Genomic DNA, 72,089 nt, shown 5'->3' with positions numbered 1-72,089 from the left:
AGATGACATTAACTTTAATCTAGGTAAGTGAGTGTACAGTAATTTTATATATTACTATTATTAACATTAAGTTATTGTTTTAATTTTTAGGAGAAAAATATCTTTTCCAGGGATGGCTATGAGTAAGGTAAATTACACAAATTTTATCCACTCAGTCTATAAGAAGTTCCAGGGGACCATCTTGAGGGAATACGACGAAGCCTTTCGACTGAAGTCGCATGGTCAGAAACCAGTTAAGTTTGGGTCAAGGGACATAGATCTCAAGTTAAACGCCCAAGGCAGTGTAGCTATGGAAAGAGGGAGGGAGTCAGCAAAGCCAGGGGTAGGGAGGCCTAGTTTACAAAGACAGTAAAGACTCAAGTGTTGGACATTCAACAAACCTCAGTGTGCAGGGGCACAATGCAGGTTCAGGTATGCATGCACATTTTGAAAGGCACTCCGCAAAAGAGTGCGTAGGAGAAAATAGGAGACTGTCCGGCCGCCTCAAGCGGTGCAAGTGCGCCTAGCAAAGGCAACTAGCCCAATAAGGCTGGACAGGATGCAGGCGTGGCTGGACATGTATCCTAAGCGGTACGAAGCAGAGTTACTTTGTTCGGGATTTAGTGAAGGGTTTAAAATTCTTGTTAGGAGGTCAGTTCTTCAAATGATAGCGAGTAAAAACTTAACGTCCACCAATATGCAGCCAACAGTGGTTAGAGGTAAAAGTGCAAAGAGGCTAGGAAGGTCACTCTAGAACAGATGCAGTCATTGCCGGGGTTGCTGAACTTTGCTTGCTGGGTGATACCAATGGGCCGCATATTTTAAGAGGAGGCTGTAGAGAGCTACAACAGGATTCACTTTAGCAAGGTTGATCATAAATGATCTGTTGGTATGGGATCATTTCCTAAACGAGTTTAATGGGGTGCATTTATGGCCGCAACAGAGCAGCCTAACCGTGAGCTGCAGCTGTTCACAGAAGCAGCAGGGCAATAGTTTTTGGAGCATATATGCAGGGGGAATGGTGCGCACAATTGTGGCCAGACGAGTGCGTTGCTAGCGGTCTCATAAGAACCTAGCTGGGCTGGAATTGTTTCCAATAGTGGTGGCGTTAGAAATTTGGGGGGAAGAGGTTAAAGAACAGGCACATCAGGTTCTGGTGCGACAAATTGGGGGTGGTGCAAGCCATTAACAATCAGTCAGCATCATCCCCCCTGCCGCTCAGGTGGTTATTTGCAAGGTGCCTGCATCAGAACATTACATTCAGAGCAAAGCATGTCCAGGTCGAGCATAATACCATAGCTGATGCGCTCTCGCAGTGGGAGATCTTCAAGGAGGAAACGAGCAGGCTTACCATGCCTTTCCCATCTTTGGCAGATTGGCAAACCGGTCTAGGCAAGCTGGTGGCGAAGTCCTTGGCGCAAAAGACACGCAGAACCTGTAGTGCAGCTTGTAATAGATGGCAGCAGTTTATAGCCAGAAGATCATCAGGGGGTAAGGAAGCCCTACAGATATTATTGGCATTCCTGGGTGAGCTACACACAGCCAGGGATTCCATGGGCAGTGGTAGCAACATACTAGCCGGCCTTGTCTTTTTCTTAAGGCTAAGGGGAGAAGCAGATATAACCAAAGCATTCATAGTGTGTACAATAATGAAAGGCTGGGCCAGGGGGCACAAGCCATCGCCGCTTTAAATTTTAGCTGCAAAGTCTTGAAAAATTTTTAGCTGCAAAGACTTGAAAAAATCGGAGCATAATACATTTACCCCACAGTGTCAGCTGTTTTATATAACCTAGTGTAGCATCAATCAAATCAAATGTTTTATTTGTCCAGGCAAACACCATTGAGCAAGCTCATGTACTAATATACATTTACATACGAGAAGACAGATGCAATCGAGCAATAGATAGGATGGATAAATATACATTTGAGTTCAGGTAAAAGACAATTGGTAGCAAGCAGATTATAAAGCAGCTTTAGCAGTTTTGTTAAGTTTCATAGTTTAGTGTTTTTCTCTACTCCTATTCCCCATGCATCCTATTCCCCTTGCCAAACATGCAGATTCCTAAGATGGTCTTGAAGTTACCCGTCACATTAATTAAAATCCAACAAAACAAAGTTTGCAGATACATGGTTTCAGTGTTTTATGCTGGCAACACATGCCCGTTTTCAGCCCACACGCATTGCGATATGGGGCCAATTGCCAGATACTATTATTCTCATTCTTTTTGCTAGCGTTTGAAAGAAAAGCTGTGGTTGACGTTCACCAACAATGTGAATGATGAATCTTTGAGTCGTCCTGCAGACCACTGCTATTCAGTCTCCTGTGGCATTCAAACATTGTTTATTTTCCTCTATTTATATAAATCCAACCATATTACACAGAGCTGTACAGAGAATATATAATCATTTACATCAGTCCCCGCCCCACTTAAGCTTACAGTCTAAATTCCCTATAACACACCAGGATCCATTTTATCAGAAGCCAATTAACCTACCAGTATGGTTTTAGATTGTGGAAGGAAACCTGCGCCCCTGGAGGAAACACACACTCATGGGGAGAGCATACAAACTCCACACAGATAGGGCTCTAATCAGAATTGAACCCATGACCCCAATGCTGTCAGGCAGCAATGCAAGCCACTGTGAACACCGTACCTGTCCTGTTCTACTTGTGTGTCCCAAAAACACAGTACGCCATTACACGTCTACGTTATCCGTCGCTTAGGGTTGAAAAGTATATCCATTAGATCAGACAATGTTTTTTTACATCCCTTACTGATATTATATATTCATTTTGACTGATAGGTGTCGAGATGTCATATGAAATATCCACCATCCAGGACAAGGTACAATAAGCTGTGCATTATGCTAGGTCGCTATTGTTGGCCTACAGAGAGTCAGCTAACAGCTTAGCTTACCTTTTTACAAGTTGTATCAGCTTGTGTCGGCCTACTTCATGAACAGTCTGTTTCCCACCACAGGACCATCTATGGCTGCATGTTACTTAGCGGACACTAATGTTGCTATGCCAGATAAATTCATGGTGGTACATCTGGCCTCTACTATCATGCCACATTCAAGACAGTTAAATCTTTTGTCTTGACCAATCTCCCTCTGAACTGCATAACACAACCCAGTGCTGCCTGCATGTTTGCACATAGGATACTGTCACAGATCGAGCAGTTACATCAAAAAGGGAGGAGTAGCTAATAAGCTGACCATTCAGTATAGTTCGTGGCATTAAACCCATTTATATATCCTATCCAGTTTGGTGATTTCCCCCTCCTCTCTGGAGCCAGGACACAGATTTCATCATCGCTAACATGGTGGAGAACTCAATCCTTCCTGTCCTGTCCTCTTCAAAGTAGCTCCATTGAGGAGGACTGGACATCTTGTGATACCGAGCTATAAGCTGCAGAGGAGTTCCATGGAAAACTGTTGCATGTATAAATGTTTGTATACTCTACAATACACTGAATACACTCTATATTTTCGTGTTGAAACAGACTGATGACTGGCCTACAAATGACAAGCATATTGAGACTGCTCCAAACTATTATAAACTAGATATTGGCAGCGTGCACTGAGGAAATGGTTTCCCAGAAGCTCTTAAAAAGTGACAATGAACACAAAGTTACTGGCAGAGAAAGACTTGAAGTGTCATCTGACTGGACAACTGAAGTCTGTGACCACTATTCCACCAATACAATGTACAGTAAACAGATTTTACTTCACCTATTGTTGCAATGTATTTTGTGATTAGTATCATTTTTTTCATTATTTTAGTTATCACTTGGCCATCTGATTTGCCAACGCCATTGTATGCAAATATGAAGTTGGATAGACCCTGACAATCTTATTCTGATTTGCATTAGGGAACATGCACGCTGCTTCAATTTTGTTTCACCAATTTACTGTTATTATTTTCATCAAAATACATAAGTAAGGGACACTTATCAAAGTGGTACAAAGGATAAAGGTGACACTACCCACAGCAACCAATTATATTTTAAAATCTTCTTGAAGAGATCAGAAAGTGAAAGTGTCTGATTGGCTGCTTTGGGTTACTTGTTTTTAAAAACAACCTCAAGTGAGTTTAGGCAATGCAGTCTACAAAGGGGCTAATGATTTTTATGATACCTGGATTCAGCACCAGGTGGATGCATCCCTAGTAAATGTGGAATGAGCAGATATTCAGACATCTACAAATCTGTATCCTAAAGAAGCTAAGCTTATTGTACAAGACGCTACCTGGAAACCCAATATGTATTTGCTAGCCGACCACCCCAGACTAGTCTGTCCATGCAGAACTAGGCTTGGCTGCTATAAGGAGGCATGGATGTGAGGATTGAAATGGGAAAAGGGAGTTTGAGGAGCCCAGAGGGATCTCAGTGAGCTATTCAAGTTTTTGAAGGTTTTTGTTTTGTTTTTTAACTGGTTTTCATTGAAGCATTATGTTACAGCACAGTAAATGTAACCTTGACATACATACAAGGTCATTGATATGCAGAGATGAGTCATAGTTCTACATCATCATCATCAGTTATTTATATAGTGCTACTAATTCCGCAGCGCTGTACAGAGAACTCACTCACATCAGTCCTTGCCCCATAGGAGTTTACAATCTAAATTCCCTAATACACACACACAGACAGACAGAGAGAGATACTAGGGTCAATTTGATAGCAGCCAATTAACCTACTAGTATGTTTTTGGAGTGTGGGAGGAAACTGAAGCAACCGGAGGAAACCCATGCAAACACGGAGATAACATACAAACTCCACACAGTTAAGGCCATGGTCAGGAATCAAACTCATGACCCCAGTGTTCTGAGGCAGAAGTGCTAGCCAGTAAGCCACAGTGCTGCCATTTGTTGGGCTCTGTTCTTGGCCCTTTACTCTTTTCGCTCTATACTTCCTCCCTTGGAGCTCTCATCTCTTCGTTCGGTCTTCAGTATCACCTATATGCTGACGATATTCAACTCTACTTCTCTTCTCCTGATCTTTCCTCCTCCCTCCTCTCTCGTGTAACTGACTGCCTCTCAGCCATCTCCTCCTGGATGTCTTCACGCTTTCTTAAAATTAACATCTCCAAAACTGAACTCATTGTCTTTCCCCCACCCAGACGCCCTTCCCACCATGACCTCTCTATAACTGTTAACAACTCCACTATCTCCTCTGTCACCCAACTCCGCTGCCTAGGAGTCACTCTTGACTCCTCTCTCTCTTTTGCCCCCCACATTCAATCCCTTGCCCAAGCCTGTCGCTTCCAACTCCGTAACATTGCCCGCATCCGTCCTTTCCTCTCTCAAGATGCCACCAAAACTGTCATCCATGCTCTCATCATCTCCCGCCTCGACTACTGTAATCTCCTCCTTACTGGCCTCCCCTGCTCCCACCTCGCCCCCCTCCGCTCTATACTTAATGCAGCTGCGAGACTCATCTTCCTCACACGCCGCTCCTCCTCTGCCTCCCCTCTCTGTCTTGCCTTACACTGGCTCCCCTTCCCCTACAGAATCCTTTTCAAACTCCTCACCATCACCTACAAGGCTCTCTCCCAGTCTACTGCCCCTTATATCTCTAACCTCCTCTCCATCCACACTCCCGCCCACTCCCTGCGCTCAGGCAATGATCGCCGCCTCTCCTCCACTCTGATTACTTCTTCCCACTCTTGAATACAAGACTTCATCCGAGCTGCCCCCCTTCACTGGAACGACCTCCCTCGCTCCATCCGTCTATCACCCAATCTGTGCTCCTTCAAGCGGGCACTTAAAATTCACCTGTTCCTTAAGGCCTACCAACCATCCACCTAACCTCTCACCTTTTCTGTTTCTCACTGGCTCCTTTTTCTCTCCCCTTTGCTTCACTAGCTCCCTCTTGTGCCTGATTTTGTCTACCCTCCCTTAGGATGTAAGCTCGTATGAGCAGGGCCCCTCTCCCCTCCTGTCTCCATACCTGTTCTTCCGCTCCGTCTTTACAGTATTTGCCTGCCTGGAGTTTCTGAAGTTCTGGTACTTTGTGTTTACTGTTCTGTATTGTTTTACCCTGTATAGTCTACTGTTTGTACCATGTACGGCGCTGCGGATACCTTGTGGCGCCTAACAAATAAACGATAATAATAATAATAATAATGTTCATTTTACCAATGTTAGTAAAAGTACATATTTAAATTCACAAATAAATGACAACTGTTTGTACAGTTAATAGAGTTTAAACTTGCATTGGATCTACAAAGTTAGTCTCTCTTTGCCTAGCCCTACACTGGCTCTCTTTCCCCTACAGAATCCTCTTCAAACACCTTTACCTCACCTACAAGGCCCTCTCCCACTTCACCACGCCTTACATCACAAACCTCTTCTCCATGCACGCTCCCTCTCGTCCTCTGCGTTCGGCCAATGACCGTCACCTCTCTTGTGAACAGGGCCCTCTTCCCTCCTGTCTCACCACATTACTTCTGCCCCAGCTACACTGGTACTAGCTATGCTTGGGGCTTTTGAAGTCTTAGTAGTTCTTGTTCATTGTCCTATGCTGTTTAAAATTATAATGTCTAGTTAATGCTCTATGTTTGGGAAGTTTGAGTAACAGGAGAGAATAACTGGGATTCTGTGCTTATTAACCCGCTTAAATAGTGTTTTCCTTGTAAAAACATGGAGGAGTTTTTAAATTCATATTCCTCTAGAGGATTTAACTATTAGAAACAGATCATCAAGGTCTGCCAAGAAGGGGTAGGTTGCCATGCCATTTTGAAAACATGGGTTTTTGAGCGATGGCAGATATATAGATGTGTGGGCATTGAGACCTTGCTATGTCTAAGTATATGCCAAAGTTTGAGTACACCAGAGGGGGTTATCTCCTATCTATTGAGAGACGTCCTGATCATATGAGACTTTTGGTGTTTTATACCCGTTAGATTTGGGCTGTTGCAATTTAAGTAAGCTTATTCTGGGTCGTTGTCTAGAGTTTAAAAGACATAACCATTAGAATGTCAATTAGATGTAGAGCAGTCTTCATTGTGTGGCATGATGCAATGCAATATTTAAAGGTAATAAATAAAGCTGTACAGAGAATAAGTATTGGAATGGTTGACTTCTGGATGCATATGCATTTCTTGATCTTGGATTATGGGCTGACTGGGATTTAGAATATCTAGAGGCTTGCTTATAAATTAGATGATTTCTGTGTCTAATATTGATTGAGCTATGGATGAAACCACTAATATGATAGAGGTAATTCTCCTATTTGGGGTATTTCGCTCATACTGGCTTCTGTGCATTCCGTCACGGAACACTGTCAATATGATTCATGTGACACAACTGGGTGAGGACTCTAACTAGTTCCCACACACACACTATTTGGACAAAAGTATGCGGGCACTTGACCATTACGCCAACAGGGACTGTAAGGACATTATATTACACCACTCCATCTGACACTTGGCATTGGTCTTGGGTGATGTGAGGCTTGCATGCAGCTGCTCGGCCATGGAAACCCATTGTGTTAAGCTTACACTAATGCCAACGGAAGTTGGGAACTCTTTAGCTATGGAATCAGCAGAGCATTTGGGACTTTTACGCACCATGTTCCTTAGCAGTCATTGACCCCGCTCTGTGATTTTACGTGGTTTTCCGCTTCGTGGCTGAGTTGCTGTTGTTCCTTAACGCTTCCACTTTATAATAATATCACTTACAGTTGACTGTGAAATGTCCAGCAGGGATGAAATTTCACGAACCGTCTTATTGCAAAGCTGGTATCCTATCACAGTACCACGCTTGAAGTCACTGAGCTCTTCAGAGCGACCCATTTTGTATCACAAATGTTTGAAAATGGAGACTGCATGGCTAGGTGCTTGATTTTATATACCTCTGGCAATGGGTCTGATCGAAACACCTCAATTCAATAATTAACAGGTGTGGACAAATACTTTTGTCCATATAGTGTATGTATCTATCTATCTATATATATATATATATATATATATATATAATATATATATTACACACATTATATGTATTACAAGTAGCTAACATTTCTGAGGAGAAGCAGATATCGGAATCAAGTAAATGATTATAAGAAACAGTCATAAACATTTGTAAATCATAGATTTGAAAATGGCTCTCATCGCCTTTATGCAGCACGATAATATCATTTCAGCCATTCTGTGTACAGTAGGGCTCATATCCCCCCTCCACTTATATCTGCTCATTAAGTAGTTCAACAAATCTGAATCTTGACTATGACAAAATGCCATGAAATGTAGATAATTTGTCCTTTTAAAGACAAGCTAGTTTTTGGAAGTATGAAGGGGTGGGCAGATATCCTGCTATCTCCACACCTGTTGTGTTTTTGCTGACATATTTTGTATCATTGTCTGCATAGAAATATTTTAATGACAGCTGGAAAAAATGGTGTAGTTATTATGACAGCTGATCCACAGGTGAGTGCACAAGCTTGGAAAGTGGCATCAGCAGACAGGGCAGTACAGAGTCATTTGTAGGGAAGACTGGATTCTAAATTCTATGCATCTCAGACATTAATTCATAATACCAACCCTGATCAGTAGTACACTAAATAGTCTCTGTAACTTCGAAACAAGTAATTGCAGCAGCCCATGAGGTTGGACTGATAGTAAGTAAGTTGTGAGAAGGTGACTGGTAGAGTCTGGGAGGTATTTTTCTCCCAGGACATTTTGCTATGTGTTCTAGAAGGGTTTAGTTAGGTTAGAGGTCACTTGACGTCTGATCTCTGATATAAGTAGTGTGTGTCTCTAGAACTGTGGTATGACCTGTGTTACTGTTTGATTATGTATAGACCAGAAACATGGGGCTATATTTCCTAAACTGTGCGTTTGGAAAATTGGAGATGTTGCCTATACAAACCAATCAGATTCTAGTTACCATTTATTTAGTACATGCTACAAAATGACAGCTAGATTGGTTCTAGCTGCAACATCTCCACTTTTTCAATCCTGCAGTTTACTAAATATATCCCCCATGATATTTTTTGTTTTGATGCCAATAAAAGCCATACAGACTGGATGTAAACCCTTATGTGTGGGCTATTGACTGATGATGCCCCTGAACGCTATACTGAGCCAAACTGAAAAAGGAGCTAAACCCCAAAATTGGTAGAGAAAGGGTTTGCAAGAAAGGATCTGCACGTTATACAAATTTCAGCAACTGAAAAGTAGAGAAGATTTAAAAGTGGTGCAAAGTTTAACCACAATGAAAATGTGTTATATTTACCAATATCAAGTGGATACTTTGTCAAGCAAGAGACAGAAAAAGAAATAACTGTTTATGAGCTGTCAGTTACAGTTAAGGAAATTGCTGTTTTCCAAGGGAAGCAAACATTTTGTCTGTGGAAAAACAGAAAGAATCAATGTATCTGTGAACTGTTCAGTAGTTGGTTTTTCCCTCTTGAAATTGGTGAAAGTGAAAATCCAGAGAGGATTTCATGGACTGGTCTGTGTGAAAAACTGCATACTGATAACTGTAGTGTCACACTTGTCTAATCAAGTAAGCCGGTTCAGAAAGTGAAAGTCTGCACAGGATCTTGGGAACAGGTCGGTGTTAAGCCAGTACATGTTTTGGGTGAAGACGGCTACAGCCCTGCCTTACAAATCTGATCACAAATTAATGGTAATTTTTAGGAAGCCTTACGATTAATGGCAGAGAACATACAAAAGACTCAAACGCCAGGTCCCACCCCACGGAAGGTGGTGCAAAATGATCTGCAAAAGATGACAGCCATGGATGATATGGAAGCCTACTTGGCAGTATTCAGGAGGAGTGAGAGAAGTTGCCAGCGGACCAATGGGCAAAGGTGCTAGCAACCTGTTTTGAAAAGTGAACACAAAAAACTTACTTTGACCTGAATAAACTGGATGCATTAAATTACTCCAAGTTAAAGAAGGAGATACTGGCACAATTGGGAGTAAGCAGCGCTGCACAGGCCCCAAGAGTACACAACTGGACCTTTTTTTCTGATCAATCACAAATATACCAATTGATTCACCTGGAGAGGAAGTGGCAACAACCTGAGGCATCCTTACCTGTACATATTTTGGAGAAAGTGGTCATGGACAAGTATGTTTGCTCTCTACCACCTAGAATTCAATGCTGGGTAGGACAATTAGATTTGCAGGATGCAGAACAGCAAGTCAACTCAGTGAAAAGGTTTCAGTATACAAAGGTCTTACTAAGGTCACTTGAATGACTGAAATCTAAAAGCAAATCGCCCAGTAAGACTGTTCCGCATGTTTGGTGGGGAAATATCATCATCAGCTATTTATATAGCGCCACTAGTTCCACAGCGCTGTACAGACAACTCACATCAGTCCCTGCTCCTTTGGAGCTTGCAGTCTAAATTCCCTAACATACACCCCCCCCCCCCCCGACAATCCTCCGTTCGCCCCTGAGGAACATCCTAAAGTGTACCTCAGCAAGAAACTGACACCTGGCGAGAAAAACTACAGCATAGTTGAGCTGGGGTGCCTAGCTATTAAATGGGCAGTTAAGTCACTAAAATATTACATGATAGGACACCATTTTAGGCTAATGACAGATCACTCCCCTCTCACATGCTAAAGAAAGGAATGCCAGAGTCACAAGTTGGTTCCTCACATTACAAAATGTTACTTTTCTGTAAAACACAGAGAAGTAAAGCTGCAAAGTAATAATGACTCTCTATATAGGGTGTATTGCCTGACAGCTAAAAGTGTTCAACCCCACAGGTTTTAAAAGAGGGGGAGGCATGCGAGAAGGTGACTGGTAGAGTCTGCGAAGGGGGGGGGATTTTTCTCCCAGGTCAATGTCCTATGTGTTCTAGAAGGGGTTAATTAGGTTAGAGATCATCTGCAGCCTTATCTCTTATAAGGAGGGTGCATCTCTAGAACTGTGGTGGAGAGAATTGTGAAATGACCTGTGTTACTGCTTTATTGCACACAGAACCCAGGCATGGTCATTTTTGTTTTGATGCCAATAAAAGCCAGCCAACTGCAGCCCAAAAACATAAATGCAGCCCAAAAACAAACTGTATAAATTTTATTTATTGAGATCGTTTGTAAATCGTTCTATAAAATTAGAAGACATTATGGTTTTTTTATGGAGTTTAATGAGGGTTCAGCCCTGCCATAATCTGAAATGGAACTTTAGGACACTTTACAAACCTGTGCCATGCAGACAGCAAAGCAGCCAAACAGAGAAGGGTGAAGGCATAAGGCTTGAGAGCAAGAAACAGGTATGTTTGGGCAAAAACAAGTACCTGTAGCATGCACTCATTACAATTTAGCAGCAAGTACGGAGTCTGTACCTGCAAATATATAGGGCTAGAGACCAGTAGATGGCTTTGTGACAGATTTGTCCCATGACATATTGATTTGATTGATGTTTGTTGTAAAGGTAAAACATGCATAAGCTGCATTCAACACAGTATTCACAGATTCATATGACATTTAAAAATGTTGTATTTCATACGCACTATGCTTCAAATTGGAGTTTTTGCTGGGAGATGGATCAAGACATTTTCTTTGATGAATTATAATATTTATTTAAAGCCTGCTGCCCTTATTTTGGCATAAGGAAAGGTTGTGTTATAGCAGAAAAATAGCCATAATGATGCTGACAGTTTTAAGAAAAATCTATATTTAATTAAATAAAAAGTTTGTGCATAACTTTTGAAACATATGTCTATTCAAATGACTGTACAGCTAAATGATATGAAAAGCCCACCAGACATTAATGGAAACCTAAATAGGGAGGAAAGGACATCTATGGAAAGTGGTACTTGGGTAATGGTGCACAAAAATGTACTATAACCCATGAAAATAATTTGAGATGTTTTAATTTTGAAGCTTTACTAGAACAATGACATGATCTGGTTGCTGGGTTATGGCTTATGTCCAGTCAGAGCGGTGTCCACCGAATTGTGAATGCAGCTCAACCCGCACTGCAAATAGGGATCAGTGATCCCAAAAAAGAAATTGCCAACACAAGCTGGATGGAGCATGGATACAAAATAATAGGGCACACTGGGAATAATTTACACTTAGGAGCAAATCCAGCTAAAGAGAGCAAGTTATTACCTGGACCATTCATGCTGTGATGTAAAGGGTGCATGCAGAGAAAACACTGCTTGCTTTTGCATGTAGCACACAAATGCTGGTCAGGTGAGGGTAGGGATTGAGGTACTAGGAAGGAGAACGGCCTTCCCATTATGCTTTCCCTCTTTCTCCTGTTGACTTCTTGAGAGGATTGATAGGATAACTTCACAATAATCACGTCAATCACAGATCAATCACAACAAGCTCCGTCCTGTTATGAGTAGCACCCAGGGAAAGAAAGAGGGACGGTGGAAAAGTGCTACTGTCAGGATAGATAAAAGCCGGGACATATGGACCTGACTCAGCTGGAACATGCAGTAAAGATTTGTGTGTTTTCCCAGGCACACAGTGCCCAACATTTCAAAAAGCCTGTGCAATTAGCGTTCCCAGCGTCGGACTGGGCCGCCGGTGGACCGGGAAATCCACCGGTAGGCCCTGATGGCAGATAGCTCCGCCCTCCTCCGTGGTGGGGCGGGGCTAAAAAAAATGATTCTTGTGTCGGTGGGGGCCGGGAGCCAGGTGCCGCGCGGCGGGGTCAGCGTGGCAGTGGGTGGCTGGCCCCTCCTCAGGGACCAGTCACTTTCGCTAAACAGGAAACAGGAAGTAGCGTGCGTTCCACCGTGGAATGCACGTTACTTCCTGTTTTGCTTTTGATCGCACAGCAAGCATGTGAGATGCAGCAATAAGGTAAGTGTGAATGAAAGATGGCCCTGCTATTTGTGTGAGAGACAGGGGACGGGGGTGCCCTGCTATTTGTGTGAGAGACAGGGGAGGGGGGCCTGCTATTTGTGTGGGAGACAGGGGAGGGGGGCCTGCTATACTGTGTGAGAGACAGGGGAGGGGGGGCCTGCTATACTGTGTGAGAGACAGGGGAGGGGGGGCCTGCTATTTGTGTGAATGACAGGGGAGGGGGGCCCTGCTATACTGTGTGAGAGACAGGGGACGGGGGTGCCCTGCTATTTGTGTGAGAGACAGGGGAGGGGGGCCTGCTATACTGTGTGAGAGACAGGGGAGGGGGGCCCTGCTATACTGTGTGAGAGACAGGGGAGGGGGGCCTGCTATACTGTGTGAGAGACAGGGGAGGGGGGCCCTGCTATACTGTCTGAGAGACAGGGGACGGGGGTGCCCTGCTATTTGTGTGAGAGACAGGGGAGGGGGGGGCTGCTATACTGTGTGAGAGACAGGGGAGGGGGGGCCTGCTATTTGTGTGAGTGACAGGGGAGGGGGGCCCTGCTATACTGTGTGAATGAAATGGGAGGGGGGGGGGGCACAATATGGTGTGAATGAAAGGAGTGTGGGCTGCTATAATGAGGGAATGTTTTTTTTAATATAATGTGTGATATGAGGGAAAGGAGTGGGGTTGCCTTAATAGTACATGGGTAGGAGATAGGCTATTAATTTAATGGTGGAGTTTAGGTGGGGGCTAATTATTTAATGGGAGCTATTTTATTTGTGGGGTGATGGTGGGGCAATTTAATTTATTGGTGGGCTATTTAATTTAAGAGTGGGGCCTATTAAATTAAGATGGGGTGACAGACCTTTAATTTAATCCTGGGGTGGTTTAGGTGCTATTGATTGAATGTGGGGCTGAGTTTGAGGAGCACGAGGTCTATTTATTAAATGTGAATATGAATTATTTAATGGCAGTGCCTGTTGTGGGAAATAGGTATATGTATTATATGTAAATGATATTCATTTATTGCTGGGGCTGTTTGGAGGGAGGGAAATAGGTTTATTTATTAAGTGAGAATACTCTATCTTTAATGTTGGGGCTGGAGGAAGGCCTAAGTATTAATTGTGGGTGCTATAGATTTTACGCCGGGGCTGGTTGGAATTTTCTAAATGTACCCATTTTTTTTTTCAAAATAGGGCACCCAACATTCCGGGATCCAGACAAGTCGCAACTTAAGAAACCAGCAGCCACAGGTGGTGACAAGAACAGGTAGGACAGTCTGTCAAATGTTCTGATTCTAGTGGGACAATCCAGATTTTTGGTGACTGTTCTACCCAATCTAAGGGGGAGGTCAAGACTGTGTACTCTTTATATACACACTGCATTCTTTATATACTACACTATGATGCTAGCTGTCCTTCATGGGCTGACCACTCCCCCCTCTAGTGTCAGGCCACGCCTCTATGATGCTGGCCACACCCCCTCTGGTGGGCCCCTAGCTTTGCAGTCCCCCGGTGGGCCCTTCATGCCCCAGTCCGACACTGAGCGTTCCCATTACATTTTCCCCATCGCTGGGCTTATTCATAGTGATTCAGGGGTTTGTAGATCCATAGATGTCAATACTTGGAGAACAGGATGGAAAGGATTATTGGATCAGTCCAAAAGTGGCTTCCTCCACTGTAAATAGGCAACAGATACACTGCAATAAAACTATCTGTGCTGCTCTGATCAAAGAACTTTAAAATCAGCTTTAGGGGTCTATTTATGACCTCAGCTCGGTAACCCTCAATATACTGCAAATCACAGCGGTACATAAAGAAGCAGCACTGAGATTTACTGTGCCAGGGACACTCTGGGAGCTCCGCTGTTGAACCCCCTCCTTCACTAAGCATTTTCCTGCTTCACTGGAAGCATTAGGAGAAAGTGCTTTCCAGGTGAGGCATCTAGGGAAGCCGGAATGGCAACTGCTGGATCCCATTGACACTGACCAGTATGGCCATCCTTGGATGGCTTTGCTTTTCACAGCTTAATAAATGAACAAAGAGGTTTATGGCTACAGCAGTAAGCTCCAATAATTAGGTTAAAGCCAGAGAAATCTACAGTATGATTTCTCAGATGTTAGCTAACACCTTTTTGTCTCTTCACTGCTTCTTAAACAGACCTCTTAAATTGAGAAAATATGAGATTTCAATGCAACAAAAGAATAGACTATGGAAACAGACATACATCAAACAAAGTATCAGGCAAGGTAAACATTTCCTGAATTAGACTGGAAAATCACATGCGTGGGCTAGAGAGGTGTGTAATGCAGAGAGCTAATGGAAAGGCTGCATTAGATGGACTGAGATACAATGCCTTTGTCTCACAGTATTTCTGGATTCTTGCCCCAGAGAATAAATAGTCTTCTGCTGGGTAGTTTTCTTGCAGCTCTGCAGGAGCACATCACTATCACAGGATGCCCCCTTTGCCTGGGTTACTCCGGATACACAACACTCCTATAATCTGTTTCCTTTTCCTCTCCTAACTTCCTCTACAGTCCAGTCCAACACACACCGAATCAGTGCAAGTGGGAAGCAGCAGTCTAGTCATTAACACGTCCAAAACTTACACATTGTCACAAATACCCAAACTTATTTTTTCTTAAATGTTTTGAATTAGTGAACCAAATAAACAATATTTCCCTTTGTTTCTGAATTATTATTTTTTTTTAGAACTGTATTACAATTATCCTTTGATAATATATTGTATATTATTCATATATTGTCCAAAGGTGGGTGCTCTGGCACTGACTGGATGCAATGACTGTACTCCAGATAGAGTCCACATGTGTATGTGGGTAGGATCACAGGCATAGACATTGTGACTCTTAATCTCAGTGAGACACATTAAAGTGTGTACCTGTCACCTACACACAGATGAACCGATATTTAGTTTATTAATTGTCTGAAACTAGTGATATCATTGAGGTATGATGCAAAAAATGCTTTACAGTGATGTCACCAGTTCCTGGAGAACTAATAGGCTGCATTCTTACCTATATTCTACCACCACTCTACTGCAGTGTGTAGTTGTCTGGACAATGTAGCTGAGAGACACACAGGAGGACCGCGCACCACTGGACCAAGCCATATATTTACTTTAGGAAACCAGTACAACTTTGCAACCACTGTCCTGTTACACGGCCAGACTGGACCCTGAGGTTTCTATAGAGACAACATAAGGATGGCCATCATAGACCACCAGCACTGTAGCATACAGGGATGATGTAGGCAGACAACCAGTGCTATTTCAACATGTGACATAGTTATGGGTGACATAGTGATGGATAACATTGTCTGAGATGGCAGCTTAAGGGCTTGTACACACAGGCATTGAAAATTGGGCATTCAAAGAGTGCAACTGAAGTCTGCTAAATGGGCTTTAACGCTGATGGTCCAAAAAATTGTGTCAAATTCAATGTTGCCTGCAGCATTAACGGTTGGTGCAATATAATGGAGTTATATGAGAGCACTCATCAAATACATAGTACATTAGGCTGCAGGGAGGCTTTGAGAACACGACATGAGCATTCTGTTTAAAGTACAAAGCTTTTACTCCATCTTTAAAAAGTTGTTTCAGCGCCAATATTTACACGGCCTAAGAATGCAGAGTGTTTGCTATAAACGCTGCTTCCCATTCTGCTTCTGCTGACATCTTGGCAAGGTGCATTACAGAGAGGTTGAGTGGGAACAGGGGCAGAGACAAAGCAACTCATCATGTAGCATCATGCACAGATAGTACCAGCCCTGTAGGCATGCACACATTTGCCCATTTGGGCATTATAGCAATAGCATATTCAGGGACACTTGGTAGCTACATCTAAACGTTAGTCGTCATGCAATTTATTTATAAATAGAGGCACTAAAAGCAAAATGTCATCCCTTTATCAAATATTACAGCCTGACCTGTACATAAACAGTGAGAAGTGGTACTGTGTAGCAAGAAATGGAGAAGTGGTACTGTGTAGTCTGTCAATATTATAAAAAAAACAGGGATGTTGCCAGGCACAACTTCCAGATACAAACCCTTATTCCTGATAAATTGCAGGCTGAAGTAAATGCTGCTTTTTCTGACTGCTGAGTCCCTGAGAAACACAGGTTCCCAAACCTCAGGCATCCCTCCTTGTACTTAGCTTACCAAACCACCAGAATACTTGCAACATTGCTTTGTTAGAATCAAGCGCTTGGAGCCACATCACTAATATGAAACGCACACAGATCCTCCCCCTAAACCCAAATGACTCTGGCTTATGTCTCATAGATCTATATATAGCTTTATTTACATTACAGGATCAAAGAGAAAGCATCTTCTAAATGTGACTTTTCTTATATGTAAGCTGTGTAAACACACATAATTGTACTGTGGAGCTCTTTAAACTAGAATATGTGACTGGGAAGGCCAAGTTGAAAGAGACCATAAGTGGTTAGCTCAGGGGAGGGTTTGGCAGTGTTGGGCCTATGGTATAGCAGAATACCATCACATGCTTCCAGTTATAGGTTCCTCCAGTCCTGGTAAAAAAAAAAAATTAAATTCTGCCGTGTAATTGATGATATTGACTAGCGGCATCCACTCTACAGCCATACAGTTTCTATATAATACTCAGTGTCATCTGCCCTTACAAATGCTATAGTTTTCACTGATCCTATTTATTTAATACTTGCAAACAACCAGCAGTTTTTACTGACTCATTGCTGACATATATAAAATACTTATCATTACCGAAGGACAACTATTATGTGTTTTGTTTTTTTAATGAAAGTAAATTTATTGGTGGTTGACAACCATGGCCCTGTTGGGTGCACTAACTGAATCATACTCTCAGGGCTCTGCCCTTCATCTGTAAAAACAAATGTGGCCTAGGGGGGCTTCAAGCCAACCCTACTCCCTTGCCAGCCGTCCTCTGATTTGGCTGCAGTTTAATTCCATATAAAATCTGCTTTATTAACATTGAGTTAGTAACATAAATTAGCTGTGTTCACACAGAACACAAATCCTATATTAGGTTGAACAGATACACAGAATTCCCGTCTTCTATTGCTGTATGCGACCCATAAATGATTAAACCTGATTATACTGGACTGCGCAGTTTGTGGCCACCTTAAGTATAAATATCTGATCAGTTGCTGTGGGCTACAGGCAGCACATATGGGCTGCTTGCATCTTAAGACTTACACATTTATCCAAAGCAATCACACATCTCCAATGAGCAGCAACAGCTCCACCTACAGGTTGGAACTAGTATAATGTGGAATAGATGTTGTAAGATAAAACAAATACCTGCATATGCCATTATAGAATGATAAAATACATCACCATTCACCCAATTGTTTTTTTTGTTAATATTTTGTATATTCACCCACATTTTTTATGAAGTTTAATTTTTATAGGTGACTGAAGAGCAAATTCAAGGAACCAGGAAACAGCACGTCACTTGAGAAACAGTACTAAGATGTCTAATGGCCAATAAAAAAAAACCCTGAGTTTTTCCACAAGGTCACTTTAAATACCATATACTGCTGAATATAAACCATATATAGCCTTGGAGATGAAGAGGCTAACGTACACAGTAAGTGGCACAATTGTAGGCATCTGACAATACAATTCATTAGCTGCTGTGAAACACTCATTATGTCACTGAGTGATGTTTTCACACACAGTTGACATCTTCACGGGCTTCCATTATTGGATTATCTACTTAGATTGTAAGCTCTTTGAGGCAGAGACATTTTTCCTAATATATTGCTAAAGTATTTTAATCGCTGAACATTGTAACACCCAGTTTTATGGTTTCATACAGCATACATTGTGTATATCTTTATAAACAAACGTATACATATATATATAGACATACGCACTCTGATGATCCGCAGGCAGGAGCAGGCTGGGCTGGGGGGCCGGGAGGCATCTGCCCCCTGGGCCGATCCCATAGTGGGCTAACTTGGGCTTGGTCAATGGCCACCTGCATTTTTTTCCATTAATTTTCCTATTAGGCTGCTGAGTTGAGTCTTGCCCCCTGGACTATAATTTGCCAGCCCTCCCTTGTCCACAGGCACAGTATTGCTACAGCAATAGCCATACCCCCAAAAAAGCTGTGGGGCCGTCCTGATTTATAATTACAATGTCTCCTCAGGATTTATTTATTTACAAATAAAAAAAAACATGGATGAAGCTAAACCTAGCAGTAATTCAGAATATCCTTCAACACAATCATTTGGATACACATAACTAAATATACAGTATTATATATTTATTGTATATTTATATTATATATAAATATATGATACAAATATATGCACACATCTGTTATTTCATATACCACTAACTAGATGGTTGTCCTGCCAAGTCTACTGTATATTTTGTTACATTTTATATATCTATGACAACAGTATGTCCTTCTACAAAAGCAGTATTTGTTATGTACATATGCTATTTGGGTACATTGACACTGCTATCTGATCCAAGAAATATTGCTAGTGTTTTACATGTGTAACTGTGTTCTCTGTGGCATCTCATCATTCCTTACCGCTGTGATCAATACGTGCAATGCTCCAACCAACTTCTTATTTCTTCCTTTTTCATGTGTAATTTTATTGCAAATCAACTGTATGTACTTGTTCTAAGAAATAATTTATTTGTGCACAGTGCATTATTCTTTTTATCTTGATTAATGGTATAACATTAACCTCCCCTTAACGCTTAGTATGTGAACATGTATTTGTTTAATAATTTCAGTGTATTCATTCATCCTAGTCAGTGACTTGGGTTGTGAGATAAAGGATAACAGAAACATGGTAGCATTCATTGAGGGCATTTTCCAAGATTTTATGTATGTTTTCTTGTAAACCAATCGTTTCTAACATTCATAGTAGAACTCTCTTATTATTTGAAAAATATATATATTTTTTTATCACAAGCAGCTTAAAGTGTAATCATCACATGCACACAAATGATTCAGCCATTTTGTGGTCTGGAAATGCAGCCAATCAATTTCTAGGAACGAGTGTCATCACAGGCAGGATATTGGTTCAGCCAGCAACATGGATGCCTTCACTTACGATATATATATATATATATATATATATATATATATATATATTTCACTTTGTTAAACCGATGCTTAGAATGGCGCCATGTACAACAGGCAGATGTGGTCTTTCTCATGTATTTTTAGTGCAATATTGACAGAGATATTGGAGGGAATTTTCAACCCCATCTCTGTCAAGTTGCATTGTGCTTAATTCATCCTAGGAAAGAGTGCAGGATGTATGTATGGGGAAGAGGGAAGACAGACAGGACCTCCGTGACCTGACACAATGCCACACAGCAGCAGGGGTGCCTAGTAAATGCTCTGGGTCTCATATAGTGGATTAATCTCCCCACCACCATAAGTCACATATTTTGACAAAATAAAAATGTGTCTACAAATATTACTGCTGGACAATATTGTGGTATCCCAACCGCAGCCGGGACACCTCTGTGGTAAAGCAGCGTTAGAGAAGATTTCCAGGATTGACACAAGGAGAAGCCGTCAGTTATCTAATTGAACAAGATAGACAGTTTCATATTTTCAACACACAAAAGTAACAGGGCAGACTGGGAGGACCATAACCCACTGCCAGACATACATCTAGGTTACTAAACGTTGCACAGTATAACAGGAATGAGCCGACTATCCAAAGATAGCACAGGACTTGTCTATGAAAAGTAGCAAATATCTATATACCCCCCCCCAGGGGCAGACTCTGGCTGATTGCAGGTGACCAGATCCTGACATTATGCAGAAGTCAAAGGTGAAGAGGGTGGGAGCAAGTAAGAGGTAATTCAGAGCCCAGAAGGAGGTGCTGCAAGTTAGGATTATTCCTTAAGGTGTGTGTATAATTTAAGCATGTGCCAGTTTACCTCCTGAAAATTACAGGATAGGTATCGCAACCTATTAATAGACCGCTAAACCTAAAATACAAGTGGGCTTATATAAAAGAATTACCAATAATTTTCAATAAGCACCTAAAACATTGACATATATATTAAGAAATGTAAAAATTTTGAGATAAAGCTGTGGAAGAGAGAGATATTTTCCAACGCACAACAGACTTCCTGTCAGTAATCCATGGAAGGACACTGCAGTCAGCCTCCTCTCAACTTAAAATGACTGATAAACAGTGAACAAAAGCTTGAACTCCGCCGTCTAGCAAATCATCATCATCAACATTTATTTATATATCATGAAATGTGAAATATCTCATGTCCTGACAAGGTATGGCAACCCTTACATTTATATCTGTGAATGTTATATAGTAGCTTCTTAATATAAAGGCAACTTGTGTTTCAGACCTAGTGGTCCATTACAAAATCAGTTTGTTCTCTGGAATGTCCACTAATAAGATGGCTGCACACTAACAATGAATCTAATACTCAATACTAGTCAGCCTGCTTTGTTAACCAGAAAATGTAAATGTAAACTAAAGGATTTAATAGTACTAAGCCATTCTGCTCCTTAAAGTGGGAACTGGCTGAGTTGTGTGCGCTTAAGAGACATATATTGAATTATTTAAGCTTTAGTATAGCCAACTATAAAAAAGGTAAATTAAACAAATTTAGACTTTTGCATCAAGAAACTTGCCATTTGGCAAATTAATGCCCTTCATTTTGCTGTGCTCCAAAATCTGCTGCTTGAGACATCTACCCCAGGATTTCTCATTTTGACATCCATTTAAATATTGTTTCGCAACATTAAAAGGCAATGGAATCACGCAGACAGTTTACAATATATAACGCAATAGGCCATGAGTCTCAGCAGCAGCAGGTATAACTGGCCGGCTCATGTGATCTGCTTGCATCCTACCCTAGGATTCCCCTTTGGCGTGGTACACCCCTCTGCTGCCATGCCTTCTGTCCATTTACAATACATATTGTGATTTGGCTGGAGATTTCCATTGCCTTTAACTCACAGATATACAATTATTTTGCAGTGGAATACTTTTACAGAGACCTCTGAATTTCAATTTACTGTATGTAACACTCATCTACTACAGGTGTAATTTCTGCCGTTAATCCTGCATCCACATTACAGATAGAGTGCCTGATCGTATAATTTGTGCTCGATTCTACATGCGTTCCGAAACCTCTTCTACATCCTGATTAGGAGAAATGTCCCTAGAGATAGGCAGAGGAGAAGGTCGCATATCACTCATTTTCTTCCCCTTGAAGTAATAAACTTATGTCACATCATATCCCAATTCTACTGTCATCTGATTGGATTGTAAGCTCCTATAACCAAGATGTCTTATTTTCTCTTTTTTTTTTTGCATGTCCATGTGTTTGTATTTCTGTTTGGGATATAATTCGTGCACAGGGCTGTGAAATATGTTGGTGATTTATGAAGGAATGGTTCTAATAAAACTGCTGCTGTTGTCAAGCTCATTGTGAACTCTAAATCCACGAATACATTTACATATATCATTCATATTATGGTATTAAGACAGGATTATGTCCTCCTATATTCAGTGCAAATTGCATTATCTTAGACAGGGTCTTAGGCATGGAACTGCACCACGTAAAAACACACACACACACACACACACACACACACACACACTGAGAAGTGAAGTGAATAACATTGATTATCTCTTTATCCTTTACTAGTGCTGGGATATTTTAGGCAAGTGAACAGTCAGTTCTTGAAGTTGATGTGTTGGAAGCAGGAAAAATAGGCAAGCGTATGGATCTGAACGAGTTCGACAAATTGTGATGGCTAGATGACTGAACCAAAGCATCTCCAAAATGAAAGGTCTTGTGGGGTGAGGAGACGCAGTGGATAGTACCTACCAAAAGTGGTCCAAGGAAAGACAACCAGTGACAGGGGCATGGGAGCTCAAGGCTCATTGATACATGATGGGAGCGATAGATAGATAGACAGATAGATAGATAGATAGATAGATAGATAGATAGATAGACAGACAGATAGATAGATAGATAGATAGATAGATAGATAGATAGATTGACTGACTCCAGGCGAGGCGGCACTCAAGGATTTAAGACAAATTGTAGTTTGTATCAATATGGTGTATTTAATCCATTCCAAGGTTTCAGTATATAACTTCCCTTGGGACATTGTGTATATCTTTCTCTATCTATCTATATATATATATATATATCTATTTCCCCATATAATTTCAGAAGTGCTGCATATGCAAAAGATCAATGGTCTGAAAAGCATATAGGATGACTGTAAAACTAGCATATAATATAATTTAATTCTTCTGTGCTCAGAATGATGTGACACACACGGGGTTAATAGCAGCTTGGGCAGAGACCAGACACTGGGAGCAACTCAGTATGTGAGTAAGATGCAGAGGAGGTGTAGAGAGACCCAGGGAAGGGGGGTTCAATTCAGCCAATAACTACAAGGCTCTAATCACCTCTCCCACGTGTGTTTGACAGCCAAGAGATGCTGGTCAGCTATTGGCCCCCTATACAGCCTATTAGAGCCTGTTAAACTGCATCTTCAGCCTCTGATTTGCTGCGGATTTCCCTTTTGTTCTGCCTGACAGTGTATTGTTAACTGTTCTCTGTGGGGAGTGATCTGGGTTCATCCAAGAAATGCAGGCAGTCACATTTCTAATGGAATACAACCAGCTATGCGCTCAGGATTGAAAGCTCTTGTGACCAGGGATAGCTTCACCGGTTTTACCTGCATTTAAGCCAGCATGCATTTGTGGCATACAGGCAGTACCAACACATAGCATGGAGTTTACAATATATGACAATCAGCTATAAGATCATATATATTTTATTGGAAGATTACAGACTATCTTTTTTTACCCTGTGTACAGAGTCACCTACCACAGGATGACGTTTCTCAGAATCCGGTTATTTTTGTTTTACACCTTAAATATAGAAATGTGAAACACACTTTATGATGTGTCAATATTACAGCCGCTCTCTTATACTGCCCTCTGGTGCCACATCCACGGTGACAAGTCTGTAACAGATCAGTTACAAGGTGCAGCTAAAACTTGGGTCTTTCAACTTCCACTTCATGGCAAGAGCAGAACTGTCGTAACCAGGAATAAATCTGCTGCATTGCCCATAGACGTTGATGGTATATTCTCAAGCTTGCTGAACAGAAGAAAAAAAGATTTTCAATACTCCTCAAAATATTGTATCTTTTATCCTTGTTGATTGTAATTACTTCTTGTGACGAACTTTAATAAATAAAGTCTTCAATACTCCTCAAGTACAAAACAAAAGCATTTCCTATTTGTATGTATTTTAACGCCATCAGCAATGATAAGGCGGCGAGTGAGCGTGCCTATATAACATATATTCTCTCTCCAAAAAACAAAAAGTGAAAAAGTCTGTGTCATTTATAAAAGGCCAAACAGAGTCTCACAGCATTGTTTATAAACTTCCTAAAAAGCAATTCCAAGGCAGATTCGTTGCAGTCCATTTTGTTTTACCTTATTTAAAGTAATATTAAGGTATTTAGTTTTCTCAAAAAGTTTGATGGCATAAATTAGCATTTTCTCCCTGGACATGTTGAAAACTTTTTAGTTTACATACATTTTTAGGAATATGTTCCAAGGTGGAGCTTTCGAGGGGCTTCAAAGAGAGTTAGGGATATATTTACTAAACTACGGGTTTGAAAAAGTGGAGACGTTGCCTACAGCAACCAATCAGATTCTAGCTGTCATTTTGTGGAATGCACTAAATAAATGATAACTAGAATCTGATTGGTTGCTATAGGCAACATCTCCACTTTTGCAAACCCGCAATTTAGTGAATATATCCCTTAATGGTATTCTAGGAAGATGGTTCCTTCCAATGCACATTAAGGGCCTTAAATAGAATTAGGAGCAAATAGAAGGTGCAATTAAAAACAAAACAACTGACAGAACAAAAAAAAAAATAGAATCCAAAACTGGAGTCAAAGACTAACATCTTTTTCTTACACTTTCAATGTGTTAACAAGAAGCATATAAAAATACATGTACAAATACCCTTAATTGCACTGCAAACAGTAATTAGTCTTTGAATAGAATTTCCTGATAGGCAGGTGCATTTAACCATATCACACAAGTCATACACTGCTCATATAGGGATTCAAGATTAAAGTTACCACAGATGATGATGATTATTATTTATTAATAAAGCACCAACATTTTATGCAGCCCTGTAAAATGTATACGGGTACACAGACATTACATACTGGTACAAATTGAGGACTGCATTAATGAGAGCTTACAATCTAGAACAGGGAGAGGTAACAAGTGGTTCATGAGACGATCTGTCAATCTACAATATGAAAGGTGGGAAAGTGGGCAGGGTCCGGGGAGGTCTGGTAAATTTTAGCCCGGGGAGCAAGACTCAAGTCAGCAGCATATTTTAATGAAAAAAAAAAATGCAGCTGGCCCAGTGACCCAGCCCAAGGTAGCATACTATTGGACTTGCCTGGGGGGCAGATACCACCCTGCCCAGCCTGCACCTAGCAGGGTCATTTATTGCTGAGAAGAGAAACTTATAGTAATATGCAGTATTCCAGTCAAGACTTAGTTACGCTATTAACCTACAGAAATTGGTAGTGATTTACGGTTTCCATGGATATAGCTGGTAACCATAGAAACACTATATCACTCTTCAATTGGTCCCAAATTTGGTAATGGAAAGTAGACATATTTTGGTGGGTGTTTTTGTTTCAGCTCAGTACAGTGCATTACTATAATTCAAAGGGAAAATATACCTTAATAAATAGTTTGTTTCCTATAATTACAGTACCATTTATCCTAACTCCAGAGCCTTATTTGCCTTCAAATTAACCACTTCCCAACTATGAACAATATTGAAGCCTGTGCTGCCATTTATAAGTGGACAGGCTACCAATTCCGCCTTTAGAGCAGATATTTTGAGAAGTTAACCCCTTGTATTCTGATTCTTTTACATGTATGTAGATTTTCTATTGTGATACCAATGGTGCTGGGACCTGATAACTTCACTGAGTCAGTTCAAGAGGTGGGGCTCAGTTTGTTGCCTAATCATGGATTGGGCCTCAATAAAAATATAGACTCCAACAGGTCAGATGAGGGGGTCCTGGAGGAAGGTCTCCATTATTCTGTAAAACAAAGGAATTCGTCTTAAACTGAGCAGTATTATAGGGGAAAAACAGAAAAGGTGAAATTACTATTTCCAACATACAAATTTCCTACTGGACCTGAGAAATCGGCAGTGCTTTGTACCATGCTAGCCCATAGATAAGCAGCAAAAGCTTCTTATCTAAAATAAAAACTAAAGCGGCATGGATGTGATATATTTTATTGGCTAACTAAAAAAAATAATCAATAAGCCTTAAGGCCTTTGTAGACCCTTTATCCAGCAAAACATGTCCTAAATAAATATAAAATATTGGCATTGCACCCAACGACAGGCGACAGCCATGGTGTTCAGGATTGTGCCGCAGATAGGAGGTGTAAAAGGCCAAGGTCTTTTAATTGGCATTTGGTCCACAGAGGTCATGACCTCAGGAGTTACGCACACAGCTGTATTGTAAAACAATATAAAGCCATTCTTACTGTGTCAAATATTGCCATAAATTTATATTCCCAAACCTCTTTCTCTGAGATCTGAAGTCCCCCATTTTAGTACCAGAATTTTCATGTCCATTAGAATGTGATCCAGACAGCAAAAGTGGTTTGCAATAGGCGTCTCATTTTTGTTTTATTTTTGCCTTATTTAACCCACACATTGCTCCGCACCCAGTGGGATATTAGGTGCACATTTCATGTACAAAGTTGATTTTTGTAATGCTGCTGTCTGTTGGGTACTGAAATCTTGCCGATTATTTTTTCTTTTTTAGTTAGCCATTAAAGTTAATCATGTCACTTTACCTTTGTTTCTTTTTACATTTGAGGACAAAAGTACATACTTTTGCGGACAGACCTGCAAACTGCCAAAAGGTTGCTCGGATCGCTTTTATAGGGGCAATTAAAACTAAAATAAATGTGGGCAGGCTACTTGTAAAGTGCAAAGTGGACAATCAAGCGAGGTTCCACAAAAAAAATACAGATTTTCCAATTCTTAGATGATTGTTTGTGTGTACTTCTCCACAAGGATTCACAATCCTATGGATGTGTTTACTGCATTCAGCATGGGGCAGCCTAAGCATATCACATACACGTGCCTGGTCATGCCTCAACGTATAGAAATAAACATGATCCCTTTATGTTAGAAACATGAAACGGGGCCAGTAATGAAAGTTTGTGGTTGTCTATGATGTCAATATGGTACATTTTCTTCACAAAATTCTCTTTTTAAACAACATTACATTTTACATAATACATTGTTTTTCACACAAAAAATAACCCCATTGAATATAACCCCAGCACAAAAGTGATGCTACACCACTACCTAGGAGATGTTACAGATCAACAAAGTTTTGTATTATTTGCTTTTTTGTAATTGCTTATCTGAGGGTACTACACACCATCTGCACCCCTATTCTGTGCTTTAAAAGGGTAGACAGAAAACCCAAGCGGATCGTACTGTTAACCACATCAATCTGGGAAGCTCAGCATCAGCAGGGTGTACCTGGTCACTGATAGCCATACAAGAATACATGTGTGCACTGGGTGATTGGTTTACATCCACTCATGCGTCATCCACTTCTGCTAAGAACATCCCCACCCCAAGTGCCTAGGCCCCCGGGCCAAACTCAATAAATAAAGTTTGTGAGTAGGGGGTATCCAGCCTTTAAGAAATAAACAATTTCAAACATTATGCTACATATATATATATATATATATATATATATATATATATATATATATATATATATATGTGTGCCCTCTTCCACTCAGGATGTAAGCTGTCTAATGAGCAGGATCATTCAAACCTTTTGTTCTCATGTATGCATTTATTATGTCTGCCTTGTATGTCCTTGATTTATGTATGTCCTTTTTTTCCCTACTGTACGGTGCTGTGGAGCAGTGCGGCGACTTACAAACCTACGGTAATAATAATAATAAACACAAGGTGCTGCAGCCAATACAAATTAAAATATCCCCACATCTTGTGCGAGGTTGGGAAGGAAGACCACCACCAACAAATTTGAAAGCATACCCCCTGTAGTGTAGTGTAAAAGAAAGATCATTAGCCCAACTGAACCTGTTCATAGTTTAAAGAATTGGATGGGACTGAATTGCTTCCTGCTAGAATGTATGTATATAACTATTTATAAATGCCAAAAAGAAACAAATATAACATCTACTACCCTCAAGCGGGTTAACTATGCAAAAGCTCTTGTAAGAGATGTCACTGAGCAAATTAACATTACTACTACTAAAGACCTGGGGGTAAATTTATCAAGCTTGCCTGTTTCCGGCGGGTTTGAAAAATGGAGATGTTGCCTATAGCAACAGATCAGATTCTAGTTATCATTTTGTAGAATGTAGTAAATAAATGATAAGTAGAATCTGATCGGTTGCTATAGGTAACATCTCCACTTTTGAAACCCGCCGGAAACTTATAGCTTGATAGATTTACCCCCTGTTGTGTTCCTGTAAGACATGTATGCCTGCTGTATTCCTGATATATAGATAAGAGACAATATTCTTATCCTGGCTCTTCTGAGTGGAGCCCACTGTCCTAAGTCAACCTGAGGCTACCCAGTAGTCCTGATCCAAAATAAGAGGTCAATAGGATTCAGCTGAAGTAACCATCAAAGAGGTGTTGGAGCAGCTAAATACACTACAGAGAAGCAAGCGGCTCCAGGTACTGGACAAGGGGCCTAGTGGTGGCAGCAACATTTCTTCTAAAATATAAAGCACCACATTGGTGCATATTGACACGGTTGCTGAGTGGGCAGGTTTCGCCAGGTGGCTCTAGAAGTGTTGTGAGGTTGCCCCAAACAATCATAACAGTAAACTCCACACTTTTTGTACTATAATCCCAATACTAAAGTTATAAAAGGATGGGAAAGTAAAGTTGCCCCTTCCATTACAAATAAGCAAAAAACTTACATGCAAAATGTTTCTATGTAAGACACCTTTTAAACAAGTTACAATTTGCGAATACAGACCACTCAATAAGCTACTTAATGCCACCCTACCTCCATGTTTTGACTAAATAGATGGCCAGATATGTGTCTGTCCAGCTCCAGTCTCCCTCTTGTATGTCAGCCAATCCTCCTGATGCTTCATGGAACACCGTGCACTTTACATTTCAGGCATATGAATCAGCTCAGCATAAAAATATACTGTTGTAGCCTTAGCTCTCACCCTTCCATAACAATTGGCAAACACAGGGATATTGTTAGCGTTTTCCTTTGTTTTACCCACTAGTGTCAATTACGTGCATCATTTTTTTTCAGTGTTTTTTACATGAGCACAATGTGCAAAGACAGATTTGAAAATGGAAACAATGGTTTCTAATGACCCTATAACCATTTGCGATGTTAGTCGTGTACTGGAGAATCTCAGCAGTTTTCCCAAACGCTGCCTGTTCCATGCAATGTATTTAACCTAAATTAAACCCATTAAGATCATTGGAGAGACTTTCAATGACCTCCCAAACACAAATAAAACACGCCTGAGTTAGACATACAGTTGCACTGGTGCTTGAACTCGTATTTTAAGCACAAATGAAACGCCAGTGAATACCCAGTCCGTGGCGTTTTAGGTCAGTAAACAGCAGCAGATATCTACTGTTAATTTAGGTCACCTAAGGCTATGTGATCTGGCTTTTGCTGTTACAAAGTGTCTATTGTTCATGCAACAATTTTAACTAGCAGATAAAAATAGCTGCCGAAATCCAGGTGTGTTAAAATTAATGTAAACCACTCTATACTGCCACACACAAACTGTAAACAGATATTGGAATATAGGAAACAACCAATAACAGCGCAAATGTGCAATCAATATAAAAACTGCTATATATCAAAAAACCAGGGCAAAATAAAAACTGTGATTTCTTAATATTAATAATCAATATAGTTTATTACACATATAAAAACATACATCGCTCTTTAATTTTGCTCTTTCTTTGTTCCTACTTTATTATTAACCTCATTAACAATAATTTGAAATCATTTGCAGTCAATTTGGACCACCTCACAGGTCACAATATTATTTCCATACACTTTCAAACAAAGACTGCAGCAGTTCTTGCCAGTGATAAGAAGAAGGCCATTGTTATGCCTGGGCATATGACCAAAAAATCCACCTCTTATGTGTGGAATTATTTTTACCCAAATCTGCTAACTATTTTGCAATTGTAGATTAAGTACTTAAATTGCTTCGCCAGGATCCAAGAGTTATCAACATCTTGAAATCGGATCACTACATTTTGCCAACTGTGCTTGATCCTAGGTTTAAGAGCTATGTATTTATTTACCACTGTCCACATCACAAGAGACGCAATGAGCTCCTGGTCAGCAGGCTGACAGCTCAAGTGGTACATGACACAACAACGTCTCCTCCTTCAGTTTCTCTGCCAACTTCTTCTAGAAAAAAACTAAGCTTTCCCAAGACACCCAGTGGTGATGCAGATGAGTCAGCACAACATTTTGACATTTGGGCTGGTCTAAAAGAATTGTCCAAAAATCGTGACAGCTCTGCCATAAAATGAACTACAAATTCCATGAGGAAGGCCATTATCAGCAATTACATCAATGAACACAGACTTTTGTGATGGTGGATTCCAGCGGGTATGAATTAGTATTGTTTGAAGAAGATGTACACAATGATGAGGGTGAATATGATGACAGTGTAGATTACAGGCGCTGAAATCTAGCTAAGAGAAGGGAGCTACCTGATGCTGGCATGCTTGGTAATATTTTGGGTAGAATGACATCTTGCTAATTTTAAGTTTTTCTACAGTAAACTTTCACCTTTATTAGAGAGGTTTGTTTTTTGTTTAAAAAGGTACAAGCTTTTTAATTACATTTTTGTTTCCCTGACTTAAAACCACTATGCACTTGAACATAGGTTTTCGCACATGAGGTAGAGGGATTAGTATAATCATGACGGAGACTGGAGAGTGACAACAACAATGTCACCCCTCCTGTTTCTGTATGAGCTATGGCACAGTAGAATGTCACTGAAGACTTTTAAGAACACTGGCAGCCCTATTATTACAATTTCTGTTTCAGCACTGAACCCTACCACCTCTCCTGTTTCTGAGTGAGCTATGGTACAGTAAAATGTAACTGCAGGTTTAGACCAAACAATTAGCAATGGAACAATGGAGCTCTCCTCTTTGTGTGTATCCTGTATAACACCGTACAATTTGACTGCAAAGGCAGAAGAAAAGCCTGCCAGCCCTAGTATTTGTATTTCAGAAATGACAATTAGCAATGGAGCAATGGAGCTCTCCTCTTTGTGTATTACCTATATAACACAGTACAATGTGACTGCAGATTTAGAGGACCATGCCTGCCAGACTTATTATTTCTATTTCAGCAATGACAATTAGCAATGGAGCAATGGAGCTCTCCTCTTTGTATGTTACCTATATAACACAGTCCAATATGACTGCAGATTTAGAAGACCAAGCCTGCCAGACCTATTATTTCTATTTCAGCAATGACAATTAGCAATGGAGCAATAAAGCTCTCCTCTGTGTGTGTTCCCTATATAACATTGTACATTATGGGACTACAGATTTAGAAGACCAAGACTGCCCTAATAATTCTATTTCAGCAATGGCAATTAGCAAAGGAGCAATGGAGCTCTCCTTTTTGAATGTTAATTATATAACTCTGTACATTATGTGACTGCAGATTTAGAAGACCAAGCCTGCCCTATTAATTCTATTTCAGCAATGACAATTAGCAATGGAGCTCTCCTGAATATCACTGTAGACTTTGAAGAATACTGCTACCCCTATCTCTTTCTATTCTACCTATGTTGCTGCCCAACTTCTCTACAGACTGTGCTATCCCTTCTGTGTCCCTCTGTGAAATGGTGCTGGATCACCGTGGAGGGCAGTACTTTTAGAATCCAAAACTCCCGAGATCCTGAAGAGATGCCCCCGGAGCCGGTGTCCGAGAAGCGGGCAAAGATGCCCGCTACCGCCGTGTCCCTGGAGGGACAGAAGATGCCCCTGATTCCCGTGCCCAGCAAGAGGGTGAAAAAAAAAGAAAGAACTTACTTACCCGTCCAGCGCTCCAGCGGCGGTAAGTATAGCTTCATCTTGGCCGCGGAGGAAGGATGAGCCAATCAGAGCTCATCTTTCCCCGCTGGCCAATCAGCGGCCGGATACGCGAGCCAATCGTGGCTCGCGCCCGGCCGTTTAAAAGATTGGCGCCGCGGCGTGCCAATCAGCGCTCACGGCGGCACCGGCTGATGACGTCGCCCCGGCGCCATTTTGGGAGAAGTTAGTCGGCGGCGGAGAGAGAAGGACCTCGTGGGACGTCCGGAGCGGCGGACCAAGAATAGAAGAAGCCGCCGGAGCAGAGATCGTCGGCGGGGAGCCCTTGTAAGGGCTGAGAGCGCCCCCACCTCCAGAGCAGCAGTGGAGCCAGTGCCGAACCGGAGAAGAGGCGCCGCCGGCTGGAGGGTCTGGAAGACCCGGAAAAGAAGGCAGAAGACGGCATGGCAAACTGAGATTCCTGCGCAGAGCAGGTAAGTAGTCTCAGCATCAGGTCGGGCACTAGGCCCGTGGCCACAATCGGGCACAAGGCCCGTGGAGCATTAAATTAGGGGCACAAGGCCCAGGGAACTGGGCAATAGGCCCTTGCTAAGTATTGGGCCAGTAGGCCATAATAGTTGTTAAAGGGCACAAGGCCCTGTTAGCTAGTTAGGCAGGGGAGGCTCAGAGCCCCCAGGTGTACAAGGGCAAAAGGCCCTTAGTTAGGTAGTGGCCTAGAGGCCATAGGAAAGGCCACAGGGCCTTGGCAGGGGGCTGTTAGCCCATAGGCTGTGTAAGGGCACAAGGCCCTAGTAGATAGATAGGGAGGCCACAAGGACTGAGTAGGCAGGGGCTAGTGCCCCTAGGTAGCAGGGCAGAAGGCCCTAGGTAGTGGGCTTAGAGCCCTGAGTTAGAGAGGGGGCTAAGGCCCATGGTGTGTAGTGCATAAGGCCCTGGTGGTGTGTTAGAGGCGTGAGAGCCTTGTGAGTGTAGGCGCGGTCCTGTGAGGTGAGCACACGGAGTTAGGAGGTACAGTAGAGCGGAGGCTCCTGTTGGTGCTGTAGCAACCAGCTAGTTGGCTAGCAGCGGTGTGCTCTGGTGAGTAGCGTGCAAAGTCCTGTATACTGTATTTATTCTGTCTGTGCGGCGAGTATTGTCTGTATTACTGTATCTTTGGGTGTGCTACATAATTGTGTCAGGTGCAAGACGTCAGGCCCCCATTAAAGGTAGGCTCTTGTTTCCTGTGTTTTCCTGTGCTAACCCGTGCTGTGGGGGACAAGCGTAGTTACCAGCTTACACATAGTCAGGGAAGAACATACGTAGTTTTCCCATCGATTAGGTCCCTGGGGTCATGCTGGTTCCCAGAGGGGGTGACTGAGTGAGTCGGTGGCAGTGCAGCACACCTTGATGCAGTTCCAGGGGCGGCCCGTGGTTCTGGTTGAGGGTCCCCAAGCCTGAGTTCCGTGCTGGTCCTCCTGTGATTCCGGGTGTAAGGATACATGTTCGATACCCGAGTACAGGCAGTCGGGTGGTTCAGTTTCGAGCGGCTGTTCCGTGCGGCAGTCGGCCCGCGGGTTAGTGTGCTGTTCCAGTGAGCCTCAGTCGGGCCTGGTGCAGCTGGTCCTTAGGGTCCGTGTGTGACCCCATAGTAAGGAGGCAGTCTCCTTGGTTAGACCTGGGTGAGGGGGTTAGGAACCACTCTCCGGTATAGTCCGTGAACACTGGCACACTGGCACACCTAGTTAGTCATAGTTGTTTGACTTAGTTGCGTTGCCGACCATTAGAGCGTTGTTATTGTCGGGTCACTGTTGTAGTTAGTTTAGTGTTGTGGGTGCACATCTTAGTCTCACTGACAGCACAGAGGGAGGCTGTGTGTTCCTTGTCATCCCCAGGTGTCGGGGAGGTGCAGGAGAGCAGGATCGGAAGTGGGAGTGTCCCGGTGAGTATCACGCTCGATTCCCCCTTTCGGTTGGGCCCTCACCGGGAGGTGTGTGAGGTACTTGAGGTGGGACTCTTCCTGGTCTCAAGTGCCTGTAGTCCCCCGAGCCTTGGCGAGAGCAAAGTGAGGAGGCGGCAAGTAAGCTTGGACTAAGAATGTCCTTGTTCATTGCCGTGTTCTCGGACACCCCTTCCCTGGTAGGCACGGCCGTAATCTATGTCCCCCAATCTGTCCAGTTCAAACGGGCTTTAAAAACTCACCTTTTTCTTAAAGCCTTTCAGTCTCTCACTTAACTTCCCACCTTATCTTCTGCCTCCGTCCCCCTACTCTCCCTCTCTCCCCTGTGTCTCTCTGTCTGTCCACCCCTCCCCTTAGATTGTATGCTCCTCTGAGCAGGGCCATCTCTCCTCCTGTTTCCACCACTACTAACTCTGCTCTCCAGCTACTTAGCCCTCCTCCTCGAGGACCCTCCACCCCCCGTCCCCTCTGGGGGTCTCCCTGTCTTCCACGCCCTCCTTCCTGGGCTCCGTTGTTTGCGGATCCTCCCTCCCCCTTCCCCCGCCCTCTCTAGCTGTGCATTGAGCTTACTGAGTTACTGTGCTTACTGTTTACTGTACTGTGCTGTCTCACCTTGTACTGTAACTGGTTTGTCCCTGTACGGCGCTACGGACACCTTGTGGCGCCCTATAAATAAAAATTAATAATAATAATAATAAAATATGTCTCTTTCCTAGAGGGACGTGGTTGGAGGTGACAAGGGTTGCGGCTGCTGATCTGCTGGGATCGAATCGCAGCTGGGATATCCGAAGCGGACTGGAGGTGACCAACGTTTACAAAGTAAGTTCTTTTGTGTTGCGTCTGTCCTGTTCCCACGATCCAACGATGTAATGATGATGTTTTGCCTTGTTTTCAATTCTGAAAAAGCGCGAAAGTACTGAGCCGTCTCTGCTCGGTACTCGGATCTCATAAGTTCGGGTGTGTTCGGTTCTTGGGTAACCGAGCCTGAGCATCTCTAATACATACACACACACAGGATCTAGTTGTGTATTGATCCAAATGTTGTACATTGCTTACGGACTACAGATGATAAATCTGCAGTGGCAAGAGGGAAGAATTTTAGAGCCTTCAGTATAAAGAAAATGGTGATCTTGGCATCCAAAAGCCTTGATCTTGCACCTTTTTGCCTATATGGTCCTGCCAGCATACATCAGGGGGTAAATGTATCAAGCTGAGAGTTTTCCGGCGAGTTTGAAAAGTGGAGATGTTGCCTATAGCAACTAATCAGATTCTAGCTATCATTTTGTAGAATGTACTAAATAAATGATAGCTAGAATCTGATTGGTTTTTCAAACCCGCCGGAAAACTCTCAGCTTGATACATTTACCCCCAGGTCTCACTCTCGAGAGACAAATCTGCAAAGTAGATGATCGCCTAGGTGTCCGAAGAAGTGCAGTTTAAATGTCACATCAAAGTCCAAATTCCTGACACTTTAGAACCGTCCTTTCAATTCCATTAATCTTTATAAAAAAATTGTAATAATGTATTTTAAAGTGCAACCTTATTGCTCCTTGCAGCTAGCTCTCACTTATTAAATCACTAATTTTATGTGATTATTTACAGCATTAGGTCACTAGACCACACTCGCTGAGAGAAACATCCTCTTAGAGAAGAGGTGACCTTGAAGCGGCCACTGCATGAGTTCCCTTACCTCCTGTTAACTATATTTAACTGACAATGATTTGCTGTGGGGTGTGACTTTCCTGTGTGCACTGTCTGTGTGGTATCACATACATCACAAGCTGAAGTGGTGAAAATCATTCAGTCACACTTATAAATAAACATTTCTATATTATGCATGAGTGCATATATTTATAATTTGCTTACAGTTCATCTCTCAGCAAACAAATGGCCCCTTAATCTGCTACACTAGGGAATGGCCTAAAACTAGTTTTATTACACTAAAACATTTCTTTAAAAAACTGAAATAATAATACAAATATATATATATATATATATATATATATATATATATATATATATATATATATATTTTTTTATTTTTTTTTAAGAGAGAAATGTAGAAGTGTTCATGTTGCCTGCATATAAGCAGAGGCAGCCATATTGTGAAAGCGCACCCATTGCCAATTTGTAGTTGGCTGAAGCCACATGCATGAGCATACAGTCTATAAATTCACTAGAAAATGTGTGCCTCACATCTCACCTTGATTGTGGGCAGCACAGTGGCCTAGTGGTTAGCATTTCTGCCTCACAGCACTGGGGTCATGAGTTCGATTCCCAACCATGGCCTTATCTGTGTGGAGTTTGTATGTTCTCCCTGTGTTTGCGTGGGTTTCCTCCAGGTGTTCCCGTTTCCTCCCACACTCCAAAAACATACAGGTAGGTTAATTGGCTGCTATCAAAATTGACACTAGTCTCTCCCTCTCTCTCTGTGTTTGTCTATATTAGGGAATTTAGACTGTGAGCTCCAATGGGGCAGGGACTGATGTGAATGAGTTCTCTGTACAGCGCTGCGGAATTAGTGGCGCTATATAAATAATGATGATGATTGGCCATTTTGACCATTTTTGAAAAATTCAAGTAATAAAGAACTGAAAAAAACCAAACAAAAATAACTCACTTATAGAGTGGTATGTATACAAAGACAGATGTTCAGAAGCATCCATTCAAAGCTTTTGTTATGGTTCGAACAACTCCATAGCATTAAATCTAACTATAGATGCACCTGTATTTACACAGCAGACAAGTTGTCGCATCTAAGAGCAACAAAAATAAAACACATTTGGCTAAACAATGGAACAATATACTCTGAAAGTGGCATTCCTTTTCAATAAATGCGTTGTACAATAAACAACTGGTGGGACCTTAGAAACAGACTGTTGCCTAGGCCAAGGGGTATGTAGGGCACTTGTAAGACAACATGTGACCAGGCTCAAGCGTGGCAGCCTGCCCCTTTCATCATCATCAAATAATGAATAACATTATATATATATATATATATATATATATATATATATATATATATATATATATTTATATATACACAGGGTCGGACTGGGCCTCCGGGGGGGGGGGCGAGCTGATCCCTCCGCTCTTCGTTGGTGGGGGGAGCGGGTAACTTTTTAAAAAAAAAAAAAATACTCACGTGACCATGGCGCTGGTGCCCCTCCTCTCTGTTCCGTTATCACGGAATGTCGGGCGTGACATCATCATGCCTGACGTTCAATGATGAGTGGCGCAGGGAGGAGTTGGCAAGAAGAGAGAAAACAGAAGAAGAGAAGAAGAGAAGAAAGAAGCTGATAGAAAAGGTAAGTGTAAGAACGGAAGCAAGGGGGAGTAAAGGCAGCATGGGTGAGAGTGAGAAGGAGCAAAGACATCATGGCAGAAAGTGAGAAGGGGCAACGGCAGCATGGCAAAGAATGAGAAGGGGCAAAGGCAGCATGGCAGAGAGTGAGAAGAGGCAAATACAGCATGGCAGAGAGTGAGACGGGGCAACAGCAGCATGGCAGAGAGTGAGAAGGGGCAAAGGCAGCATGGCAGAGAGTGAGAAGGGGCAACGGCAGCCTGGCAGACTGTAAAGGGGGGCCAAAGCAGCATGGCAGAGCGTGAAGGGAGGCCAAAGCAGCATGGCATAGGGTGGTGAAGGGGGGAGCCAAAGCAGCATGGCACAAGGTGATGAAGGGGGGCCAGGAGAAGGGGGGAGCAAAAGCAGGATGGAGGGTGCAGTATGATCATAAGGAGGCACATCATGGTGATGAAGGGGGGGCGATTTAATTTTATAGTGGGGACTATTAATTTAAGATGGGGTGGTTTGGGGGCTATTAATTGAATGTGTGGCTGAGTTTGAGGAGCATGAGGTCTATTTATTAAATGTGAATATGAATTATTTAATGGCAGTGACGGTTGCGGGAAATAGGTATATTTATTATACATAAATGCTATTAATTTATTCCTGGGGCTGTCTGGAGGGAGAAAAATAGGTTTATTTATTAATTGGGAATACTATTACTTTAATGTTGGGGCTCCAACATTCCAGGATTCAGACAAGCCGCAACTAAAGAAACCAGCAGCCACAGGTGGTGACTAGAACAGGTAGGACAGTGTGTCAAATGTTCTGAGTCTAGTGGGACAATCACGATTTTTGGTGACAGTTCTGCGCAATCTAAGGGGCAGGTCAAGACTGTGTACTCTTTATATACACACTGCATTCTTTATATACTACACTATGGTGCTAGCTGTCCTTCGTGGGCTGACCACTCCCCCTCTAGTGAATGGTCTCGCCTCTTTGATGGCTGGCCCCATCCCCTCTGGTGGGTCCCTAGCGTTGCAGTCCCCCAGTGGGCCCTGCATGCCCCAGTACAACACTGTATGTATGTATGCATATATATATATATATATATATATATATAGATAGATAGATAGATAGATAGATAGATAGATAGATATATTCCAGGTGAGGCGGCACTCAAGGAAATAAGACAAATTGTAGTTTGTATTAAAAGGGTGTATTTAATCCATTCCAACATTTCAGTATAGTACTTTCCTCAGGGACACTAGTTTCTGCTGGAATACATTTATTTATTCTGCACACTTGGTGTAGGGGACATAGTGAAGGATCGGAGTATGGAGCTCTGAGGCAATGGACAGTGTACGAAGACCCAGGCTTGTGCTCGCCATGCTAGATGTACCACAGCATCATTTCCTTGGTCATATATCAAGACAAAAAGAAGAAAAAAAAAGTGCTGTTCTTCCAAAACGAAGGTTGTGAAATGAGTACCCCTGTTCCTTACAAAGTACCCATTATCCTCTGGTGGTAGGGATATAGTGTGTTAGATTAAATAAAATAAAGGAGGCTGATCTATATGGCTTTTTCTTACCTTGTATGTTAGAGCATCTGTTTACTAGGCTCTGCATGGATTGATGGACTGGTACAAATCAATATAAAATGCCATTTATCACTTTTACATGCACAAATAAATGACTGACTAAATAATATTGAGTTTTAATAGAAGTGTTTTCATTTGTTGGGTTCCACTTTAACCTCTCGTTTTCAGGAACAATACAAAGCATCTGGAAGTCCTTCAACAATGCAGGGTGCAGAGACTGGCACAGTGGCTTGATTTCGCTGACAACAATCCTTTGTTGCTCTCCATGAGCTGAAGGACTCCCTTCTGTTCAATTCACTGTCTCCAAAACAATGACAAAGCACTTGGAACAAACAGGTGAATAACATTCCAGGTAAAAAGTCCTACTGGTCCATATACTCACCGTATATACTCTCGCCCTAAGCCAAAACCCAACACTTTTTCTTATGTCAGCATTATATATTTGTTTTCTCCTCATCGATTCTGTTCCCTTGTGTCTGCTGTACAGCTCCAGTCAGACTAGGCTAGTGCTCATCTTCTCAGGGGAGTGAACAGTCCCTGGCACCAGAGGCCCTGAGTCTCTTTTTGTGGTTCTGTTTTAATGGATTTATAGCAACTTATTTGATATTCTTAAACTGTTGCATGACCACAGTAATAAAAAAGTACTTTTATTATTGTCACTTATAACCTCATTCTACGTAGGCATGGTCATTTCCTCTATAACTGTAATGAGCTTGGTTGTGGAATGAGACAGAGACTAACCACGTAATGCTCAATTCTTTCACTTAAAAAAAGCAACTGTTGCCATTGTCATTTGTTAAAAAGTGTAATGCATGAAGCCTCAGGTTCAGATATGCAGACTCTATTGGCCAGGCCACAATCTAGAGAAGTGATGGGCAACCTCATACTGGAACATGCGGCCTTACAGCCTTTAATAGGGCCGCACACAGGAAGGGGAGAGAGCAAAGTGCACTCCCTCCTCCTCTTCCTTGTGTCTCTTGTGTGTGCCGCACTCCCTTCCCCTTCGTTACACAGCCTGAACTCCCTGCATTGTGTAGAGGAGGTCATGTAAAGGCGGTTGTCGCCCAGCTGGGTACACAGATTAATTTCATGCAATTATCATGCAGATCACACGATAAACAACTGTTATGTCAGATATCACATTAGTATGCACTATTCCACGATCATGTTTTAAGGCATCAAAACGTATTGTTTGATTTGGTTTTCTAAAATTCCTGAAAATCACGATTAACGATGGAACGAACTTGGGAAAATGTGGAAGTGTGTGCACTTCCACCAGCAGTGTAGGCAGATCTCCATAGAGTGTGCAGAGTCATGATCTTTTCAGCACATGGTTATGACAGATGAAGAGCACAGATCTGAATGTAAATCCTGTAAAACGTGTATAGTGTGTACACATGAATCAGCTGCTGATCGGGACTTCAGTCATTGGTAAAAATCGTTACAGAAATCACATCTGCAGTAATATTTTCTGCTTTATCAAAGTAGAGCATAAGATTGTGAGCAGCCTGCTGGGGAGCCGCAAGAGAAGGCTTAGCGGGCCGCCTGTTGCCCTTCACTGATCTGAAGGATCACATCCTGGTTGGTGAGGTAAATTGGAGATGTTCACTGACCCCCGTGTTCTGGTTTTGGTAATGGATTAACTTCGTGGTTTGGTTTTGGTTTTGGCAAAGCCGTCCTTGCCTGTTTTGGTTTTAGATCCCCATTTGCTTCCCCCCCCCCCCCCTACATTATTATTAACCTCAATAACATTAATTTCAAGTCATTTGCAGTCAATTTTGACCATCTCACAGGTCACAATATTATTTTCATATATTTTCAAACAAAGACTGCAGATTTAGAAGACCAAGCCTGCCAGATCTATTATTTCTATTTCAGCAATGACAATTAGCAATGGAGCAATGGAGCTCTCCTGAATGTCACTGGAGACTTTGAAGAACACTGCTACCCCTTCTCTTTCTTTTCTACCTATGACGCTGCCCAACTGCACAAGAGACTGCCAAGAACTGTGCTACCCCTTCTGTGTCCCTCTGTGAAATGGCGCTGGATCGCGGTGGAGGGTGGTACTTATAGAATCTAAAGCTCACAAGATCCAAAATCCAACAACGTAACAATGACGTTTTGCCTCGTTTTCAATTCCAAGGGGGCGCAAAAGTACAGAGCCGGCTCGGCTCAGTACTCGGATCTGCTAACTTCGGGTGTGTTCGATTCTTGGGGAACTGAGCTTGAGCATCTCAAGTGTAAATGCTCTGCAGAGAATAATGAAGATCTAATCACTCTGACGAAAGACAGGTTAGAGCCCATTTAATTGTGAACAATATTTCTATGACCAAAGTTCATGCATATGCAAGTCTAATAGTCTGGTAACAGAGAGGCAAAAAAAAAAAAAGTTTCTTGTATAAACCCATTATATCTTGGGGTTTCTCACCTGTCACTCAAAATGAGTTATATTACATGTGGATTGATGCTTTCACTGAGTACAGATAGGCAGAAGGAGTGGGTACAGAATATAGTTTGCAATGGCACTAGAAATGTAATATCAGTGTTAGTGAGTGTCAAAATTTCCTATTACAGTATTGGGCAACAGGCTGTCCATGGGCTGTCAGCGGCCCTGCAAGCCTTCCCCTGTGGCCCCAGCTGACTGATCCCAATCTGACTTTTTGTTATAAAGCAGAGACTAGCACTTACTGGAGCAGCCAACGTATGTGTCACGTGACCTCCTATGCACAACTTAGGGAGGTAACGAAGCTTATTGGAGGAGGAAATCAGTGTGCTCGCTCTCCTTCCTGTGCGGACTGGAGGGAGAGGAGGTAGCTAGCAGATCTAGCTGTAAAAGTGGTGGAGGTCTGATGGGCATGCAAGAGAAGGTCTGGGGGGCACATTGGAGGTATATGGGGAGGTCTGAGTAGCATGTGGGGGGAGTACATGTGGAATATGAGAGCTTGTGCAGATCTGAGTGCATGTGGGTGCATTTTTTTAGGCAAGTGAGGGTCTGACATCACGTGGGGCTATTTTGGAGCAGGTGGGATGTCCAACTGGCCTGTGGAAGAGTTTTTGTTGCAAGTAAAGGGCATGTGGGAGAATACTGGGCTGAGTAATGTGGGTGTGCCGTTTTCAGACTGTTATTTCATTCTTGAAATTAAAGATGACGTGTGACCCTTTTGAAGGTACTTGAAGTACATTAGGTTGCCCATCACTGCCTTATAAGGCTCACCCCAGTCTATTATGTGCTTGTCCTCCAATATCTAAGTACAAATCCATTTAAGTAGAAAAGTATTTGATACAAATATGAGATCCAGTCATACCAGCTTTAAACTGGGCTAAACTACTAGAGAAATAACCTAGGTAACAGCCAAGGACTCAGCATGTATGGGGGACTCGGGCACAGGGGCCGACTTACTAGCCCGGACTAGAATGCTGCTCAGTCTTACTGTCTGTATAACAGACCCAATTTCCATAACAGCTGGTAGTGCATGGAGTGACCTGGGCATCACTGAATACAAAAGTGATATTGTGGTTGTGCTAATGTCAGATCTCAATAGTTGCAATTCTCCTAAGAACGACTCCTTGCCAGACAACCAGCTCAAGTCTCTCCCACACCAGCAATCAGGCAGCAGCATTGTGAGTAAAACGGGCAATTAGGTCATGGTAAACACTGGTGTAATGTTTGGACACTGGCTGCTGGTATAATATATGGTGCAGACTGACACTATTGTTTGCATAAATCTTTTGGGGTGGGGGACACTGTTAGGATCAAGACAACTACCCTATCTAGGGCCAATTTTGATCTTAATTCAGCTCTTAGTAGTAATTACTTGGTTTGCAATGTCCTCTACAAAATGTCATAGGTTAGGGTTATGAAATTAAATGCCATGTTATACTCTTCAATGATGTCAATATACATCTGTACAGCATGCTGCCTACATGGAACTTAAAACCATTTGCCTTTGTGAAAGGATTACAACCAGACTTCTTTTCAAAACACAGTCTTAAATCTATGGCCCACATCAGAGGCCCCTGCTACATTTCTCAAGGTTATGGCTTTTTCCAAGCTCCACATATGTAATTCACCCTACTGACCTAAATAGAAGGACTAGGGAAATGAACTTCAGATATTAATCTGTTAACCTTAGACAAGCTGGTGAACCTGGGGCTCCCTCTGCTGTCTGTTTGTAGTATGACACCAAAGCTTATTCTGCAAATGTTTTTATAGTTCAGTTGTGAATTTTCTGCAGTGCTTGCACAAACCTGTAAGAGGATGTCGTTCTACTGGTGGCAGCATTTCCAGGAATCTTGTTGGGACAGCACACAATCTCAGAGATTAGTGTTTGCTGAGGAATGTCAAATTCGGCAACATGACTTTTTTCCAGCAATGAATTCAAACCATGGAATCAGAAAAAGTGACCTCAATAAAAAGATGTCTTCATTTCCTAAACAAAGCAAATGTGAGAAGATTTGTAGCATATTGGTAAAAGCAAAAAAAATGTTATTATCATTTTGTTACAATGTGCCAATATATTCACAATCAATAGGTGCTATGACAACCAGCAGTGTAGTGTACACTATAAAAACTGTTGTGACTTTCAAAACAAAAATGTCCAGCCCTCCACCCCCTTCCCCCCCACACACAGCCAATTGTCAGAAACCTGCTGTTCCTATGCCTCGGAGCCTCCACCTTTTCATGCTTCACACCCTTGAAATGGCAAATATTCCCCACTGAAAAATAAGGACAATTGTTTTAGTTGGCCAATCCCAAATCAGACCCGAGAAATCCTAACTGTTGGATTAGATTTGTACTAAGTGCTGTATTTATTATTAATATGAAGAAAGAGAAAGATAGAAATGCAATAAACATTCGCTGCATTACCCTACAGTAGGGGCAGGGGCACTAACTACCGAGGCCCAGGCATGCCAGGAGTTCCCGGCCCGCACTGCAGACCACAAACCTTTTTTTTTTTCTTCATTTTTTTCCCATTCACCTGGCGGGAGGTGGCAGCCTGTCAGTGATCTGATGGAGACAGGCAGCCAGACATTGCAGAGCATGGAGTGGAGCTATTATCCTCTACAGAGTATGTCTCCAATGGAAGTACAAGGGGCCCGGGGGTGTGTGTGTGGGGGGGGGGGGGTGTTATATGCCTGGCATTGTGTATGTATATGGAATTGTGTGTTTATATATGGCTTTGTGTGTGTGTGTGTGTGTGTGTGTATGAATGTATATGGCAGTGTGTGTGTGTGTGTATATATGGCATTGTGTATGTGTGTATAGATGGCATTGTGTATGTCTTTGTGTGTGTGTATGAATTTATATGGCAGTGTGTGTGTGTGTGTGTGTGTGTGTGTGTGTGTGTGTGTGTGTGTGTGTGTGTGTGTGTGTGTATAGATGGCATTGCTTATGTGTATATGGCATTGAGTATGTGTAAATACCAGATACCTCCCCTGGAATATTTGGAATCAAGAATATGGGTAATCTTAAACTCTTCATCTTGCTGAAGTTGAATGGATGGAGATATGGAGGAAGGAGCAGAGAACCGATTAATAATAAGAAGCTTCAGCAGGGAGGCATGAAAGGAATTGGAGATGCAAAGATTCTTAGGTAGCTGTAATTTGAAACAGACTGGATTTAGGATTTGCAGGATTTTGTAGGGTCCAATAAATCGAGGTGCCAATTTCATGCGCGCCACTTTAACGACGGATGTTCCTAGTGGATAACCACACTCGATCCCCGACCTTGAATTCGGGAACAGCCCACCCTTTTCTTATCAGTGAAATATCTATATCTGGAGGATGCTTTCCTGAGGGAGGTCCGAACTTGAGTTCAGATGGACGAGAATCTCTGACTTAAAGAATTGACTGCTGGAATCTGGGTGGGAGGGAAGGAGGAAAGATCTGGGAGAGGTGGATGGAGCCCATAAACAACAGAGAACGGGCTGGCGGATGAGGCTTCAGGTTATGCGTTGTTATGGGCGAACTCTGCCCAAGGTAGTTGGTCCACCCAGTCATCCTGGTTCGCAGGAGAGAATGTTCTCAAAACGGTCTCAAGAGCTTTGTTGACCCTCTCGGTCTCTCCATTAAATTGAGGATGGTAAGAAGACGACAAACACAAGTGAATACCCAAGATCTTGCATAAGGAACGACAGAACCCGGAGATGAACTGTACTCCTCTGTCCGACACGATTTCAGACATCCATGAAGTCGAAAAATCTCTTTAATGAAATGGCTAGCCAGGATTGGGGAGGAAGGAGGGCCAACAAGAGGAACAAAATAGGCCATTTTGGAGAACCTGTCTATGATTACCCAGATAGTGTTAAACCTTTTGCTAGGTGGGAGACCCGTAACAAAATCCATGCTAATGGGAATCCATGGCTTGAGAGGAATAGTCAGAGGTTGAAGAGGGTCACCCGGAAGTTGATGGGAGGACATGAATTGAGCGCAAATATCACAAGCAGACACAAAGTCCTTGACATCACTTTGGATACTAGGCCACCAATAACTTTGAGAGATAATCTCTAAGTTCTTCCAAATTCCAACATGACCAGAAAAGTGAGAGGAGTGATACCAGGAGAGAATTCTTGTTCGGAGCAGAGGAGACACAAACGTTTTGCCCGGAGGTGGAGTCCCGGGAGTAGAGGCGGATAATTGAACATATCTCGGATCTAGAACTGGATGTTCCAGTGGGGCTTCAGAGTTAGGACTGAAGGCTCAGGAAAAGGCATCTGCTTTCTTGCTTTTTGAGGCAGGTTTGAAGGTGATAAAAAGTTCAAAACGAGAGAAAAACAGCGACCATCGGGCTTGGCGGGGATTCATACATTGGGCAAAATGCATATAAAGTAAATTTTTATGATCGGTAAAGATAGTAATAGGATGGCGAGCTCTTTCCAGTAGATATCTCCATTCTTCCAAGGCTCCCTTCATAGCCAACAGCTCCTTGTCACCAATAGTATAGTTCCTTTCTGCCGGCAGTAGACTCCGTGAGTAAAAGGCACAGGGATGAAGATTGTTCCATACTGACTTTTGTGACAGAATAGCCCCTATTCCGCTATTGCAGGTGTCAACAACAAGAAAGAAAGGTAGGGAAATGTCGGGATGTTGAAGTATGGGAGTAGTGGAGAATGCATCTTTGAGAAATTGAAATGCCCGTAAACCGTCAGGAGAGCACTGATTGGTGTTGGAACCTTTGCGAGTGAGAGCAAATATGGGCGCAACAATGGTGGAGAACCATTGAATGAAGCGCCGATAATAGTTAGCAAAGCCCAAAAAGCGCTGGATCGCTTAAAAGCCGCTGGGTAGTGGCCATTGTAAGACAGCCGTCTCTCTCTCGGGATCCATCGCAAGACCAAAGCCGGGCACTAGGTAGCCCAGGAAAGAAATTTGTGGGAGTTCAGAGGTGCATTTCTTCAACTTACAGAACAGTGGATTCCTCAGGAGTCTTGAGAGCACCTCTGCAACATGTTGTTGGTGAGAAGGGATGTCTTGAGAAAAAATCAAAGTGATAGACGATCACTCATACATAGAGTAGGTCCCAGAAGATCTCGTTCACAAAACCTTGGAAGACAGCTGGGGCTTTACACAAACCAAAAGGCATAAGATATATAAGATATTCATAGTGTCCGTCCCGGGTGCTAAAGGCTGTCTTCCAATCATATCCAGCCTTGATCCTAATAAGATTGTAGGCACTGCGGAGATCCAGTTTGGTGAAAATTCACGCTCCCCTGATGCGATCAAATAGTTCCATAAGTAAGGAAATATGGTAACGGTTCTTAATAGTTATTGCGTTGAGACCCCGGTAGTCGATGCAGGGCCGTAATGTTCCGTCTTTCTTCTTAATGAAGAAGAACCCCGCTCCAGCAGGAGAAGTAGAGGGTCTGATAAAACACGCTGGAGATTCTCCTTAATGTAGTCAGACATAGCCAGGGTCTTGGGCAGAGAAAGCGGGTATACCCAACCTCTAGGTGGAATCTTACCGGGCTGCAGGTCCATAGGACAATCCCAAGCTCGATGAGGAGCAAGCCTTTCCAAACGCACTTTGTCAAATACATTAGCAAAGGAAGAGTACTGGACAGGAAGACTGGGTGGAGGAGAGCTCCGAGATGTGCTAGCCTGTTTAACAGGAAAAACTCGGAAAGGCATCTCTGGTGGCAAGCAGACCCCCAAGATCGGACTTGAGGCAAATTCCAATCCATTTGTGGAGAGTGGAGCTGGAGCCAGGGTAGACCCAAAATGAAAGGGCTGTTAGCAGAAAAAAGAGCCAAAAAGGAAATTTGTTCCAGATGCAATGCCACTACTTAAAGAGTTAGTGGAGTGGTACGATCAGTAATGACTCCGTTAGCAATTTGTGATGCATCTATGGCCATGATGACAATGGCTCTCTCCAGAGGAATTACAGGTAGAACCCACCGGACAACTAGAGAGTGGGAAAAGGAGGTTGCCTGCAGCTCCAGAGTCCAGCAGCGCACAAGATGTAAGAGGACCAGCAGGGGTAGAGATGGTGACAGGAAAAGGGCAGATCTTAGAGCCCGAACAGATTGGAGAGGATTCAAAAGACCCCAGCCTGACCTCACCAGAGTAGGTTAGGGCGTCGCATTTCCCGATTTCCTAGGGCAGGAGTTAAGCATATATCCAGGGTCGGCGCAGTATATACATAATTTATTTTTCAAGCGACGCTCTCGTTCCTCAGGTGTTAATCGAGAACCACCCAACTCCATGGGCTCCACCGGAGGAAGAGGGTGTTGAAAGCGGGGTGTCAACCTAACAGGCGTGCATAGAGAAGATTCCTTCTCCGAAGTCCTCTCCCGGAACCTCAGGTCAACGCGGTTACACAAGGAAATGAATGCATCCAGGGTGGACGGTAACTCCTGTGAGGCCAGAACGTCTTTGATCTTACCTGGTAGTCCTTGCCAAAAGGCAACCAACTGAGCCTCATTATTCCACTGAAGTTCCGAGGATAGAGTGCGGAACTGGATCACATATTGCGCTACTGAGCGAGACCCCTGTTGAAGCCAGGGGGATGCTAGAGGCAGCTGAAGTGAACCAACCGGGTTCATCGAATATTCTCCGGAATGTGGCTATGAAGGCAGCACTATCTCTTAATAATGGATTGTCTCTTTCCCAAAGAGAAGAGGTCCATGCCAGAGACTGTCCGGAGAGTAAAGATGTAATATATGTCACCTTGGAGTGAGTTGGAAAATTTTGAGGTTGGAGTTCAAAGTGAATAGAGCATTGGTTAAGGAAGCCCCAGCAGCACTTTGGGTCTCCATTTAAGTTGGAGGGGGAAGGCAAATGTAAAGTAGAGGGAGCAGAAGCAGTGGACTGCTTGGTTGGAGACTTGAGAAACCACAGGGGGTTTTGGACAGGAGGTGAAGCTGCAATTTGCAGGGAGTCCACATAAGTGACCAAGGTTTGGAAGCACTGTAATAATTGCCGCTGAATGGCATCCTGTTGTTCCACTCAAGCGACCAGGTGTTGAAGTAGTTCTTTCACTGAAGGTTCCATGACGGGGTCCATGGCCTGTTCTTACTGTCACGGAAATCTAGGATTCACGGACCCTGATCTTGCCAAATAACTGTTACTGACCAAAGCAAGAGGGTATGGTTTTAGCAGCTTCCGCTACGCAGGTCTCTGGAGAGTATGGCGGGATCAACGGTCTTCAGCAACACTGGAATGGAGGAGTGATGCTCTGCAGACAGCAGGACAGAACACTAGAGGATGAAGCGATGGTCTGTGGTCTGCAGGCTGTTACCGCTGGAATGGTGGAGTGATGATCTGCGGACAGCAGGACAGGACACTAGAAGGATGAAGCGATGGTCTAGGGTCTGCAGGCTGTTACTACTGGAATGGTGGAGTGATAATCTGCGAACAGCAGGACAGAACACTAGGAGGATGAAGCGATGGTCTGCAATCTGCAGGCTGTTACCACTGGAATGGTGGAGTGATGACCTGCGGACAGCAGGACAGAACACTAGAAGGATGAAGATCCACAGCTTGTTCCCAGGAGGATGAACACCAAGAACAGGCACTAAAGGTGGGAAGATGGTGCCTTAAATAGTGGGAGGCAATTTGAGGACCAATGAGTGGAGAGAAGAGGTTTTAAGAAGAAATTGGGTCTGCGCATCTAAGATAGCGTCCGGGCCGCGGGGAAGCGAGTACGCCGGCAGAGGGGTAAGTGAGCTGGGTCTTGGTTTAGATGTACCGAAGACCTGGTGTGTGACAGTGATCTTCTTTGCTTGTAAGTTTAAAGGTTTTCTCAATCTGTCCATTGGACTGCGCATTAGAAATCGAAAAAAAAAGACGAGAAAAAAAGAACCTTCCAGTGCCTCATTCTGCTGAGATGCCTGTTTAAATTCAGAGACTTTCTTTACAAAAACCAATATACATGCAACATTATTTTTTCACGCGATCTCCTGATCTATTGAAGCAATTTTATCTGGATCTGGTTTTGAGTGCCTGAGTTGGTGGTCACAAGGTTACCCTCTGTATTGTGTGGCAGACACAAGGTTTCTTCATGTATTGTGTGGCGGTCACAAGGGTGCTCTCCTTACTTTCTATATTTTCTGTGGTCTCCTATTGCTCTGCTTTCCATATTTCATGTACCTATAGATTTTCCAAACAGGTACAACATTCAAGGATCCATACAAGAATCCAGTAACAGGTTTTGAAAGCTGCAATAACAGGTAGGTGAGAGCAACACCATTTTAATACATAATATGTCATGTCTAAAGAGGTGCAGCCATACCCTACGTTAACCACGCCCCCATCACTGTGTGGTCCCACCCTCTTTGATGCAGCGACACACATCACTTCTCCTATGTGTGAATCTGGAGGGGGGGGCAGAAAGTTGCTGTACCAGCGCCCCAAATTCCTCTTGGCGGCCCTGAGTAGGGGTGAGCAACAGGTAGCCTCCTGAGCCTTCCCCTGCGGCTTTCAGTCACATACTGAGCCGTGCCATAATCCAGAGCCAACTAGCTCTGTCCACCGGCTGCTCAGAAACTGGTCAAGCCCCCTTACCTGCTGATTGGGCAGTGCCAGGTACTGCCCCTGGCTTCTCATTTGTTCCAAGGCCAAACACTAGGGTTGTGATGAGAAATGTAGGTTGCACAAACTACAGAATAAGGTGTGTTGTAGGTATCATCCTGCTGTATGAACTACAAGACCCAGAAACAAGTACAAATAGCCAGTGCAGTAAAACTGTTGTTTTTTTTTGTTTGTTTGTTTTTTGTACCCCTCACTGTTGCTGAGTCAATGGAGACTGAGTGCTTGATTTACAGATGTATAATATAAGATTTTAATTGGATTTTAATTAAGATCATTTTATAACATTAAGATTTTATAAGATAAGAAATATATTTTAATTAAAAATACACTTGATTATGGGCATTTTGTGACAAGTGGCAGATCTGAGTGGCATGTGGTGAAATTTTGGCACGGGGGCACATTTGGGGATGAGTGATGTGGGGGTGCCAAAGCTGTTTTGGAGCTGGTTTTTTTATTCATTCTTGAAATTAATGGTAATGTGTAGCCCTTTTGTAGGACTGCACATGCAACCTTTGAAGTATATCAAGCTGCCCATCTCCATCCTTACAGATTTAAACATTTACGCGACCAATGAGTCAATAGGAATGAGAACTCTCTTCAAAGAGCTTATACTCTTAAAACAAAATTCCCCATGTTGTTGAGCCTAGAGAATTGTGTGTTACCGAAAGAGGCAGGGGTGAGTCCAAGACATGGGAAGGTGGTTGTGGGGGGAGAAGGATTAGCGTGCCTGTCGGTCAAACTATCACAGCATAGGTTAATGGCCACTTAGGCATAACGCACTAAAATTTAGTAAATAATAATGTGCACAGGTAAAAACTCTCTTAGTAATGTCCCACCTTATTTTTGAACTTAGAGGAGATAAAGGAATATAACATTACATCTGCAATACACATGTACAGACTGTACAAGCAAGATGACTAAATACTTCAAGTGCCTCAGATCTTCACCCAACATTATGGAATGCTAACTGCCCAAGCATCATAACCAGATAATTACAATAAACAATAAATTTAGTGGCTCGTCCAATTCCAAAGAAATCCAAACAAGTCTTTATTAAATGGGGCATGTCACCATTTTATATGTTGAACAGATTACCACCATCTACTAGCAGAATATCAGCATGTAAGTCCGCAGGACATGAAGCAGGAGAAGTCAATCTACGTATTCCCTGCCGCTAAATGAGTAAGGAATGGAAAGTGTCTGTGCAACTCTGTAGAACACTCCTGGTCGTTTTCACATATCAATGTATTTATAATAATTATCTATTTCAGTATAATATTAATAATAATAAGATTTTAAATTCTAAACTCCATAGAGGTCACATTCATGAAAATGAAGCCTAACAAGTTGCTACAAATGAGTGATACACTAAGGAACATGCCTCAGTGTTCTCGCTATTTCCTAATGTCTGTCTATGTACATGGACTCTGGTTAGCTAGTGAAGGTCAGGAATGTACCTTAGGTGGAGTCATGGAGCAGATATTTCAGCTGTATCAAGATATGTATAGACAGTCAGTGAGTTTCATTTACTGACATTGCTTAAAGGTACAAATCTGTTCTAAAGTCATAGCAACCAATTAGCAAATATGTTTTATCTGTCTAGTGCAAGTTATACAATTAAAGCAAATGTTTGATTGGTCATTATGGCTTTAGTATATATTTGTATGTTTGAGCAATGTTATTAAATAACCACTGGTGACTCTGAACCTAGCCGATCTCTGCTTATACATCAGTAGCACAGTGGTTAGAATTGCTATCGCACAACGCTGGGGTCAGAAGTTTGATTACAACCAGGGCACTATGTGTCCAGTTTGTACGGTCTTCCTGTGTTTGAGTGGGTTTCCTCCCACAGTTCAAATACATACTGCTAGGTTAATTAGCTTCTGACAAATGTGGACCCCAGTGTGTAAGTGTGTGTGGTGTAGGGAATGTAAGCTCCAATGCAGCATGGACTATTATATAAATAAACAAAAATAATCAGAAGCCAACCTCCTTGTATTTCTTCAGCCTAATGTACACTTTACAGAGTATAAAGGCCATGCACAGCGCATATAACAGAGAATGAATGTACTTACTTTTTCCCTACTCTTTAGATGCCCAAGATGGTGAGTATGCCAACCTTGGAATCAGCCAAAATTCTGAAAGTCAGACTGACACATTTCAATTTCCAGGGCTCTTTCTACATCTAATTCTTAGTACATGGTTTCACCTGATCAGTTGTATAGGATGGTGATCCATCCATAATATTTATAAGTTGCTCACTCCATGAGGTCATGTTTCTTTGCAAATCCATCCTACATCCTCAGTTACTGACATGAATCAATAATAAACTGCTAATGTATGCAGTAGAAAAATTTATAACCATTGTCATATACAACAATTAAAAAGGACAATGAAAGCGAGGCACTTCTAGGATCATAGAATTTACAGACATAACAATGTAATCCATGGGTTTCTCTAAACACAACAAAGAATCAAAACAACAACATACAGGGGTGGCTGTCATGAATGAATCAGACACTTCTGGAAGGCAGTTGAGTAATTTATCAGTAAAGATCTATTCTATAGACCCAAAAAGAGTAAAAATTTAGTATACTTTGGAAGTATGGGATAGTTAGTACAGTGGGGTGAGGTGTAAAGTGAAGTAGACATGAGTCAGGGAATGCTGGGACTTATAGTTAAAAGAGCCATTGGTTGCCTAGCAATGCAGCAATGATGAGGGTCCTGGCTATAATATAAGTGTCAGTGTGCATAGAATACTTAACGTTTTCTTTGGGAGATGAGGAGCCATGTAGCATACAAAGTAACAGTAATTACGTACTTACCCTAGTTGTATGTCTCCTACCCAGCTGACTTCCAATAGACAGGAGGAATAGGAGAGGACACCATACCTCAGGGTTTATATTTGTTGGTAACAGGAAGTATAAATGCAGCAATCTGCAGCTGACACAATGTGTTACAGCGCCTGGGAATCATGTGACTGCGCTTGTTACACCAGGAGGAGCATCTAGTAAAGGAACCAATCACCACTCTGCTTATTTCACAGGGCAGCAGTGTGCCCTGCTATTGCTTACAAGCTCTTCCTCTATCAGCCAGTCATATTACTTACAACAGACAGATACTTAAATAAATATGAATATTTGGCCCTTAGCCAAGTGTCCATATGTCTTACAGTAATGTCTAGATGGGCAGTACTGTACTATACATATCATGACATCTTAATTGAACTTGGTTAGAGTTAGATTTGTATACTATTTTTTTTTTTATAAACCACAAGTTAACCCGTGCATGATACTCATGCATTCTAGTCAAATCAAGCTACTTAAGGTGTTAAAAAGGTTCTTGTCATGCATTTGGGGCTAGGCCAGGCCTCCTCAGGGAAAGAGCGTTACTTCCCGACGTAAGCGCCCTTTTTTAACATGGTTTTGTCCACATGTCACCACCTCATCATTCTTCTCCATCACCTCATCCTTCATCTTCATCGCCACATCCTTAATCTCCATCGTCTTACTGTTCTAAAACCTCTCGATACACAACGTTTCTGCTAAACACCTTATCGCTGTGCTCAATCAGTCTTCCTTGAAGGGCAGTATTCATAACCTGCACTTTCACATCACTGCTTCTCCGTTATCGTGAAAATGCGACATACAATTGTCCATGACCAAACACAGGCTCTGGTAAATAAATACCCACACGGTCAAGAGTTTGAGCCCTCAACTGGTAAATTTAGCTTTTACTACCCCTCCCACGGGGGGAAGGGGGGATGATGGAAGTTAACTGACTTCACTATTATAATTTTTTTGTCAAATAATGTCAGTATACCGAATTTCAGGTCAATTGCATGAGCCCTTTCTGAGAAAATCGTTTTTTCACACACACACACACACACACACACACACTAACACACGCCGCAAGGCTTATATATATTAGATATTAACACTTGGTTGGTTAATAACAATAAAACATGCACACCTTCAGAGAGAACAAATCCCACAGACAAATCTTTAATATCTGGCTCTGTCACTAAAAATAATAAACAATTGGTCATCATGCACCATTGCAAATATTAACCCCATCAACATGCTGTATGTATGGTCATTGATTAACCAGTAACAACTTGGTCAACCCTTTCTGACAATTTTATCAAAACTACCTGATAAGCGACATATTTGTCAAACTGAAAAATGTATCAAACATTTCTAGATTATAAAAGGGGTGTAGAAGTGAAAGTAAGGGGTACATCACTTTATTCAGACCCAAAACCGGTGGTATGAGTGTGGTTTATAAGCAGCAGTGTGATGAAACAGCAGTCTTTTTACTAATCTCTATTTCTTTTATACTGGCAAACATATACATTTATGTTTACTGACTGCCAATACTACTATAGGGTTTTTCAATCAATTATTGTGCGATATCACATTAGTCTGATATCACATTAGTGTGTACGTTCCAACAATCATGTTTTATCGTACCAAAGCACATCGTATTGTTTGATTTGATTTTATAAACTAAATAAAAATCACTGTCAACAATTGAATGAATTCGGGCAAATGTGGAAGTGTGTATGCACTCACGACCAGCAGTGTGGGCAGATCTTCATAGAGAGTGCAGAGTCACAATTTTTTCAGCAAATGGTTATGACAGATGAGGAGCACAGATCTGAAGATAAATCGTGTAGGTGTGTACACATAAATCTGCATGCTCATTGGGACTTTCAGTCATTGGTAAAATCATTACAGAAATCGCATCTGTAATCACTTTCTGTAGTGTGTACCCAGCTTAACATGACCTTCCATATGTGTGGCCAGATTGCTGAACGATATTGTCTACTGCATTAATGTTGACTGGCCAGATCGTAAGGTGTGTAGGCACAATAAGTGCATAATAGTTACATTTTAAATACACAGCTTATGTATCTCTCATATGTCCTCCACAAATGCTAACCAGGCTGATTAGGTTATAATGGGGTTTTCTCTGTCATTCTGCTAAAGGTAGATCCAGGTTTTGTTATACAAGTAAGTATGGAATGTATTAAATAATGATGTTTATTCTATGTCACGCACTGTCTGGAGGAAAAATATGTGCAGCCTAATGACTTGTGGGTGGAGCTATGCATTAGGGCGTGGTCTAGCAGCCTAGAAATTTTCTAGGACCTTGGGTCGTTCTGTCAGTTGCCTGAACAGGAGATGGATCCAACATAGCAATTTTCTATGGCCTACTCCAAAGCATAGTTGCCTACTCACTGGAATGTGCCGGAAGAGCAGGGCAACTTCCAACATTCTGCCCACTTTGTTAGTAAAGTGGGTGGAGGCGTGGCTAATCACAGCATCTGGTCCCGTCCCCTGCTGTAATAGGCCAAAATTGGTAAAATTTAGCAGAGAGACGGGACCTAAAGACGAGATTCACATGGTCGCGCCACCAGGACGCAGCAGCGAGCTCTCCCCTCCCAGAAATCTCGCTGCCAAAGTTGGCAAGTATGCTCCAAAGTGACCCTTTGTGGGTGCCCAATTTCATCCTAAGGGTGGGGGAGGGCAAGACAGTGTTGTGTAACAGACGGCCCTCCAAACTTTCCCTGCGGCCCCCATCTCCTTCCTCCTTTATTGTGAGATTTGTTTATTATAGCTTGTAACACTTATTTAAAATGCCTGCTGATATGTTATTACTGATAGGTGTTTCTGTCTTCAATTAAATGTATTGTTTTAACTTATTATTGAGAATAAGAATAATGCCCAGCCCTTTTGAAGGTTAGAGGACCGCACCATGCGCCCCCCAGTGTTTGCCAGGTTGCCCATTACTGGGATAGGGTTTACCTTTTAACATTTTCACCTAAACAGTTTTGTTTCAATTAAAATATTTGGATCAAATTTGAAAATGTCCTTGAGGTTGTCTACTTTGATATGTCCCGTTCCTGGTTGGTTTCACTTGAGTAACAAATGTTCTCTTGTGAAAATTCCCGATTGTCTTCACTTGTTCCACTGCTGTGATTAGCATTGTTGGACAAATCTGTCACTCTGGGTCTCAGATGAATCCAATTGCTCCATATGTGTTTTCTAGTTGGCGTTCTGGGATAGTACGATTGTGTGGTTGTGGTGTTTCCACTTTTCTTTGCACAGTTTCCAGTAGCCATGTTTCCCATCTGTTCTGCATCTTCTAGTCTTTAGTTGACTGCCATAATAAAGTACTGTCTCCATACATATAACTTGTAAAAGGACTCTCTCTGGCAGTAACTTCTCCGGTATCATTAGGCTATAGGATTGTAACCTTCTATCCGTTACCAATAAGGTATTATTATTATAATTATTACCCTAGATTTTTAAGGCACCACGGTGCTTTGCAGCTCTTTAAAGTAGGGAAAACAGGACATACATTAAACAAGGACATACATGGTAGACAAACTATATACAGACATGAAAACAAAGGCTAGTGAGGGCCCTGCTCATGAGAGAGCTTACATTCTAATTAGAAGAGGACACAAGAGCAAGTGTGGCTCAGAGTGGAGTTTGTGAGGGTGCATTAGTGTAAGTAGTATCAACGGGAGTAAGATAAGCCCTATAATAAAGAGACGGGGTTTCAGAGAGAGCATAAAGATTTGAAGGCTGTGGGAATTCTGATGAAGTCTGATTGGGTGTGGTGGGGAGTTCCATAAGTGGAGAGCAGCGCAGGAGAAGTCTTGTAGGCAGGAATGACAGGTGGATGCTAGAGATGAGGTGATATGCAGGTCAGGGGTAGATCTAAGAGGGAGGGAAGGAGAGAATTTTGAAATGAGATTTCAAATGTATGAAGGGGTGGTGTTGTTGAGGGCTTTGTAGGTAAGGTATGTAGTTTGAATTTTTTTCTGGAGGACACAGAGAGCCAGTGTAGGGATTTGCAAAATAGTGCAGCAGATGATGAGCGGTGAGAGAGGAAGATCAGTCTTGCTGCGGCATTTAAGATAGATCGAAGTGGTGATTGATGGGTAAGGGGAATGCCAGATCAGATGGCAGAAGATTGCAGTAGTTAAGGCAGACAATGATGAGACAATGGATAATAGTTTTGTTAGCATCTTGGGCAAGAAAAGGGCAATATTTCTTAGGTGGAGGTGACAGGACTGGGAGAGAGACAGAGAGCAGAGTCAAATGTGAGACACCAAGGCAGCGGGCTTGGGAAGCTAAGGAAATTGTGGCGTTATTCACAGTGAGGGAGATTTGAGGGGAAGTGGTGACTGTGGGAGGAGGAAGAATGATAAGTTCTGTTTTAGACATTTTGATCTTTTGGTAGGTACATCCATGTGGAGATAGCAGAGAGAATGTTGGTTGAACAAAATAGAGGACAGGTCAGGGGAGGAGTGGTGGATTTGAGTAATATCCGCGCAGAGATGGTACTGGTGGCAGAATAGGTAAGTACAAAACTCTTGTCAGTTGTGTCAGAAATCCAAGCTCTGGATACTATAACATTGCTTTGCATCTTGTGAGAAAGTTCTTGTTAATACTTGCATGGGACGTAACTAAAGGTTGTGTGTTTGATTCTCCATTTTGTGGTGCAGTCACCAAAATCTTGTGAATCATATTAAAGGCCATTGTCTGTAAACAAATTATCATGTGTACTGTGTCTTCCCAGTCTTGTTTTTATTTTTGACATTACTATGCCCATTTTTGAAGCTTGCCAATTTCAAAATATCTGCTATAAAAGTCCACTACACTGAAAAAAATATCCTTACTCCATGTTATAAACTTCTCAATCTTCTGATATATGTCTGGCGAGATCACTGCATCCATGACACATCAAGTGGTCAACATTTCACCATGATATACACAAATACAATGATATTACCAATAGGTATGCTCCTTTTTACTTCTGTTCCCCAAGTGTCAAAACTTCATGATTATGGAAGGCACTTTCTTTTCCTTTACAGGTCATTAGTTTTCTTCATTGTTATATATGGCTTTCCATTTGGCAGTCCAGATTTTCACTGTCCAAAAGAGGATGTGGCCAACCAGCTATGGGCATGGTCAAAATGTGCATTGTTTGGTCAGATATGAGGGTTGTTTGGGTGGATGAGCGCATGGACTATTTTGTCTTGAATTTCCAGTTATATTGACAGGTATGCCTGTAGGCATAAAACTGACTTATTCCATCTGCTGACATTTTAAGACTTGCCAAGCCTAACTGACTAAAGAGCTTGCTTTGTAGAAGTTACTTTCTAGGTGGACACATCCTCCTTATCTGAGGATGGTTCCAGCTGTCTGTGAAGTAAGTCCAGAGAGACGCACACTCTGTGATGGCAGCAGATGTCCACACTTACTGCGGCACTTGCATTATCCAGGGAGCAAAATGCTCTTACCTGGCAAACTCCTGAAGATTGCTCCATCTTGTGTTATTTCTACACAGATGATTTGACTGGTGACTCCTGCTGTGACTTAGAAGGGGTGAGGGGCAGGTGCAGGCTGGGCTGGGGGGGGGGCGTCTGTCCCCTGGCAGGTCCCATAATGGGCTACCTGCATTTTTTTGCTTAAAAATAGGCTGCTGATTCAAGTCTTGCCACCCAGGCCGAAATTTACCAGCCTCCCCTGGTGAGAGGTACATGATAACACCTCTAAAAGCTTTGCTCAGCTCCTTTTTTAAGAGCAATCATTTTTGAATGCAATTGAAGCTGTTTTTATTCTGCTTCTCCTGATCAATATAAAATGTCACTGCACTATGGATTTGTTGTAGTTTTGTATATTTACCAGTAAAGACTATTAGAGTATTTTGACTACCTGATTGCTTAACTCATACTTCCATTTATTTGGTATTGTATTGTCAGGTGACTCCTACTTTGGTTGTGCTGCACTGTTCTCTGCATCATTAATTACAATTAGAGAAATTCCCTTTCTTTACTTTGCACTTTTTTCCACTTAAAACTTTTTATTAGTAGATAGTTGGGGTGCACCAATTCCTGTGTTTGGTTCAGGATTTGCCTGAACAGTAAAGGTTTTAGGGAAATGTTTTACGCTTACTCAGTAAAATGTTGTAATAACATTTGGTATAGGGTGTATTTCAGTGCAAATGACACCAGTATATGAAGCTCTGTTATTTTTTGGTGCAAAATTAATAATATATTATCAATTTTTTGCTAGCTATTTTTACAAGAAATGCTAACAATTCATTTTGTTTAGGGCAGATGAGCAGAAAGTTCTGCTATGTATATAAACTGGGGAATAACATGCAGCTTGCGACTATGTTGTGGGTAAATGTCACTTGCAAGAATAAATTATTTTCTTTCAGAACGTGGTCCCTATTTAATTGTATCAGGGGGACTTTCACAAAGTCTGACCACATGTAATGTATTTTGGGGGCTTGTTCAATGTGGAATAGTGCATTAATATAAACTAAACAAACAGTTTTTCCTCCTTGGCATTAGAATGTCATTATTTTCAGGTGCATTTGACTAGTCAGAGCACCTACTATATTCATTCTAAAAAACTGAAGACAGAGATGAGTGTGAGATTAAGTGGGCAGGGCTATAACAACCTGTAGCCAATCAAACCATTTGAATATTAATACCACAGATAAGTGGGGGGAGTTTACCTGTATTTACCCAATCCATAGTAGTAAGGCGACACCTGATGCTGGAATATTGTGGTGTCAAATGTACCTCTACATGAAATAAAGGTCATACATCCATTTTCTTTATTTTTTGGTCTCATGTTTCGATATTAAAAATGACTGTGATTGGATCATTATTATGCAAGTTGATAAGTGTGGTTGAAAGATTATGGCTATAAGCCAGCGCATGCTGTCATCTTCAGACTGCCCACGTGTGGCCAGCTTAAGACATTTCTAAATTCCGTTAAATTCAGCTGTGACCAGGTTGTCCTTAATGCAGGCCCAGCCAGTAGCGGAACTACCATTGGTGCAACAGGTGCGGTGCACCGGGGTCCATGGAGATAATCGGGTCCGGTGCACAGGGAACTAGCGAGCTGTGGGCTCTGGTTCCTTCCTCCCGGCTTCCCTGCACTGGGGCCCACAGCTCGGTAGTTCCGCCTCTGGGCCCGGCCTTACCATTAGACAGCTGTCAAGGGCCCCACGCTTTTGGGGGCGCCACTAAGGGCTGGCGACACCCAGAAGAATAAAGTATTCTGCAAGGATATAGGCATAATGATTGGAAGTTATTTATGAGGATGAGGGGGTTAATGATCTTAATGGGGTACTTTTGATGAGGTTGAGGGAGGTAATGATTAAGGGGTTAATAAATATAAATGGGATTTTTTTTTATGCTGTTGGGGTTAAATAATTATGGTGATGAGGGAGTTAATGATTATAAAGGGGTTAATGATGTTGCAGGGGTTGTTATAATGAGGCTAAAGGATTTAATGATAAATAGGGGGGTTTCTTTAATTATGAGCGGAATGATGTGGGAGTTAATGCTTCTAAGGGGGTTATTTTGTAATGTTGGGGGTTAATTATTGTTGGAGAGCTTGAAGTTGATAAAGAGGTTTTATAATGGTGAGAAATGTAATATTTTTGAGAATGTTAATGACAGGATGTAGGAATTAATTAATGAGGGGTTAATGTTTATGATGAGGGGTTATTTATGAATATTTGGAGGCTAATGATGATGGACCGCTGTTCTGTACTTGCTCCCCAGGATAAAATTTGTGCCAGCCCCTGCATGTAAATTGTGGGGAGGGGTGGCGGTGGTATTGGTGTAATGTGTTGGATGAGGAGTAGAGGTGGTATTGGTGTAATGTGTGGGGAGAGGGGTGAGGATGGTATTGGTATAATGTGTGGGGATAAGGGTGGCGGTGGTATTGGTGTAATGTGTGGGGAGAGGGGTGGGGGTGGTATTGGTATAATGTGTGGGGATAAGGGTGGCGGTGGTATTGGTGTAATGTGTAGGGAGACTGGTAGGGGTGGTATTGGTGTAATGTGTGGAGAAAAAGGTGGGGTGGTATTGGTGTACTGGAACATGAGAAAAGATAACACACTTTTATATAACTTAGAATACTGTGCGTGGATATTGTCAATCACATGTATTTTTGGTAGTAAACCATTTGTGCTATTAAGGAAACAACATCTTGGAGTGAATACAGGCCTAGAATATAGAAAAAACTGATCAGTGAATTGTGGCAGCTCTGTCTGACCCTAGACTCTGTAAACTCAGCTGAAACAGCAGTACGCAGGTATGCATCCAAGGGAAGCATGGTCTTGGAAAACCTCTTGCCATGTCGTTCCAGCTTAACATAATTGCCTTTTTCTTTTTTGATGTTTAAAGGGAATTTGGAAAATGCAACACTGTCCATGGCAAGTCAGAGTTTAAACCTTGAGGAACAGACATATTTAATTTAAAAATCCATTCTCTCTCTGACTTTGCTAACTGTGTAGAAATATTCCTAACTCTCCAATGGGATTGATTTTCTCAATCCCACAAAAGAAAACCAGGAAACTTTCAGAACATGAATGAGTTTCTTTAAAATGACTTGAAGGTGGATAAGTTAAAAGGTCTTTCTTTATATTTCTAAGATGTTTTGACTATTCACTTGTAAAAATATGTATTTACATACTACACTATATATATTTTATTTCTTTACATGTCTGGAAGACTTTGATGGAATACAACTATACAGAATTACTGGTTCATGCATGGATTTACATTGATACTGGACTTATAGGGGCATATTCAATTAGGGTTCCGATTCGCGGTAACACGCGTTACCGCGAAAAGTGCACGTTATTGCCGGTATTACAGTACCGCAATAACGCGGATTTTCGTACGCAACCCTATGGGCTGCAAACGAAAAACCACGTTATTGCGGTAACGTGGATTAAGTTCACGGCCCGTTCCCGCGAACCGGAACCCTAATTGAATATGCCCCATAAAGTTTAGAGTTTTATTTTATTTTGCAATATGATAGTATTGTGTAGCGACCAAGGTTAACTATTTTTGTTTATCTGTAATAGAATACTGGGCAGAATAAGTTACAACCTGAATTGACTGCTACACAATTGTTTTCCAATCCCTGAGCTTGCTTTATTATGTGTGATTCTTTTAAAATCACAACTATGTAAAAAATAAGTGTTGCTAGAGGGCTAGAGGCTCTGTGTAATTTCTGAGCTTAGGCTTTCCAGAATATTATAAAGCAGCGACTGGCATGCAATACATACTCCCAATATCCTGCATTATTAACTCCCTTTACTCTTCTACTGTCGCTGCTCATTATAATTTACCAGGAATTATGTAGTTACAAGTAGTCTGCTCATTCATTTGCTTTACAGTAACGTTTACAATAGTTCTGAATTTGGGGGCAATTGAGTTCACAAAAATAGAAGCACCTGTAATGTTCTTTAACCAAAAAATCCTAAAAAAAACAAAACAGAATCCTACACTGGCATTTTCTGTTAAAACAAAATGATTGTGTCACAGTTCTGCCACAGCATTCAGCGATCTTTCAACATGCGAAACTGGCACAATCAATTTGTCCTCCACCTACCACTGCTGCTTCCATAGAAACCAGATGTGCTTCTTCAGTACAGGAACGGTGCATTTGCTTCCTGTTTCATCGTCACTGGTGATCGCCAAGAACCCAATGGGTAATACCAGGGAGCTCAAAAGAGCATTCATAACTGGCTATGGTTCCCACTAGGCTCCAAAACCAAAGCAATTGGTGATGATGCAGAAACTAAAGAGATGTGTGATGCTCCTATAATGAGGAGCATTACATGTGAGGTAGTAGCAGGGGGAATTGTCATTGCAATAGTGCCAGTGTAAGAATGTTGAAAGTCTGCCCTTCCACAATGAAGGTGGACCCCGATCCCAAAGCTAATACAAAGGTACCACCTCTGTCCATTACAATGGAGACAAGGACATTATAACACTACTCCCCAAAATGGCCACAACACCTTCTCCCAGAATCCTATCCTTAGACACCCATTATTTCTGCCCCATATGAAGTCTGGGGTAGATTCTGGATTAACATATTTCATTTGACTTTGTTGGTAAGAAGTTAGTTTCATAAAGTAAATCAATGTAGAGCTATTAACATTTCCCTACTTGTATTATGTTATTATATTGTAGCAAACAAAAACATGGGACCTGTATTTGGGTTTGACCCACTGTATTCACAGCACATTTGCACAAAATCAGACACCAGTGTCCAGGCCTAGCAGCAAAATAAGGGACTTTTCCCTAACTACACAAGAGTAATTGCCCAGGCAACTAGATTTTAAATTTAATTCTAAGAAATGCTAACCTTTTAAGGATTAGCAGGAAACCATTTACACTACAGCACCAGGAGGGATCTTGAATTAAAACATCCAGACAAAACGGCAAGTTTTCAGAAATAGTCTGGAAGAAATTGTATTATGTCCTGTAGTTTTAATTTAATTTTATAGATTTGACATTGGGGGGAGAAAAAAAAAATATATCCCTTCTCTAATGAGACAAGATCCAAGTTGGAAGAAATATAGAAGCCAAGCCTCCCAGCTTTTCTCCTGCTGGCATTGTAATAAGTGCAGAGCGTGTACAAACATGTTTTTGCTGAGGTAATGAGCCTGTTTGTGGAAGTTGCAGAGTGGCTTTAATGCCAAGGCCATAGTTCTACATTGGAGGGGGCGCACAAGGACATCTGGCATCCAAAGGACCTGTAACATGGAGGTTCTTTGTCCAAAGACAAAAGATTCCCAGGGAGCAGCACGCTGAATCAGCAGGGGGTGCTCTCAGACAGACAGCTAGAGACAAAAAGCACCATGTGTTGGCATTAACTCCATCATTGCTGAAACTGGTATGCTTCTTTCAGTTAAACAGCCTAACATATGAAGCCTTTAAGGAAGAAAGCAATCACCAGCATTGGGCAACAAGGTGGGGTACATAAAACATTACACTATGGTAAGGTTATTAGACCTGCATAAGGTCAACATACTGTTAAATGTAGATACCATATTTAAAACAAGGATGCTGGCTTACTCTTTTATGTGCCTGCAAGTTTACACATGCCACCTTCTGCAGGTATGTGCTAGGCATACACATTTGTCTTCCATGACAACCTTATTAAAACAGAAGTCTTCGAAAGATTTGATCATTGTTTGATATGTGGCACTTTCCTGCAGTTACCCATATACCATTGAGGCACAAATAAAATATTAAACCACAGTAGTCTATATGATTGGCTGCTATTTTCAGACAACTTTTTCCTTATCTGTAAGTGATAAGTTTTAAGATGTGATCATTGTGGACTGTACAAGAGACTCATTGCTGTTACACGAAGATGTGTGCATGTTTACTGCAGTGACCAGTGTGTTAAAGATAATGATTTTTGGCAACTGTTGAACATTGGAACACTGACTAGTACAGCAGCTTTCAATAGATATGGGCATTGTACCACTTTTCTGAACACATTCATTCTAGGATGAAGTAATGAGCCAGACACTTTGTCTTAAGATAGTTGCAGTGTTTGCTTACTTGCTACAATATTTAACTGGTTTGCCATCAAACATTAACTGCTACCAAGTCCTATCACCACTGAGCATTTTTAGTTCTGACTAGACAGAATGTTATAAGTTCTAGTCCAAGACTGTATAGTTAACCCTAAAGCTCGATGTGCTTTTACTATAGCTGTGTAACAAATTCATTTTGAGATAAAGTGAAACTAGATAATTACATAATGTTTAGATATTATATTCAAAACAGCCTCATCACCAAAGTGCAGAACCCAGAAGTCCATGCTACTTTAAGACATCTATATGGGGGAATGGCAAGACATGAGCAGGAGAACCAGTCACATAGGGTCTGCAGTTAGAGACTGACAGGGGCTTCTGCTCACAATGTTTTGCAGACACTTTTTTTTAGGTCAACCATAGACCATCTCACAGGAGTTAAGTGAGGGGATTAGTATATGACTAGTAATGCATACATGTCTGCCATGACCAGGCAAGTAACATTGTTTATAAAACCTGAGGGGTAAGAACCTTGCAGTAGATAAGCAATGCCTCCACACCTTGCTTAGGATTAGAGTAAGACTGAAGGAAGCAGACTGCAAGTGATTAACTACCTGTGGTTCTGCAGCTGTTGAGCATGGGATTCTGTGTAACACAAGCAGGAGGCTACCCACCAGTAAGTGTGTAAACTACCCAATGTTACCTTAAGTATTGCATGTTATGCCATGCAGTGTACCAGAGTAGTGCTTTGCTTCAGGAACATTTGACAACTACACAAATTTCTTTTTACTGCAGCGCTTTATTTGTTACACAATGAAGTGTTTCTGGGAGTTACAATTTTCAACCTCATGAGGACTTACAAATTTTGGTTTTCTACTGTCATGTGAGAACATTAAGGCAACATACAAAAAAAAGTACATAAATTAACTTGGATGAATAAATTTACAGGTGTAACTGCAATAGGTTTGTAACTTCAGACCCATGTTGAACGTTGGGAATACAAACTGGGCTAAGAAAAAGAGAAAACCAAAAAAAAAAAAACTGGTTCTAAGGCCTGGATGCCATGTTTCCCAGCCATACTAGAGAAGTGTGGCAAGACAAAGTGAAAATTCCTTCATGAACTTCTACAAGCCTCAGACATGAAATTCTGGAATATGAAGCGCTAAAGAGATACCTGGAAGCCTAAACCTCAGATACCCTGTACACAACTCTAACCTCAACTTCTCCCTATGACAGTTACATTCGACTCCCAAGGGGGAAGTATCATTCACAATACGGTCGCAGATCGGCAGCCTTTCACAGAAGTGCTTCTTTCTACGCAAGACTTAGCTTAATGGACACCCAGACTGAATGCCAACCAGGGTTTGTATAAGAGGTGTGTACAGGGTATGATATGCTAGCACTGACCACAGGAATGGTTTCGAGACAGATCCAAGTCTTGCATTACAAAAAAATCCCAACAAGATGTGACTTAAGAATGTCTCACATTCCAAGGGCAAGTTCATTTGGAAGTTGGCTCTATTCCAGTTTCACAAGGCTAGCATGAGGCGTACACATCTGCCGAGGCAAATTAATACTTTGAAGAACTCACGCAGCAAATGCAACGCATCTGCTAGCAGTCCATTTAGAAGCATTTGCGGTGAACAATGGATGGGCCGGATTCATCATATTCCTGCTTGCTGATCCACATCTGTTGGAAAGTGGAGAGGGAGGCCAAGATGGAACCACCAATCCAGACAGAGTATTTGCGCTCAGGTGGTGCAATAATCTGTGAGAGAAAAGTTTGAAGTTAGTACAAAGAGCATAGCCAATACCAGATCCACTTCTCTACAGGTACTATTAAAGTACAGCTTACCTTAATTTTCATTGTGCTAGGGGCAAGGGCAGTGATTTCCTTCTGCATTCTGTCAGCAATTCCAGGATACATTGTGGTACCTCCAGACAGGACAGTATTGGCATACAAATCCTTACGGATATCTACATCACACTTCATGATAGAGTTGAATGTGGTTTCATGGATGCCACAAGATTCCATACCTACAGATATTAGTTCAGTGTTAGCACTGCAATGGAGTCACCCAAGTGTATTACATTTGGCAAGCTACAGTAGACAAGTTATTCAACATAAAAATGAACAGAATTACATACCCAAGAAAGAGGGCTGGAAGAGGGCCTCTGGACACCTGAACCTCTCATTTCCAATAGTGATGACCTGGCCATCAGGCAATTCATAGCTCTTTTCAAGAGATGAAGAGGAAGCAGCAGTTGCCATTTCCTGCTCGAAGTCCAAAGCTACATAGCAAAGCTTCTCCTTGATGTCACGGACAATTTCCCTCTCTGCTGTTGTGGTGAAGCTGTAGCCCCTCTCAGTCAAGATCTTCATGAGGTAGTCTGTCAGGTCACGGCCAGCCAAGTCCAGACGCAGGATAGCGTGAGGCAGAGCATAACCTTCGTAGATGGGCACTGTGTGGGTAACACCATCACCAGAGTCCATCACGATACCAGTGGTACGACCAGAGGCATACAGAGACAGCACAGCCTGGATGGCAACATACATGGCTGGGGTATTGAAAGTCTCAAACATGATCTAGTTGGAAGAGAAAACAAAAGTATTAATACATGGATTAGACAGGCACACCCCAAACCATGCTAACATGCCTTCATGCAGGTAAAAAGAATATAAGTGTAGAAAACAGAACAAGCAGAAATAAAACAATGAAACAGAAACCTGAGGCTTCAGAAGGGAAATGCCAGAAGAGGTACAGAGCCCTGAAAATATTGAAAGAAAAATTTGAAGTCTGAGAAATGAAGAATGAAATCTACAAGGAGTCTCCCAATCGGTTTATGGATATTGCTGGGGAAACTAACCTGTGTCATCTTTTCTCTGTTTGCTTTGGGATTCAGGGGTGCTTCTGTGAGCAGGACTGGGTGTTCCTCAGGGGCCACACGCAACTCATTGTAGAAAGTGTGATGCCAGATCTTCTCCATATCATCCCAGTTGGTGACAATGCCGTGTTCAATGGGGTATTTCAGAGTTAGGATACCTCTCTTGCTCTGGGCCTCATCACCTACATAACTGTCTTTCTGACCCATTCCAACCATAACACCCTGTTAAGAGACAACAAAACATTAGACACAAGTTGTGGTACAGAATATGCATTATTGAAGCTCAAACAGCATTTATGAGGACAAACCTGATGTCTGGGGCGTCCAACAATTGAGGGGAAGACAGCACGGGGAGCATCATCTCCAGCAAAGCCGGCTTTGCACATACCAGAGCCATTGTCAATGACGAGCGCTGCAATCTCTTCATCTGCCATTTTAGTTTATTTTACTGCAAAAAAAAAAAAAAAAGTCACAATTAAGAGCACATTCAGCTTAAAAAAATAAATACATCACATATTAACCTTGTTGAGAGTCTATTATTTAAACACATAAATACAGTAAGTATTGTGGCACCGATGTTATGCACCACTGCAAGAAATCCCAGTCAAAAGCTACATAACAGGTATTATAGTGAAGCCAATTTGTCTTCTCACTTATGCAATCACTTCAGTATGACAAACTCGTTAGTCATTTACCTACAAAAGCAATCTAGGATCAGTGCAATATTAATTCAACATTACTGCAGCACAATTATCTGGGCATTTAGTTTTTGAGCAATCAGATAATGCCGTCTAAAGCCAGTAACCACTCAGGCCACAACTGCAGGGGCCTCGCCCTAATCACACGCTGTACACTTGGCAGTGACGTCCGGTGTATGAAGAGTTCCGACCCCACCTAGATCTCTAGACATGAGACAGGAAACTGCGCAGTTACAACCCCGCCCACAAGCCGGCCGTTTGAATTTACCTCCCACCAATCAGCAGTCTTGTGCCCATATACGGCAAGAGCTGTCCTGACCACACCCACCAAGACTAACCCGGCTTATACTAGACCCCGGGGCGTGGCTTGCTCATATGCAGAGCGGCAGTTGCGGGAAAATACTATCGCCGTATAATCCAACGATGGAGGGGAGTCGGCTCATGACGTCACGTCTGTCCCCTGGTAACTGGCACCGCCCTCCGTTAATGTCAGACGGGCGCCTCAGAGCCCGCGAAGTGACAGCGCCCTGTTCCTGCCCCACAGTCGAAGCCCCATCACACAAAGCAGACGGCCCCACCCTTTCACTGCGGCACCTTTAACCGCCCGGCCGCAGAACAATCTAACAGAACAGCCGGTATCTCCACCATAAACTACCGTTTATAACCTTAGCGCAGCCAGCAGATGTTAGACAATTCTCGTATACAATATCCACCGCCACGGACCATGTCTCCCTGCCACAGGTCGCGGCTACCGCATCACACGCATCCCGCTCGCTTTCTTTCTGTACCACAAACAGTGAATGACCGTAAAGCTTCACTGCCCAAGACCACCATGCACTTAAAATACAAGGGCTGCGGTGCCGTCTCAACTCTCGGATAACAAGAACCGTGTATTCCCAGTGAAAAAAATAAATAAAACCATCCCCGAATAACGTCCTACACACAATACACTTCCAGGCACTCGTCCGCTTACCTGGAGGTTTCCTGAGAGGAAAGCAAGATGCTGTGTTTAGGAGGGAAGGTGCTGTCAGGTCCGCTGCCGCCGGCTGAATGAGACCACACTGCCGGCCGTTATGCTATTTAACGTCAGCGGCTCCCAGCCCCGCCCGCTAGCGCGCGGACAGAACATCGCCAAATATGGGCATCTTTCAGAAACAAGCTACACCATTGGCCGACGGGGCGGGACAGGGGGCGGTCGCCACGCCTCCCGGAACCCCTGAAGCTGCATGAGGTTATGAGCAGAAAAGGTGTGTGAGGCCCTGACAGCGTCATAACATTATTATTTATTATATATTTTTTATTCTTATATGAATGTGCAATAGGTGCAGTCACCGATTGCAACAATAAAATCAAGTTTTAGAGCGATATGATTTTGTGCAAAGGACGATGTTCCAGTGCACAGGGCTGTGATGCATGCAGAATGCAAATATTACAGTGCCCAAGAGCTTGCAATCCATATTGAGATATGTCGAGACATGTAATGCTTATGTTCATAGTGTGCTACGTCAGTAATCGGTCATTGCAATGATTTTTAAGATTGATCTTGAAGCTAGAAAGGTACAAACATCTCACCAGATGTAATAGTGCACTGTTTATGTGTATTTAGTGTTTTTACCTATTGGTACTATACATATGATGCTGTAGATGATGATACAAACTATAAAGTTTGTATTTCTGTATCCATTACTACAGCTGAAAGGAAACTAGAGATTGTACAATGGGTGGTAAAAAGAATTCTTGATTCTTCCTGTTTCCTGTGCAGTGATACAGTCTGCAGGTCAAACACCAAGCAGCAGAATGAGAAGCATTTTTGCATCTTGCCTGGAAGTCCTAGACAAAGGGCTTGTTCTGTTGCAAAATAGATATATTTCTGTTGTTACCCAGTCTGTTGTAATGTTACAGAATATACATTGTAATGTATATTTGCCTAATGATTTATTTGAAAATTTGGTTAGATCAAACAAAGTCAATTTTTTTTCTACTGTTTTGGGAAGCTGCTCCTTTTATACATTTAAATAGCTTTTTTTACCCGAAGACATCTTAGACAAATAAAATTCAGCACCCCCCAGATGACTTGGAAGCCAGTTCTCAGTATTGTGGACAGCAGGTACTCATTGTAATAATTAAACAATGTCTGCTATTTGACTTTTTTTTACTGCTTAACTCTCTACAGTTAAATGTATGTTCATTCACAGACAGTTAAAGTTCTAGCAATTCAATAATCGTTCTATTCTCAAGGGCCACCATACTTCTAGGGCCTGGCAATTTCTGTAATTGGTTTATCTATCACTTATGCTTGGCCTTCACTTCCTGATGTGTCAGTATACACAACTTCTCTATTAAATCCCTGCACGGTTTCCTGTCACACTATCTAACATGTCAGCACTATGTAGATATTCCTTTTATTTTCAAATATATAGCAAAGAGAAAGCCATATAGCAACTTCATTACAGCAGTAGTTTGTGTGCATAAGCATAACTCCTAACCTGACTTTTCTCAGTGAGGTAATACTTTACTTCTGCTTTTAATACTTCAAGATGCAGTTTTCACAGACTACTAGATAGATGTTGCGCATATTGTGTGTCATTAATGAAACAGTTTTAACTGCTTTTAGAAATAGGCTACACATATATTAGCAAAACAGCACAACAAAGGATTAACACATGAAATGAAAAAGTCACAGGTGCAAAGGGTGGTAATAGGGTAACCTAGTGAGGTTAAGAGGGTGGTTGAGGAATATTATAAGCTTGCCTGAAGAGGTGGGTTTTCAAAGAACACTTGAAGGTTTGAAGACGAGAGGAAAGTCTTATTTTGAGAGGGTGGAAATACCGCAAAGTGGGTGCAGCCCGAAAAAAGTAACCAGGAATGGGAGCATGTGGTGATCTTGTGCAGGACTGAGGTGCCGAGTTGGGAGATATTTTGAGACAAGTGAGGAGATGTATGTCGGTGCAGTTTTGTTAATGGTCTTGTATGTTAGTAGAAGCATTTTATATTGGATTCGGTAAAAAAAGAGGCAATCAATGTAGAGACTGACAGGGCTAGATTTACTAAACTGCAGGTTTGAAAAAGTGGAGATGTTGCCTATAGCAACCAATCAGATTCTAGCTGTCATTTATTTAGTACATTCTGTAAAATGACATCTACAATCTGATTGGTTGCTATAGGCAACATCTCCACTTTTTCAAACTTGCAGTTTAGTAAATATACCCCACAGAGTGACTCAGCAGAGGAAGAACGATTTTCAAGGAAAATCAATCTATTATAGATACTACGTTTAAACTAGATTGTAGGGGGTAAGAGTCTGATATGGGAAAGACCAGTAAGGAGGGAATTGCAAAAGTCAATGCGGGAGATGATGAATTCTTGAATTAAAGTTTTTGTAGTGCCTTGTGTAAGATATGTGCGTATTCTGGAAAATGTTTTTTAGATGTGTGCAACATGATTTAAATATAGAGTCGATGTATGCAACAAAGGATAGTTCTGAGTCAAGAATCACACCTAGGAAGCAAGTTTGTGGGATAGGATTTATTGTCATATTGTCAACAGAAATAGAAATGTCAGGTAGTTAACTTCTATTGGCTGATGGGAAAATTATTAGCTCTGGTTTTAAAATGATTTTGAGTTGGCGAGAGGACATCTTGGATGAAATGGCAGAAAGACAGTCAGTATCGCGGGGCAACACAGATGTTGAGAGATCAGGAGAGGATAGCAAAGTTTGTGGATCATCTGCATAGATATGATATGAATCCAAAGGAGCTTATTAATTTTCCAAGATAAGTGGTATACATAGAGAACAGAAGAGGACCTAGTACTGAGCCTTGTGGTAGTCCAACTGATAAAGAAGGAGCAGAGGTAGATAAAGAGAAATTAACACTGAAAGATCGATTAGATTGGTAGGATGAGAACCAGGATAGGACAGTGTTTTTATTTTTATTGAAGTCTGAAAGAGTATCAAGATGGTGCACTTTCCTTTTCCCCCTTGTTGCTATCTCTTAGAAGGTGTCGGTACTGTGGTAGTTCAGCAGCAGCAAGTTGTTGAGCTACCAATCAAAGCACAGACATCTTCAGGGTGTGCATGTCTTGCACCTGTACTTCTCTCATAGGCCAACGCTGACATCCTTAGCAGCGCAGTGGCTCATCTGCCTGCCCCCAACAACAAAGTCTCGCTAGTGGAAGTATGGCACAGCATTGGTAGTTGCTCCGGCTGCCCGCCCAATGTGCAGTGAAGCAAAGCTAGAAGCACAGCGGCATTTGAAAGTAATGGGCAACCAACATGAGTGGGAGGAATTAAAAAGTGCTGGACCAAAACGAAAGGGAAATCCAGGCCCCTCAGC

General features: G+C 42.1%; 1 protein-coding gene and 2 long non-coding RNA genes across 3 annotated transcripts in view; 1 reads left to right on the top strand and 2 right to left on the bottom strand.

Annotated features, from left to right (window-relative positions):
• Positions 1–24,986: 24,986 nt before the first annotated feature.
• Positions 24,987–52,688, bottom strand: LOC142160301 (uncharacterized). Its single transcript, XR_012693148.1, has 3 exons — positions 52,606–52,688; positions 43,001–43,182; positions 24,987–25,898 (listed from the first exon to the last, which is right to left on the bottom strand). It is a non-coding gene; the product is annotated as an uncharacterized LOC142160301 (long non-coding RNA).
• A 12,262-nt stretch (positions 52,689–64,950) lies between these two features.
• On the bottom strand, positions 64,951–68,816 carry ACTG1 (actin gamma 1). The gene is made up of 6 exons (XM_075216880.1): positions 68,729–68,816; positions 67,366–67,505; positions 67,040–67,279; positions 66,320–66,758; positions 66,027–66,208; positions 64,951–65,939 (listed from the first exon to the last, which is right to left on the bottom strand). Exons 2-6 carry the CDS (start codon positions 67,489–67,491, stop codon positions 65,796–65,798), a joined length of 1,131 nt encoding a protein of 376 aa, XP_075072981.1. The 5' UTR covers positions 67,492–67,505; positions 68,729–68,816; the 3' UTR covers positions 64,951–65,795.
• Positions 68,817–68,889: 73 nt separating this feature from the next.
• LOC142161350 (uncharacterized) overlaps positions 68,890–72,089 on the top strand; it is a 3,504-nt gene continuing 304 nt past the window's right edge. The window contains exons 1-3 of the long non-coding RNA XR_012693381.1: positions 68,890–69,002; positions 69,791–69,862; positions 71,859–72,089. The exon at positions 71,859–72,089 is cut by the window's right edge and continues 304 nt beyond it. This is a non-coding gene — a long non-coding RNA (uncharacterized LOC142161350). The remainder of the gene's footprint in view (positions 69,003–69,790; positions 69,863–71,858) is intronic.

This window comes from Mixophyes fleayi, chromosome 6 (assembly GCF_038048845.1).
Source record: "Mixophyes fleayi isolate aMixFle1 chromosome 6, aMixFle1.hap1, whole genome shotgun sequence".
NCBI classification, from domain to species: Eukaryota; Metazoa; Chordata; class Amphibia; order Anura; family Limnodynastidae; genus Mixophyes; species Mixophyes fleayi.
This window is presented reverse-complemented; position numbering and strand designations above follow the sequence as displayed.

Excerpts from the sequence above, each read along its gene's own strand:
- ACTG1 (XM_075216880.1), bottom strand. The coding sequence starts at position 67,491 with ATGGCAGATGAAGAGATTGCAGCGCTCGTCATTGACAATGGCTCTGGT. Across the intron at positions 66,759-67,039 it reads ACAGAGAAAAGATGACACAG|ATCATGTTTGAGACTTTCAA; the intron begins GTTAGTTTCCCC and ends TCTTCCAACTAG. Across the intron at positions 65,940-66,026 it reads CTAGCACAATGAAAATTAAG|ATTATTGCACCACCTGAGCG; the intron begins GTAAGCTGTACT and ends TTTCTCTCACAG.